Raw genomic sequence first — 72089 nt, forward strand, 5'->3', positions numbered from 1 at the left:
TGTTAGTGTAAACTGCGGGTTCAGCATGGGGCATGGCATTTATGATATACTGTATTTCCTCCCCAAATGCCTCTACTCTCTATGCCTCTTCTTACAAGCTTGCAGTGCAGTCATATCAGAGGTGTGTGATATATAAGGGTCATGTAGGCCATGTAGATCCCAAATTACACTGGGTTCATATAGGATCCAAAATCTATATGTAAACTCTATTGAGCGATCTTATGATAATAGTTCCTTTCGCTTGAAATAATTAGATTTTTTTGTCATTGAAATGAAGTAATTTATACTGTTTTATAGATTTGATGTTTTATAATAAATTTTGGATATACAAATCATGTAATGAATAAGATTTTGTGATTTGTATACTTTAAATCATCGGTTTTGCTCTAGTTATTGAAATGGAATTGTTCATATATTTGATAACATAATGATTTTTTACAAAAAAAGAGCACTTACCTGAAGTAGTCTTTCTCCTGCACTCTTCCTCTGCGGGATGATTCTTGCCACTGATTGGCCACTTGAAGCTGTCAATCAGTGGCAGGAAAGTATTCCAATTGAAATCACCCAACGGCGGTGTTCTCCGAGCCTGCACCGGAGCGGACTGTCGGTGAATTAGAATGTTCCTCCTGCGCAGCATTTAGCTGGGTGGGCCAGGAAAGAGGCATATGGGGGAATTGTGCAGACCCTTACGAAAAAATTACTGCAGTTTTTCTGAAGTAATACTGCAGTTTTACTGCATTTGTACTTCACTGTACTGCAGTTTTACTGCAGTTATTTTTGTACAACTGTAGGTTTGCAATATAAAAAAAAAAGTGCGGTAAATGTGCAGTAATACTGCAGTACAGTGAAGTACAAATGCAGTAAAACTGCAGTAAATGTGCAGTAATACTGCAGTAAAAGTGCAGTATTGCAGTTTTTTCATGTCCAAAAAACTGCAGTATTACTTCAGAAAAACTGCAGTAATTTTTTTTAAGCGGAATCCCCCATCTACTTGCAAAAAAATTAAAGGGACCACATGAAGCTATCAGATGCATTAAAGTGCATATGATGACTGGAGTGTCCCTTTAACATGATGATAACAAGACAACATACTGACCTTTGTACTTACAGATAATGAGGCTAAGGCACGGCATCGTGAAGAAATTTCCAGACTGCCAAGGTATGCATTAAGAAGCAGAAATATAGACTTAAAATGCTTATAAACAGGTGTTTATGATCACAGGCTGATGTAGCAATTATAAATGTAATTATTTATATAAAGTGCCTGTGAATCTGAAGGAAAGGTGTAATCTTTTAACGCGTTTCACTCTAGTGGAGGGTGAAACGCGTTAAAAGATTAAACCTTTCCTTCAGATTCACTGGCACTTTATATAAAGAATAAGATTCCGAACTGAGCAACTTTCGAAAGTGCGGGACTTGAATTTCTTCATATTCAGCTTTTATTCTATTTATTATAATCTCATGTAAAAGCACATACAGTTATTTATATAGCGCCATCATATTCCACAGTGCTGTATAATGACTAAACAGGACATAACAAACAGTGCATAACAATTTGAAAATAATGTAAAGAAGGGCCCCGCTCAAACAAGCTTACAATCTAGAGGTTAATGTTTTCACTGAATGTCTTATAGTCTATATGTATGTTAAAATGGAGATAAGTGCATCTGGTTGGTGTAGTAGTTGCTACATACTTGATATTATGTACAGGTCATTTACACGGCGATGATAAGATGTTTGTCATGTTAGAGATGTATGCGTTACCTGGAGACTAAGGACAAAATAATTTTAGACCCAGATATTTATTTAGTAAAAAAAAATAGTTTACCTTTACAAGCTACTCAACAAAGGCGCGTCTGAAGTGCCAGAATCTCAAAGATGTACGTGTAAAAAGCTTACAACCTGTTCGCTTGGCATGATGGGAGTTGTAGTCCACATGGCTGGAAGGTCACAGGTTCTAAATAGATAAATGTGCACAATAAACGTTGATTTTTTTTTATGCTTAAAACTTTGTTTTAGCTAGAGATATAGCAACGTAAGGTGATGTTCCCCCAAATTTATTACAACTATATCCTAGGCTGGATCTAATGGTACAGCTTATTCCGGATGAAGAAATATGCAGGAAGTGGTCAACTTGTGATAAGTCCTGCATTAAAAATCTTGTTGAGAAACCGGCGGTGCTTGGATGTATGTAACAATAACTGTGTTACGGTAATGATTGAAATGTAACCCGTTATTGGAATATGGCAGTAATGGGGGAAAAAAATAAAACATTTACAAATGTCAGCAACTGTACCTTATAATAATAATAACATCCGATGTGATATATTTCATAGTGTTTGAATTAGTTATAAGAGAGGTAAATAACAAAACACAATCAGGTCTTACTTCCCCTAGCAAGAAGGATCAGTCAGGTGATCCTGCTATTGTTTCAATAGGTCGTAATCTTATCTCGTAAAATCCAGTAGTTAGATGGTGCTTTGCCTCCCTCTACCTCACCCCAGGCTCCCTGCAACCCATCATCTTGTCCCGAGCTCTAACCCACCCGTCCCTCTGTTCCTTGTCAGTTGTAGTACCTGCAACCACGGATACCTGATTACTGCTACAGACCCCTACAGACCCCTACTGCTGGTAACTTGGCTCATCTGTTTGGATTCTATCACTCACATCCACTACTTAGATTACTTAAAAGGAATAAAATGCTGTATACAGACGGGAACTTTCTAAAGAAGCTGCCCCTGAGAAGCTTGAAATATTAAACCCCTAACAGTCCATCATAAAGATTGTAGTGTTGTGACTTGTGTAGTGTAGTGACTTGTGTAGGGACTTGCCAAATATGCTAACCAGATTGCTCTCATAGCTGTCCTGATGGAGATCTTGACTTGGCATCATTTAAACTGCATTGAGAGATACCAACACCGGCTGTCTGCTGCCCCTTCTGCTGTCGGGATATGACATCACATCTTAATGCTCCACTTTTAAAGGAAGCTAGGGGCAGAAGGAAACTATGGAGGAATGTGCTGACTCGGCATAGCCCTCCATATTGGTAATGTTATGTGGGGGGAAACAATGATCTCCCTTCTAACTGGACCATCGAGTAATTAGTGTGTTGGAGTAATTGGTGTCACAGGGAGTCTGATCACCAAATAGAATATCAGCCATAACATACTGGAAGCAAAAGCACCAACTGGGAATTGTATACACCCATCAGCAGGTCCTTTAAGTCCTGTAAGTTGCAAGGTGGGGCCTCCATGGATGCATCCTGGTGCCTTGTGTTCTCCAGGTAAGCAACCCACACACCAGGCCAACATGATTCATCAGACCAGGCCACCTTCTACCATTCCTCCGTGGTCCAGTTCTTATGCTCACATGCCCATTGTAGGCACTTTAGGCAGACAAAGGGGGTCAGCATGGCCATAAACTGCGAGGCACTGTGTGTTCTGACAGCTTTCTATCAGAACCAGCATTAACTTTTTTAGCAATTTGAGCTACAGTAGCTGGATTTGACCACCCGAACCAGCCTTCACCCACCATGTGCATCAATGAGCCTTGGCCGCCCAGGATGTTGCTGATTCACCGCTTTTCCTTCCTTGGACCACTTTTGAGCTGCAGTTTTGGAGATGCTCTGACCGAGTCATCTAGCCATCACAATATGGCCCTTGTCAAAGTCACTCAGATCCTTACTCTTCCCCATTTTTCCTGCTCCTAACACATCAACTTCGAGGATGAAATGTTCACTTGCTGCCTAATATATCCCACCCACTGACAGGTGTCATGATAACACGATTATCAGTGTTACTGTCAGTGGTCATAATGTTATGGGTAATCAGTGTCTATGATGGCGCATGTTAACGCTGACAATGTTTTTCTTCTCTTTCTCCAAAAAAACTCATCCTGGGGCTTCAGTAAAAAGTCACCAAAATATCACATCATATAGGTGTGATATTTTAAGAGACTTTCTTTGCTAAGCACATTTAGAAGATTGTACATGCCAATGACAATGAAGTCTGTTACTCCACAGACTTTCATTAGTCAGTGTCAGAGCTTCGGTGACAAAGACTGAGCCATTCTACTGTCTACCACCAGGTGTATGATAAGGAGCCAAGGTGTTTGTGTCATAATTTGGGCCAAGATAACAGAGCTGCTTGCAAACATTGTGTAACTATGTGTAACATTGTGTAACCATAAAGAGAAAAAAACAAAACAAAAGGCACACAACATTTTGAAACCGATACTCGTTATAGATGCAAACTTGGTGGTGGTTCCCCTTAAACTGGGGTTCGAAATAACCTGCAGCATTTCTACTGACATGCGGATGGTCCCCAGAAGATACGATTTGTTGTGGATACAGACAATAATATCTGATGTCGCCCTACCTTACTTCTAGCACATTAAATATATTTTTTTTGCAACAAACTACCAGCCACAATTACCAAATGGCAAAACAATCCAGGATGTGAATTGCTGAATTGGGCTATTACATTGGCATTTAATTTACCCATTAATATTTATTATCCACCATCCATTGTGGTTTTAGTTACTAAAAAAAATAAAAAGAAATGCAATAGAATAGTTAGGTAGATTTTGAGTCTGATGGATAAGTGGAACAGCCTTCCAGCAGAAGTGGTAGAGGCCAATACAGCGAGAGGATTTAAACACAAATAGCATAAAGCTATCCTGAATCAAAAATGAGAGCAAGGCCTAAACAGCTATCGGGAAGGCAGAGAATGTTTAAAAACTTTTGAGCTGGGTCCGGGGATTTATGAGTTCTTCATGGGAAGTCATTTGCTTTCAGGAGCAACGATCACATGGATTTCAAAACGAATATCTATACACATTCCCCGGTAATGTGCACACACAAGAAAAATATTTAGGCAATTAATAACAGACTCGTCACCAGCAAATTGTAAACACTTTATAAAAATATAAATTATATCAACTACGCTAATTGGCAAATATTTCCCAGAAGGGGGAGGTAGCTGAAACCATGATTTTGCACATTAAACATCCCCTAATGACATACACATCAAAACAGATTGTGATTATTAAAATGTACTTTCCCCAATAAACAGCTCTAAAATGCATTCTCCATTATTATAAAAATAGCCATTTTCTGATGCAGACGGGGAGTGCATCTGGCTGCAATGTGGCTGAAAGAACTTTTATTTGATGTCACTCTCCGCACGCATGTAAGTGGCTTTCATTTGTTCATCTTATCTTCTTTCCGGGGTTTCTCTTGCCAAGATGCATTTTTTCAAGCTCAAGCCAGGACTGCCACAGTAAGAGAGCGGGGATAATGACCCATATGCCATTAAAGAACACCAGGTACACCCACATATAAAGCCAATTGGCAGTATTTAGGTTGGGGCTACCAATTAGCCAGTCTGGACAGAATGTCATCCATCCTCCATATAATTCACATACACACAATGTTATTTGTACAAAGTGCCTGAAAAAGAAGGGGGGGAAAATATAATGGTTATATAATGTATTCTCCGTCCCAGAATCTGTTACACTTCCAAATACTAGATAATTATCAATAATTATTATTGTGCGAGGCAGCAGAGATTGTAGCTATGCATCTAAAACTCCTTCTCCTATATCATAGAATGTGTTTAGAATATCTAACTGAAACAGCCAAATCAGTAGACATTACGATCTCAGTCTGTTAGATATAAAAACACACACCGTACACCCAAGTGACACATTATGGGAAGTGCTGAAATAGTCTTTTCCCATAACCTTTATATATGGGACTTATGGTTTTGAATGATAAAGGCAATGTTCACATTACACAAGCCCTTTATATATGCTAAAGACTCCATCACGGTGAATATTTCCCTTAAAACGTGGAACAGCTCTTTTTTGGCCATTCAGCTGATAAATTATCCTCACCTGTAGTATTTATCTTTAATGATGGCATAAATTAGGACTACAGCTAAAAGACCATCCAAGACAACAGTAAGGATTTCAAGGGACACAATTGTTGGGTCTGAGTGGAGCCACCGAGCATCTGCTTTTCCATATTCTTTCCCTAGGAAGCAAGAAAAATAAATACAAATTACGATAAATGGAAGTTGGGTCATAATTGTATTTTTTACTTCTCAATACCAGTTCCTTGACTGTTGATGCTCTACACAAAGTTATTGGAGCCCTGTATCCCCTTGTATTTGGTATAAAGTCTCCAAAATGTACTGCTTTTGCTTGGTGGCCTGGGCAGTGCCTATCACGGCCTTATAGATGGGCCCGTTTTGTTTTCTGTAGGCTTTTCCATAGTACAGTTATGAAACATTCTCGTTATGCTCTGCTTTGTCCTGGAGGCAGCGACCTCACTGTGCAATCACCAACATAAATGAGCACTGCCACTTCCATATGGTATAAAGAAACATCAGTATGGTGTCAAACCTAATGGAAATTATTATTTATTGTTTTATATAGCACCATCAGATCCCACAGCACTGTGCAACGGGTAAGCAGGACATGACAAGTAGTATATAACATAAATTGGCCAGAGCCGTAGCTAGCTCCTTTTGCAACCGAGGCAAAAATTGAAAATTTTGCCCCAGCTTCTTTTTTACAGATGTTATTTTATTTACACTGCCCATACATGCTGCCTTTACCCACACCTGCCCATTAACACATATACACATACGCTGCCTTTACACAAACCTGCCCATAAATACACATACACTGCCCTCACACACACCTGCCCATGCACGCTGCCTTTACAAACACACCTGCTCATTAACACGCATAACACGCATATACACATACAATGCCCTTACACACACCGCCTTTACAGACACCTACCCATAAACACACATATACATGTACACTGCCCTTGCCTTTACACACACACACATATGCACATACACACACCAGCTTACAGACACACAAATACTTACAGTGCCCTTACAGACCTGCCTATACACACACACAAACTTACAAACACACACACACACACTTATATACATATGTGTGTGTATATATTACACCCCTTTCTCACCATCTTCTCACCTTTTTCATCCTCCATCCTGTCATATGAGTGTGAGGTCTGTCATTCCAGGCCTCCGCTTTAGTGCTCCCTAATCACTATGCATTGGCTATTGTAGCAGAGCATGCGAGTACGACGTTATATCCTGTCGTCCAGCATAAGTTACCGACACATAGTGATTAGGGAGCATGGATGCTGAGGTCTGAAGTGCCAGACCTCGCGGTCCCTAACATTGGGCCAATTAGATGGGATTGTGATCTCTCCAACCACCCCTGCTCATTGGACACCACCTACTCAGACCAGCACTCATGGTTACTGGGTGTGCACTGCCCACAGGGGTGCCCGATGAGCAGGGCTGGTTGGGGTGATCACAATCTTGCAGCTGCCTCCGCACTCCCCTGAAGACTGGCCCAGCGGAGGCGGCCTCTCTGCTCGCCTCCTCCCCTATGGAATCACTACTGTTTATTTAGGGGCTTTGGGGTGAATTACATTGCTGGCAACCATGTGATTCACCATGGGGCCCCTAGAACACAGGAAAAAAATAGAAATCTGGAAAACATTAATAAATTAGCTCATAAAAAAATTAAATAAGTTTAAACATATAACATTTTCAGATATAACAGATATGGTACAACGTAATTCCCACCACTATACACTGACCTAGACATTGACGGTAGTGCAGCATTACCCCTATTATCAGACACTAAGCCAGACATTGATGTGGTAGGCCTCTGCCACAAAACCGTTTGCCTGTGCCATCGCTGCCCCTGAAGCAGCCTTCCTGTGCCGCCGCTGCCCCTGAAACAGCCTGTCTGTGCCAACTAGGGCTGGAACAACTAATCGATAATGAAAATCGTTGCCAAGGAAGTTCATTATAGATTAGTTGAATCGATTTTATCGGTTATAATATGCTCTGAAAAATACCCCTTGTTTTATAATCCGGTTCATTCAGTGTCACTTACAGCAGTTACTACTTACCAGTCCCTCCCTGCAGTCACTCGGACGATTGTCCCCACCCCTTTCTGCTTCCCAGTCCCTCCCTGCAGTCAGACTGATGATTGGCCATGCCCCTTTCTGCTTCCCAGTCCCTCCTTGCGGTCACACTGATGATGGGCCCCGCCCCTTTCTGCTCTCCAGTCCCTCCCTGCGGTCACACTGATGATGGGCCCCACCCCTTTCTGCTCTCCAGTCCCTCCCTGCGGTCACACTGATGATGGGTCCTGCCCCTTTCTGCTCCCCAGTCCCTCCCTGCGGTCACACCGACGATTTACCCCGCCCATTTCCTTAGTCCCGCCCATTTCCTTAGTCCATCCACACTGCTCAGCAACTCATCTATAATGGTAAGTATAAAAATTAATATTTAGGCTGCTGAAAGTTAGGGGAGGTGGGGGTTAATTTAGGGGAAGTTAAGGTAAATGGAGTGTTTAGGGTTAATTTAGGGGCAGTTATGGTTAATGGGGTGTTTAGGGTTAATTTAATGCTGAGGACTGAGAGTTAATTTAATTAGGTTAACTTAAAGTGCAGTTAGAGGTAAAGGGGGCAAACTAAGGGGAATCTAAATCCTGGGGGCAGGGATGATTAATTGGGGATTTTCAGCAGCGGCACCTATATAGTGGATGAAATCCTAAGTAAATGTTTTTGGTTTTTTTTTTTTTTTTGTTTTTTTTTTATGAGGCTAGGTTTTTACATATTAACACTAATAAATATTGCATTGTACTTATTAACACGCCTTCCAAAGAACCCTACTTGAAAGAAAACTGCATAATTTGTCTAAACATGTAAGAGAGGTATCAGGGTTGAACAATCATACAGTAAAAGGCTCTAGGCTTCAGGGTTTACAGAAATGTACATAATGTATAAATATGTCCTAACAGCCATGAACAAGTGCTTAGCAGGGCAGGGTTCAATGCCAGATAAGCAGATGTGTGTTTACTCTGTCAATGAGACACTCAATGAGACTCATGGTTTCGTGAATAACACAGTTTATGTAAAGGAACACAGTGGGCAGTGTGTTAACTACATTTGGATATTCACTAAAGGGAGAGCTGGCAAGAGAGCTTTCAGGAGAAAAGTGCATTCAACTCACTCGCTTTACTATTCATTATGAAGGGTCAAGAGGGTAAGTTCCTCCGGCAAGAAGAGCTGAGCCCTGTATAATGTATGTGTAATGTATAACTTAATCTGGGAGGAGGTTTTGAAGAAACATGACCGGTTCAACTACACAATACACAGGCCCACCAAGATTGTCCTGCAACAGATGCTCACTGGGGATGTCCCTAATAACGCATAGAGAAGCCATTGCTTCAGTGAACAGACCCAGTTGGAGATTGCAGAGTTTTTATTGAATAACAAAAGCTGTCAAAGGAAAGCCAGCAACCTATATCCACTCTGACACCACAATATCTCGGAGCATCAGTTCACAGATCTACAAGGGTTTCTCGTTCATAAACAGGATGGACCATTCTATGACAGGATTGGGAGGTCTAGAGGTCCACTCAACATTTATAATTAAATAGCGAGCGGTAATAACTCCCCATGCTTGTCATTGATAAACAAGGTGGACAGAACTTGTGATAACTTCCTTATAAACGAAGACAGTTCTATACTTACACAACGAAGCCAAAGTACTGTCAGATGTCGCCACTGTTCCTACTAAAGACAGGTAGACAAAAGGACCTTCCTGAAAAACAAAAACGTATTCCCTCAATATATGGCCACTTATTACATAATGGATTAACAATGAGGCGGTGTTTTCCCGTAACAACAAACGGAAAAAAAGATTATCGAGTCATCTGAGGAGCAACGTTCTTTTAACAATAATATTCAGGGACATCCCGTGCCAGTCTCTGCAGGCATATTTCTTTTTACACGATGATGGAGAGATCAAACTGGTCTAATACATAGTGTTTGCTAAAAGGGTAGCCATGCTTTTTGGCTCTAGAATCTGTGAAGGAATCTTACAGGAATGACATGTTAGTAAATAAATGCTGCCTTACATCTGACCTCCTGGCTGATATCTGAGCTGGTTCTCGGCCCGCTGTGAGCCATTGTGTGGACAGATATTTACGGCATATGCATATATTCTGAGCATGCAGCAAGGCTAAGTTCGGTGTTCTATATTAGGTGATGTCATTAGTGATGTCATTCCTGTGACAGCATCCAGGCTTCCTTAACCAAGGCCAAATTTTGGCAAAAGATGTTTGGTGTAAAAGGTGCTGTTTTCCAAGATATAAAAAATGAATTGCAAATATGTTGTGCAAATAAAACTTAGCGGGGTCTTACATTTTATTCTTTCCGCCGATGGTTTAAACTTGCATAAAACTAAAAGCTGTTGCACAATATGGAAAGAGCCTGGGAATTTAATAGTGCTGCAACGGTCACCAGATGGAACAGCACCTTTAATAGCATTCCAAATACCTTCACAGTTCTATGTACTAATTAAAATAAATTATATATATATATATATATATATATATATATATATATATTAAAAACTGCTTTAAACCGCTTTCCCCGCGGTCAGCCTGAAGCAGGACAGGGTTCAATGTCAGATAAGCAGATGTGTGGTTACTGCGGAGGCATTTGGAACATAAAGATAATAATCACGTCATACCGCCCAAAGAGTATTATTATTATTACATATTGATTTATATAGCAGCATCATATTCCGCAGTGCTGTACAATGTCATATAAGAGAATATACAAAGAATGCACATCAAGGCTATCCAGAAAGATTACATACATATGCAGATGGATCATCTTTCAGCACTTTATTCATTCATTTGTCCAGGCATTCATGTGTAGTAGCCTTGATTATATATATATATATATATATATATATATATATATATATATATATATATATATATATATATATATATATAGGGTAGTCAGATCTCCTGTCCCATAACCCCTATGACGTGGGCTACTCACCAGGGTGAAATGCACAATCGCGTCATAGAAGAGCCAGACCAGCGCCCACCTGTCAACGCCGGAGCACTTCGTGCCCAGACGCTGCGCCAGCACATAGCCCACGGCCAGCTGGGCAGCGCAGGCCGCTAGGGAGTACACAGTGACGGAGCTGACCAGGGCAGGCTCTGCAGCCGCCGCCTCCGAAAGCGCGGGACCCCCAGCCATGTCTGCAGCTCTGTGAGGAGAGAATGCCGGAGGCGCCGAGTGAGGCGCGGAGTGGTGTCACACAGAAAGCCCTCCTCCTGCCCGCGCTCAGTGGCTGTGCTCAGGATGTTCCCATACAAAAACCAGCCCCAAACCCGACCCCCCACCCCGCTGCCCGCCAGCCGTGTAAATACCCCTCCTCCCGGTCACCGGATAGAAAAGGCTGGATTACATGTATTTATTAACAAATCATCCGTTTTATATTTTATAGCAAATAAACATGAGCTTATTTCCCTTCAGTGGTTGTCAGAGAACTTCTATACCATCCAAGAGAAAGTCACATAAGCTTTCAGGCAGGGGAATGCTGGCTTATGCCTCAGGAATAAATCAGCCCAGTGTGTACAGTCTGCCAGTTATAGAAATGGCACAGAAAGGATCCAGCCAAGGAGTAGATAGGCCCAAAAACGTTAAATCAGGGCAACCCAGGAGGGGGCGGAGACTGACCTCCACTTCTTTGGAGACTTCTAATGTATTTTTTTAAATTCTATTACCTTTGGCACCATTATACATGCCCCATAGTATCTCAAACCATAGAGGCTTAATTAGGAAAAAGAGGCTTAATTTGTTACAAATGTTATAAAAAAATCTCTATTTTTGATATTGATATTTTTGAGTGGGTGCCGCGGAAAAAACTGAGGTCCCATAGGCATCTTTGTTACTAAACATGGGACTATGGGAAGCTATTTAGTGACAAAGATGCCTATAGGAAACTGGGGACATAATTTCTCACCAGTTTCCCATAGGCATCTTTATCCCAGCCTCTCACTGCCAACCATGCCCCTAGTTTGTCAACTTACCTGACTGAAGACACGCGCCCTAACAGTGCACTCTGCTGGGTTCCCGCTGCCAAACTTGCTCCACCCACCTCACTGAACGGGGCTGGCACCGCCCACAAAGGTCATTGAAATTTGAAATTGAATTAAGTCAGCCAGCGCCACTCAATTACATTTGTGGGTGGCGCCGGCTGACTCAATTCAATTTCGAATTGATGGGGGTGGCATTATAAGAAGCCGTCCCCATCGATCCGAAATAGAATTGAGTCAGCTGGCCAGCACGGCTCAATGACCTTCGTGGGAGATGCCAGCCCCATTCAGTGAGGTGGGTGGAGCAAGTTTGGCGGAGATCTGGCAACAGGGATAACTTAGGTGGGGGGGCAATTGCCCCCACTTGCCCCCTGTAGCGATGCTACTGATGGTGGCACAGGATAACTGCTGTCATTATCTACTGAGGTACGCGCCGACGGTGGTACAGCATAACACCTATCACTATATACTGAGGCACACATTAACGGTGGTACAGCATAACTGTTATCATTATATACTAAGGCAAACATTGATGTGGTGTAGGCCTACCACTTCAGTGTCTTGCTTAATAGGGATGCACCAAAACGAAAATTCTGGACCGAAACCGAAAATTCAGCATTCACTTGGCTGAATCCAAAACCGAAAATGACCCACCCACCTTTAAAAATTTTTTTTTTTTAAAAAAACAGTTTTATTAAAAGCAAATAACACACCAAAAATTGGACAAAACAAATTCAATAACAATATTATATACCGGTATATATGTATGTATATATATAGAGAGAGAAAAAAAATTGCTAATGTAATTGCTAATAACGTGAAAGGCGTTGGGCGCTGCTTTAGTGTTAATAGTGTTAATCAGCAATTTGGGGTGGGGCATATAGGGGGTATAAGGCATATCAGGGGGCAGATCGGTAAATAGGGAGGAATAAGGCATATCTGGGGCAGAGTGGCATATAAGTGGTATAAGGCATTTCATGGGGGGCAGAGTAGCAAGCCCTGTGTCAGATGTGCATAGCTGGGAGGCAGGTTGGCAAATAATGCATTTCTCTGAATCATACATTTTTTTAAATATGAAAAAATAGTTTAGGTGTAAAATTAATATTTACTAATAAAAACATTTCTTATAGGGTAGTCTAATATTAAGGATTTTTTTCTAAATTAATATTCGAATTTGGGTGTGGGGGGTCGTATTATAACCAGGGTTATCTTATAATCAAGCAAATTCAGGTATATTCAGATACCCTTATGCGTTTCTCCATTGGGTTTCATTAGAAGGGTCAATGTATGGAGTAAAACTTATTTGTGTGGATAGAAAAAAGAACAAAAGGAAAAGAGGAAACGGTAAGGATTAAGATCAAAGGGAACGTCAGGCGTTATGATAGTTCATTATGTCTGTGTTTACTTCAGGTTTAATTGATTTTATCAATGGAAAGTTGCATGTGATTACATTTTACTGTTCGGTTATTTACATTAAAATATATTTCTAAATGAAATTTGTTTATGTTGTGTGTTTGTGTGTAAAATGTAGCTGTTTTTTTTCAGCTACTATCAATAGACTCAGTAGATGGCAGTTTTTTGTTTTTGTTTTAAATTGAAAGAGAAAGGTTTTGTTACCATGACGATATGTCCTTTCTTTCCATAGAGTAAATGTATCAATGAAGTTGCACATTTGAAGTTCACTCTGTCACCCCAGGATAGTGGTTTAATAGTGATTAGGTACGCTGTAAGTTTAATAAGATAATGTTGGTGCTATTTAGTAAATAAAAAGTGTTTCCAAACCTATGCGCATGGTTCAAAGTATTTACATTTTTTATGTGGAGATTCTGGGTGATATAAAGATACAAAAAAAGAGGGGTATCTAAGAATGTAATGGAACAGGTGTCATTCAAAGTCTTCATTTAGTCCCAGGATTTACATTAGACTGTATCATTTAATGAATTAGGATACATTTTTGTGAAAATGTAGATCATGTTGGCTCAACAACCAGTGATTAGATAGTAAAGCCCATATAGCACTTTGCTGATTATTGGCTAATATTGTTGCACATATTTCACTTTGTTTACTTTGGATACATTGTGCTGTTATGGTGAATTCTTCTCAGTTCTAGGGCTTTATTATATCATAGATACTGAAGCATAGCAGGCAGTGCATGCAAGGCACAGTACATTCAGTTGACTTGCTACCAGTTGGACTGCTTGTTATATTCTGCGCATTTTGGTATTGACAAACCGCGATTGACAATGGCTGAAGGAGAATTTGACAACGAGCCTCCTTCTCTGCCTCTATACGATCGGGATGGCGATATACACATGATGACTCTGTCAGAACTGAGTTTGGAGATGGATGTATTTCCAGAGATGCCTCCAATTCCTCCAACTCCTCCATATGACCGAGATGGCGATATACACATGAAGACCGTGTCAGAATGGAGTTTGGAGATGAACTCATTTGCTGTGATCCCTCCAGCTCCTCATGAGCCTCTATACGACCGAGATGGCGACATCCATATGCTGACCCTGTCAGAGCTGAGCCTGGATATGAACAAATATTCTGAAAAGCCTCCAGCTAAAGTGACAGCAAAGGAGAAAATGGCCCGTTTCTTCAGGAGGCTGTTCAACCCACGGAGATGCAAGGCAAAACTCATATGCATTTGCGTTTGTGAAGTGGAGTAATATTCCTTTAAAGACCTGGGAGAAGTGGAACCTTCCCCGTGACCCAACCCCCCCGCCCCATTATCCTGTTCCCAAACCAAAAAGTTCTATTAAACAAAAATGACCAAAATGTGATTTATTCCAATGTGTTACATTTTTATCTTACCGTCTATCATTACTGATCTACAAAAGTCTGTTACATTCTTTTATAAATCAATGAGTTTGGCAGCGAGGTAATAAGGCGACCCCTAATTACCATGTGATGTCATAAGAACATTTTATGCAGACTACGGCTCTTTCATATGTATGTTTCTTACTGTAGACACAATCACTATGCCGGTTATAACCAATCTCATAGGCTGGAAGGACGGCTACAAAGGGGTGAGCGTGGACGTTTTATGGGGAAAGAGAAGATAAAGTTGGATGGCAAATGAATAAAGGGATGGATGGGATTAAATTCTAGGGGCAGAGGTAGAACGCCAAGAGAGGGGCACTCTGCTCTGGTTATACGTTTCCTAACTTCACTCCCACGATAGAAACCGATTAACTGTGAATCATAGCTATTCGGTGCATCTAGTCTGGCAGACCTTAATCAGTCCTTGCATACATCTTACATTCAGGAGTCATATGTCTATGCCAACCTTAACTTCCCCTACTGTATTACCGTATTAAATACTGGGAGCTGTTCCACATATCTGAGTCTTAATTCTACAGCATTTCTTCACACCGACTGAATGGTAAAACAGCTACCGTGATGTATAGGTGAAAGTGTTTTGCAGACCATTTCTTTCACACGCGATCTATACATGTATAATCCTGAACAGCGGCGCACAGCCCCAGTCCTTGAGGGCTTCAGTTTTCGGATAGCCCAGCCTGAGCTCTGAAATTTCCAACATTGACTAAATAACTCATTGGCAGCTCCCGAGGACTGGATCTGTGCAGCCCTGTTCTAGCACATGTATCCCTACGATGGGATTTGTAAGAATTTTGGAACAAAGGTCTCACAGATGGGCGACACACAGACTAAGCCTTCTAAAAGCCATCGCCAATGTATTTTGCAGCAAAAAAAAAAAAAAAAAAAAAGTGTCCCGGTTTTCATCAAGAAAAGTAGACACACACCATGGACTGATCTCTAGTTTCCCTTTAATTATTTCAATGCAAGGGGTGTGCTGCACACTGCAAACCATTAAGACTTTCTGCACTCCAAAGATGTGAAACTGCACAAAAGCACATAACACGATGGAATAGTATATAGTATTCGATAGCAGCTTTTTATTGGTTACAAAACCTAAGCCCATATACAAAACTAGGAACACATTTTGATGCCTCTTTTGAAAGAACATTTTAAGTCTATTTAAACAGAGTTAATAAAAAGAGAAAAAAAAATGCATTTTTTCAAACACTGTTTTGAAAACAAAGTGCAGCAATATTGGTTATTTTTTTTTTCCTTATAACTAGAAACTGATGCAAATCCCACCAAAAAAAACTTGATATGGACACATTAATCAAAAACTAACCAGATAATCGGTTGTTATTGGAGCCATAAACATTTTAGAGACTTTGGGACCCCCAACTAGAAACAGAAGAATTATTTCGTAGGAACATTAAATGGGTTTTGTAGGGGTACTAAACCTATCCTTGCAAGAAATGTTCCTTACCGAAAGAAAATAAAAGAAGAAACCTCTAGGCTGATACGGGATATATCATCGCACAAGTTTCGGAGGTTAAACAGTAAAAGAAAAAAAAAAGTCTAAATCAAGCGAGGCTTCATCACAAATGTGACCATATCAAGTTCCGCCAAACTTCTTTTTTGAAAGTAAAACACCACATTTTAATTTTTTTTTTTTTAAACTAGAGTGTGAACGGGATGCGGTTACGATATGAAGTTTCGACTCTAAAACTCTAGGAATGGGGGAAAGAAAAAAAGGCACAATGAACTTCAACTCTCTTTTTTTCTATGTGCATGAGAGTTGAAAAAAAGTTTTGAGCCACCTTAAAGAGAAATTTCTTCTAAAATTTATAAAACCTATAAATATTCAGAGGCCAAACCATTATTAAAACAGATTTCTCTAGCAAGTAAAAATCTTGCAGTTTAATTATACGCTTGTATCCAATTTGAGATACAAGACAATCCCCCACCACCCCCCTCTTTAAAGTGGCTCCACCGTGGCAGATACATATTGTAATGAATGCACATCTGCTGTGTTTGGGGAAAGGGAAGCTGATCCACAAAGCTTGGATGGCATCAGGCATAGTAAACACGACCCAAGTCCGCTAAAGTATTGTAATGTTATCTAACCCTTCACATGAATTATATATAGAATATCCCACGCACGTAAAACTGCGCCATAATGTTACAGTTGCAAAACGCTCTTTTTATAGGCATCAGTGGAACAAAATATTATATTAGATATCCATCTATCCAATACATAATATTTCCAGTTCCAGAAAGCAAGAAATATTCAAATATAACATAATTTCACCATCTTGCCAAATTGTCAACAACTTCATTGGCATGAACCTGATTTTGGTTGTTTTCTTTAGCATGTAGGGGTAGAACACAGCACTGTACAGCTGAAAAGCAAGCGTATTGCGCCATTACCAATCAAAAACCTAGAAGTAACCAATTCAGGAGACCGGGTTATTTGTTTTGTTGTTGAGACTATGGTTTTTATTTCTAGGTTCTGGAATAGACCCCTGCTTTACAAGTGATAAAATCGCGAGGATTTTTCTACATAGCTCTTGTTCTGTTGTCATTTTTGCAAAAGCGCTGGTTACGAAGTATACGTCGTTTTAAGACTAAGTTACAGTAAACATGAAAAGCTCCACAGTCTGACCCAATAAAAATGATCTTTATCCGCCCAGATAAAAACAGAAAAAATCTACCATTGTCCATGGAAAGTTGAAAGCAAGGTTCACGTCCCTCCCCCATGATAGGTGTTTTGAGTTCTCTATTCAACAAAATATTCTTTTTTATTTTAAAGAGACTCTTGCTTTCAGCTTGAGATCAACTCTATAAATGAATAAAGTTCTACAGCTCGGGGTAAACTCCATGCACAGCTTTTGGTTACTTCAGGACAGCAGAACATAGGTTGAAGTGGTCAGAGCTCGACGTTCGATAGATTGCAAAGCATTTTTGCCCTTTTCCTTAATCAGTTCCATTTCGCAATCCTGACTTTTGAGGCAGTTTAGCAAACATCAATGAGAGAGACAGAAGTACAGTCTTCTTTCTCCTAAATATAACTTGTTTCGCTGTATCACCCACATTAAACTCTTCTACAGGTTCATGAAACTTTTTTTTGGCTTTCCTGTTCTTTTTTTCCCCCATCAAATTTATAATTCCACAAATATGAAAGAGTCCATGTAGTTAGATGGAGGCTCAGAGCAGACTGTGCTGCTGAAAAGTCTTCCAAAAAAAAAAAAAATGATAAAGAAAATATGTATTATACCAAAGTCTTGATGTACAGTGCACCGAATTTAACAGAAGCTACTTTTTCCCACAGTAAGCCGATTTTCCACCACTATGGAATAATCTTAACAAAAAAGGTCAAATGTTGTGGCTGTCAGCACATGGTGCCAAATGGAAAAAAAAAAAAAAAGTAAAAATAGTCGGGATTGTTAGAATTTTCAAAGGAAACCGAGATCATGCATATGCAATTACAGTCCATGTGAGAGTGTGACATTTGGCAACTGCAAAGTGACAGATAATATGGTTTTTGCTTTAGAAGCATCAAAACGAAGAGGCATGTGAGTCTTGAAGCCTTGGGGTTTCTTCAACTGGTGGATGTCTGGTGATGCGATATATCTCGTAGGACAGAGAAAAGCTGCACTGCAACACTCAGAAGTTAAACTCTTTTGTTGGAAGATTGGATGCCGGCTCAAAGCTGTAAGTACCTCCCTGGGTGGCTTCGGGAAGGAGGCTCTGATCTTCATCAATCTGTCATAAAAAGACACAAGCAATCAACGTTAAAATGCATCTATTATAAAAATATAATGTCCCAACAAGAAATAAAACACTAACTACAGTGTGCACACACTCATAAGCAGAAGATGTGTTTGGCCAAACATCTCCTGCAAGCCAAAGAAGCCAAGGGGTGGCAAATGCAATTGATTTATGCATCAAGGGTGTGTGAGTTACTATTGTAAGGGCATTTAATGGCTGAATATATAATGATGCCCCTTTAATAGAGAAAGCATGCTGCACATGAACAATATACATTTTCTGTGTGCATTACTCAGCGACCCCATAGGAGCCGAAGCAAATTAAAAGCAGTGCTAAACGGACTCGTACATAGGAGCTGCTCTCCACAGAGGCAACACGAGCATGAGAAACATTACAATACAGGAGTACTCACATCATCCCCAGAGAAATACTGGTCTATGATTTCAAAAGCGAGCTTATATATCTCCTCATTCTCATGCTGCTGCAGTGCCTCTATCTTCTCCAAACCTAGAAAGAAAACACATATGTTAAACATTTACATGAAAAAGGAGCAAGAGAAGATGGGGTCTTTTTGCTTTACCCAGAGGGTGGGTAAAGTGGAAGTGACAGAGGGTAATACAGTGAGAGTTTATACATGAATGGGATAGGCATATGGACATCCTACATCTAAGATGAGCCAGAGGACTGATTATGGTTGGAGTCTTTAAGGTAGGAGAAATGGCTTGATGGTTTTTTTATCTGCCAATCAACAGAGAAATAGATGTAGAGTCATACGTTTTCAGGAACTCGGATATTTTCTTCCACTCAAGACTTTTGTGACCCCATATTTTGGTATGTTGGCCCAACAAAATGGTAACTTACCAGGCCACATAAGTTGACTAAGGAGATCTAAAATGGTAAGGTGCCAACAACCAGTAACGGGTAACTAGATTCCCTTGTTTGTAAAAATATACACTTCAGACAACTTTTTAGTTTTTTGTTTATGACTGAGTACAGTTCAAGGACAAATTCCAATAAACAGCTGCAGAATTGAGACATAGTAATATACTTATCAATCAGGGGGTTAGAATGCTCATATTTGGTGGCAAATCTAGTTAAAATACACCAGAGTTTAATAAAGTACAGATTTAAGAAATCTGGAGAGCCAAGCTCACCTGCACATTCCTCTATGATCTCCGCTATTGTGCTAGCCTCTTCTCCAGCCATTATAAGAATATTCTTTAAGCCATCCAAAACCACCTGCACGACTTGGGAATCTTTGACGGACAGCAAGTTGCAAAACGGTGGAATCACATTCTGCTGCACAAGGTATTCAACCTAAAAAAAGTCACATACTGTACAATCACACCAAAGCTTATAGGAAGCCCAGCTTAAGGCATGTAGGTAAGCGTATTTGCTACAAGAGTCACGCATGAGATCAACATTTAGCGATTAGGAAAAAGAATGAGGTGCTTCCTTGACATGTTCTCACTGTATCGGCTGTCAGCGTCAAACACAGGTAATTCACAATTATTCATCACTTCAGACAGTATGTTATAGGCATGCAGGGGCAAAAAAGGTTGCTTAATATATATGCTATAATATATATACTATATATTAAAATAGAATGGAAGAAAATAGGGGGGGGGGCCTTTAGTATACACCTTTCCCCCCACCTGTCTTGATACATGTTAAAATGTATTGGCAGATGGGTGAATAAAAACCTGAACATGGATAACCGCATTTAGACTTCAAAAACAGACACCTTGGTTTCCAGCGGGAAACAGGATTAGACCGAGTAACAGACTTCAAAATACACACACAACGTGCAACAGGTTACAGCCAGCGGGACATCAAGAATAATTTATCCATCATCCTACCTGATCTTTCCTCCCGCTTATTGTCAAGTTGCTGATTGCCCACGCGGCTTCTTTTTGTGTTCCAAAATCACCCTGTAATAAAAGAAGATCATACATTTCTTTGTAGCATATTCTGCTGTCAATATAACCACAACTGAAGCCAAGTCAGATCTCATGAGCCGTGAACCTACCTTTGCTAGCTGGTGTATGATCATTGGGATAAGCCCTGCATCAATGACTGCCTGAACTTGCTGTTGATTCCCTGCAGTGATGTTGGATAAGAACCACACCGCTTCCTATAAGAAAAAAAACAAAAACAAAACATCTTAAATATATATCTGGAAGTATACGGCATGCAAAAGAACAGGGTTACTGCAGGGAGATCTTGACAAAGTAACCAAGTTCATTTGATCACCCACGTTTTTGCAATAGAATAGACGCTTTGGGTGTAATAAACCAAATCATTTAAGTAAATTAGAACAATGATCTGGAGCGGGCCAGGCATTGTCAAATGCAAAATCATACATTGCCGCCAGAACGAGGAAAGGGATAAGATAGTAATTCTACATGTGGGCCTAAAGTAGGGGCGTCCAACCTGCGGCCCTCCAGCTGCTGCAGGACTACACCTGCCATAATGCTCTTTCAGGCAAGGGGCTGGCTGAGGAGGATGGGAGATGTAGTCCTGCAGCAGCTGGAGGGCCGCAGGTTGGATGCCCCTGCTTGCTTTTTCTGATGTTTTGTTACATTATATATACGGTATACCTTTAGATCAGGGGGATCTAAAGGTATACCGTATATACAATGTAACAAAACATCAGAAAAAGCAAGGAGGGTGCTGGGTTTTATAGCGAGAGGCATCAGAAGCAGGTCCGCCACTTTAACATTCATGACAGTCATAATAGACATTGAACTGAATTGAAGCCTGGCAGACTAGATGGGCTGGATGGATCTTATCTGCTGTCAAATTCAAGTTTCTTTAAACATAGTTTAGTTCAACAGCTATTTGCTTTCATTGGGTAGCGGAGCGTGTTATGGTTTAACACTTCGTATATCATTTTTCAGTGTACGCATTGCTATATTGTATTACGTAACTCTGACCAAGTGCTTTTGAGGACCGATATTCCATGCTGCAGCTAGAGGGAGCATAAACCTCCAAACCTCTCAATGAAAACTAACAGGACCGACAATTTATGCAGCTCTTCTTACAATACATACATTTATAGGGTACGACAAATGTAGAACTGAGCGACTAAGACATACGGATATATCAGGTTAAGACGGGCCGGTTCACATGCTTACAATCTAGAGACGACCCAACTCCTGCTTCAGGGGGACATAAAAAAGGACACTTATCTGAATGCTTATTTTAGGCCAGCACAACTAGGTTTTATGATTCTATGATACAAGTTGCCCATACCTTGTTAATCTTTTCTTTAGGGTGGGTCAGCAAATTTTGAAAGTGTGAAAGAACATCACAGTTTAAAACCACTTGAGTTTGTTCATCGGTGCCGGTCACGATGTTCCCCACTGCCCTCAGGGCCGCAGTCTGAAAACAATAAGACAATTCATCAGACAGCTTTTAGCATCATAAAAGTTTGTTTATCTCTCAGAGGAACCATCACTTCTGCCAGTGTACACACAAAGTGCCGATACACGGATACTAATTGATATTAAATTGCCAGATTTTACATCACTATCCAGACATTCGCTTCAGAACATAATGCATATATTCAAGAGACAATTAATAGCCCGCACAGCTGTATTTTGGAACAGGCCAGTTGTAAACGTACGCGATTGTTGGACAATGTAATATAACATTTATGGCAAACTATGTATTATAAAACATCTAAGGTACATCCCTACTTGGATCCATTTCAGATACTGTATTTGCTCGATTATAAGAGGACCCCCCAAAATTTGAATATTAATTTAGGAAAAGAAAAAACCTGAATAAAAGATGAACCTACAGGAGAAAAAGTTTTACTGGTAAATATTGACATGTAAACTGTTTTCTCATATCTAATAAAATATGATGGAAAAAAAGATTTGTTTTTATTTCATTTGCCACTCTGCTCCAGTTATGCACATCTGCCCCCCCCCAGATATGCCTTATACCACCTATATGCCACTCTGCCTCCCTAATAAGCCAGATATGTCTTTTAACCCCCTATTTGCTACTACCTCCCCCCAGATATGCCATATACCCCTTATATGCCACTCAGCCTCCAGAAAACCATTGAACCCCCCCCCATGCCACTCTTAACTTAGCAGTTCATCCCTTTACTTGTGACCCATGCTGCAGACTCCATGGTGTCTAGTGGGGCAGCCGGTGGAGGTCTGTGCGATGCAGACCACTGCTGCTGCTGGCCAGCCGGGGCTTCTATGACTGAGCGCCAGGATTACATGACCTTCCGGCACTCCAGTATAGAAGCCCCCAGAGGAAATGCAGGCAGCAGCAGAGGCTGCCAGAGAGGAGTATCTGGGTAGCCTGCAGCGTTGCGGGGGAGGGGTCTGGATCTTGGTCTTGTAGTCAGACTCTCTATTTGAGGTCTGATTTGAAGACTACCTCGAATATAAGGGGTATTTTTTCAGAGCATTTGCTCTGAAAAAAACTTGTCTTATAGTCAAGCAAATACGGTAATTTGTAATTAGTGACTCTTGATCTTACCTGTACTTTTACTTCCTGGTGACTCAGAAGAGGTACCAAGAATGGTACAACTCCAGAATCAATGACCATCTGTATTTGTTCATTACCGCCATCAGTTAAGTAAGACAAAGCCCACACTGTGTCCACCAGAATCTAGAGAAACGGAAGCGGATAAATGGGCATTACCGATGCAAAGTATAAAACCACTTAAAAGTCTAGTGTATAAACTGTATAAAATACTGAGAAGCAGGGAATAATATACTTTGAATTCACAGGCTTGCGATAAGTATGGAAATCCAGCGAGTGTATGTATACATTTGGGAGAAATCTGGACTATGTATTTGGCATGGGAGCTGTAACACTTCGATGTCAAGGACATCAGAACAAAAGGAAACAGATCCGTTATGTATCCATACTTATAAAGGAGAGCTTAATAAGGCTCCTTACTAGACGGTGACTTGAGCATAAAATCAATTTGTTTTTTCTTTTTAACAGAAATAGAAAACGGCACAATTCATTTGAAAACCAATTCATCTTATACCGGTGGCACCCACCATTTTTAAAAACGTACCTTTCAGAAAAATAAAATCTAACAACGCATGCAAGGTGAATTTGCACACTACATTTATTTTTTTTATTTATTTATTTTTTTTATTACAAAGTTTAAAAAACGGAAATCAAATTTGAAAAAAATGAAAGCGCAGCAGTAAGATACTTACATTAATATCTGTGTGATATATGAGAACGCACAAGGCAGGCAATATCTGAAAAATAAAAAAGAAATAAGTCTTTAGCTTAAAGCAAGTGAGATTTTAATTTTTTAAAAATAGATATTTTAAAATTCACTAACTGCATGCATTTATTGCTATCAGGATGACATTATTTGCTTTAGATACAAAGGGTGGAGAAGAAGTTGAAAAAAGGTCTTTTACGGAAGATACAATATCATTATACAAATACATGAGGACAATACCAGTCGCTCTTCGATGTCCATTAAGAAGAAAGGACAATGAACAAGAAGTCATACTTTAAGTGAAAATGTTTTGATCGACAGCAAGACTTAACTTGATGGACCCGCGTCTTACTAGGTTACAACACATTCAAACTATCTGAACCCCATTATCTTACGAAGGCATTCAACCTGAAACTGGCTAACAATACAGACTGTAAACTGTTTTGTAAGAGGGGAAGGTGGGTATATGTTTAGAATACACTAGTGAGGCAATAGAAAATAATACAAAATGGGTGTATTTATAAACTAGAAAATGCATTTGATAAGCACACTTGTAGGATAACCAGATCACAAAAAAACCCAAAGTTTAACAGTGGACAATACATTTTAGCTCCTGCACCAGGATTCCTCCGACATTGCTGACTTTGGGATTAACTATAAAAGCGTACGGAACATCAGAGTAATGCGGTGAAATATAAATATAGAAGATTATTCCTGTAAAGGATTACGACGATCATACTTCAGAGGGATCTACACGGCACCTAAACAGTATGTGATACCATCACATCGCCATGTACTCCCCAGAGATGAATGACCTCAAATATCACACCCACAATGCCGTTCAACCTGTTTGCCTAATTAAGCTTTGCTGACATAGCTCTTGTAACTTTTTAAGCTCCTTTCCTTTTCCGGAGTTCATTGAATTAATTCTATGTGAGCACTTTCCCAGGTCCCATGAATGAACGCACAGGCTGCCGGACATCCGAACCTCTGACGCTGCTTTTGAAACTTGATTCATTTTTGTTACAGTAGGAGACAATGTACTTTAGACCTTGGAGAACAATTCAAAATGGATTCTTTAGTGTTACTGCAAAGCCTCTTTTTAAACAAGTTCAGCCAGGCCTTAGTAGTAGTAAAATAGCAAAAGATGCTGTTTTAGAAAATGCTTAAAACCAACCTGCAGAAATTAGACTAGTAGATTACTGATGTTTTATACAGTTGTTTGAAAAAAGTACATCCTATTTGAATTCTATGGTTTTACATATCAGGACAAAATCATCTGTTCCTTAGTGGGTCTAGAAATTAGGTGAATACAACCTCAGATGAACAGCACATGACATTACATGACATGTCATGATTTAGTCAACAAAAATAAAGCCAAAGTGGAGAAGCCATGTGTGAAAGATTAATATACAAAAAAGCTCTCATTGAGAGAGACAGGGGAAACAGAAGAGTAGGTACTCACTGGATACTGGATACATATTCATTGTTGCTACCTACAGCGTGGAGTTCACGTTATAAGCAGCTCCGATGATCCTTTGCTATATATGAAACATTAAGTACACCATTACTGCTTCCATTTGAATTAAGGTGCTAATTCAATGCCCTGATTAACTGATAATCAGCAAGTGTGACCACCCTTATAAAAGCTGAAGTTTTATCTCCTGTTCCTTATGGGTGAGCCATGGCAGAGCCCAGATTTTATTCATCCTGCAGGACAATGATCCCAAGCATACCAGCAAATCTACAACAGAATGGCTGAAAAAGAAAAGCAGCAAGGTGTTGCAGTGGCACAGTCAAAGTCCAGACCTCTACCTGATTGAAATGCTGTTGTGGGACCTTAAGAGAGCTGCACATAAACAAATGGCCGTAAACCTCAACGAACGGAAGCAACGTTATAAAGAGCGGGCCAAAATCACTACTGAAAATCTCACAGAAGAGGCATTTTCAGAAGGTTTAAGGACAAACCATTAGTCTATAATTTAAAGCTTGTCCAACTCCAGCCATTTACAACCATATACAGACTGGGTGCTCGGGAAATCAGTTGCAGAGTTCAGTGATACACAGGGGTTAGGAATAAAGGGCAATTATGGAAAATTTTAATATTTGAGCAATCATGAATACCATTCTATTGGTTTCTGTGTCATTTTACCTCACTTTCGCTACTCGGCACGTAAGCAGTTTTACTACGTCCTGACAAACTTACAGCGCTAAATCACCGACGTGCTGGCTTTAATGTAATGACAAAAGCTGCTTAAGTAAACAGAATCAAAGGCAGTCCTCTATGGTGATATTTTAAAATTACCTCGTGGACAGTCTCCATTGGTGGCGGGGGATCCTTATTCCTGCAGAGATTGACAATGACCCATGTAACGTTCCGGAGGAAGGTGATGGGGATGGAGGGGTTGATGAAGGACAGGAGCGGTTTGACAACTCCAAGTGAGATGACATAATCTCTACACTGAGGACCATCACCTACAGAAATGAGAAGTGTTTAAAACAAAAAGGCTTACATCAAGGATGCTGGTGGTATAGAAAATAAAAGGTATTTGAAATGTATGCAATGATCATGTCATTCAGGGAACAAATTCACATATCCACCCCAACCATTTTGCTTTGCATTGATGATTTATTTCATAGCCATCGTTCTGGAAGCTGGTGTCATCCATTGCAATCCTAGTAGAAGCCAGTACATAAAGCATGGGGTATAACATAAGAAAGCTGGAAATACTACATACAACAGAGCTATTTACAGAGCGATGGCAGCCCCATATAACCACCAATACTTTCAACTGAGTGACCGTACCTCACTAGATAACCCTTTACCACTGTCAGGCTATTAAAGCCAAAGCTCTTAAAGGGGAAAGCCTAAAATTATTTCATTACTAGTATCACATAAAGTATTCTACTTTTAACATAAGCATCTATAAACAGAATGTCTCAGTCTTAATCACACAGAAGGACACTAAACTTTAAAAGTCTACGGAAACGATTCAACATCCATTCATCACCAGGCCTGGAGAAAAAGGAAGGGCTATATAGAGCTTTGTATCTAATAGGTCTTTCAAGTCTTAGAAATTGTATTACAGATAGCACTAAACCAGGAATAAAACAAAACAAAAATAAAACAGAATGAAAAACCCAGCAATTTAAGTCATCCTTATCCATGTACAAACAGCTGTTTTCAGGATACTAATAACTTGATGTCACTTGAAGAATGGTGACACATTTTTACAAGTTTAACTATAAAACACCAAGATACTGGTGGAACTGTTTAATATCACAAATTATGACAAACCAAGAACTGAAGCGTAAATGAATGGGTACCTGATTTTTAAATGCATACCAAATGGATAAAAAACAATATGAACTATTAAGTTTAGGTAGAAACAGTCGCTTTTACAAGAATATTAACTTTACCACTATGAAAAAAACATGTAACAAAGCAATGTTTTGCTAACCTGCCCAACTTTGCTCAAGATCATGCAATTAAAGGGGCACACACACACACAGACTACATTAGCGCGATTAAACAGATAGCTTACAGTTACATTGCGGCCAACAGCATAGAACTACAAATATGGAAAACGTACCTAGCATACTCTGCTTTACCGCAATGCACAGAATTATGAGAATAGTTATCTTTATGGTCCTCTTAAACACTGTCATACTTACCAATAATGTTTCCGAGAGCCCAAACTGCTTGCTCACAAACATTTTGATGCAGGGAATGGAGAAGCCTCAGAAAGAGAGGTACGGCATCTAAGTAGACAAAAGCAAGGATTACCAGAATCACAAATAATCTGATATTAGATGAAAAAAATAAAACTTTGGACATATATATATATATATATAAAAAAAAAATTTGTTCTAATTGTTTCAGAGCCTTTTGAATGTGTGTACTCAAAAGAGAGTGCTGCATAAACTGCTGGCGCTATATAAATAAAAGGCAATATAAGGGTACCAAATCTGTAGATTCAAATTCAATATGAAAATCGGCATTATTTCTTGTTTTCCTTAGTTTTATACATCAAAGCTGTTACTCCTATTGGTTAGGTAAATAGATCTACGGCGGAAGTCATTTTAAATGGCTTCTCTGTGAAATCCATCAAGGTACAAACGTCTCATCACTTGCAGAAGCAAAAAGAATACGGATTCATAAGTCACTTACTGGACTGGACCACGGCTTGCGTCTGCGCAGATGTCCCTGATGCTATGTTGGTCAATGCCCACGCGGCTTCAAATTGCAAAGATGGGCTAAAAATTGAAATATACGTGAAACATGAACGCAAATATACAGACACCAACTAGAAACCCAGCAACAAATGGACTAAACTAAGAATTATTGGCACAAAAACATCCTAACACTATCTTATTTGGTATTGGCAATAAACACGATAGATTATCTACTCCACGATAGAAAAGGGAGGCTTTAATCAAAACAAAGTGCCTGTTGGGTAACAGAAAAAGAATTGAAATATCACTCACTTATCATCCGCCTCTAAGCATTTCACCAGGATTGGGAGAATTCCTGATTTTATTAAGTCATCAATGGGTGGATTTCTGTCACTGGATAATAGTTTCCTGCAGAAAAGACCAACAAAATATCAAACAAAAGGAGTTCTGGACAGCTTGTTGACGGGAACAGACAGGCAGCATTATTTAAGGCCAAAATCACAGATATCACATAAGCCTAGTAATAATCCGAGAAGTACCAACACATTACCTCGCTGCCTGTACGGCACTCAGCTGGGTCGATGGATTATCACTGGTGGCATTCTGTAATCAGGAAGAAAATACATTTAGAAAGGCAGGCATAATATAAAGGAAATATCACAGTTAATATACAACAGATTGTAGCTGCAATACATACCTGTAATATTGCTTCTAGTGTTACATTTTGCTTTAAAAAAAAAGAGAAAAAAAAGAATGTTAACAGTGGAAGAAACAGATAAGATCAAGTGGCAAAGGAAGCTGGTCAGAGCTCTTGCAGAGGCCTCCATTCAAATAAATGTCAATGTCAATAGACAGAGCATGGAGTGTGTGTGTGTGTGTGTGTGTGTGTACAAGCCAGGTGTGCTACTAGTGATATCCATGCATTATTCACCAAGTATTAATGTGCAACGAAAAGAAAATGTCTACATATTACAACAACCAGCAATATTAAACACAAAAACAATGCTCAGTTTCCATTCTACTTCCTATAAAGAACCCCCTGGTACAATAAAACTACAATCTGAAAACCACCAGGTTAGTGAAGACATGCGGTTCCAACCTCCGATACAGTCGGCATTATATTGTGAAGTTGTTGTCTCTCCCTAACGCCCATCTATAGATAACACTTCTGAAACTTGTAAGGATTCAAACGGACCATAAGAATGAACTCTGATCAATCTCCCATGGATCAACAAACTATCCACTGGTTGCCATAGTGATAGGAACACATTTCAAAACGCTGTACCCAAATCATATTATACATCGCTCCCAATGAATTAAAACAATCTTACCGATTTGAAATCGCCATCAACATCAGAATCTTCTAGACTCTCCTCTTGGGGAACGTTTCTCTTTTTCAAAAGGTGCTCGTCTCTTTTGTTCTGAAACAGAAGTTAAGATGAGTGAAGTACAGGTTCGTTTAGTGATTAAGCATAAAAAGGTTTTTAGAAAGACACTTTAGGGCCTCTCCTAGCCGTGTTGGATAAAATCTTTCTGGGTAGAAGAACTATCAGTATATTTGGTGATGCTCGGAACAACAATATGTCAGATTTGGCTGCGAGACCCAGGAACGCCATATGCTTCTCTGGGAATATTAGATTGTCGCCTTTTAAAACACTTCCACAACATACTGTTGCCATATGCCTCCGACTCTGCTACATATACTATCTGCCAACGACTAGAGTTAAAAAAGTGTAATTATACAGACATGCTTTATTATAAAGGAATACACAAATGTTATTGATCCAAATATATGTCCTATTTTACAGGAAAACATTGTGTAGCCAGGGGGGTGTTCCTATAGCTACAATATTTACAGATATTGCATACAGGTATGCCTCCAACATCACATGCAATTGAAATAACGCATAGGGGTGCTTCTCCCGCCGCGGAGCTCAAAAAACATTTTATTGGGAAGCACCAGGAAGGGATATAAATCAATACGTATTACAGAGTTTGGCACCAGTACTACTGGTTAGGATGATTGGGTTTTGTTCAGTCCGAGTTCGGTATTTAATTTCCTTTTTCTCTCAACTTTGTGTATTTATATTGCTTTAATGCAGGGCTTGACAAATTTGTTGTGAATCTAGGCGCCAGCTAAAAAGGTTAGGAGCCAGGATTTTTTTTAAACTAACAGTTGGTCAGGAGTGATCTGATCGTCATCAGCCCACTTACTAAACCCACAGCGTTTGACCTGGAAGCACCCTGAACTTTCAGGTCAGTGCTGGTTTTTTCTTTGTTTTTTGTTTTTTTTTTTTTAATCAAAAACAATTAACGCTTTCAATGACTGATATTTAGTCCCCACAAGCTTGTGGGGACAAATGTTAGCCCCTGCAATGCCATGAATGTGTCATACACATACGCAGCAGGGGGTGTTGGGGCTGGTCTCCACACTCATGTGGTCAGACCACCAGCAGCAGAGCCCCTTACAAAACGGGAATTAACCCCTAAAATGCCACGATCACGGCATTGAAGGGGTTAACGCTGCACTGTCGCTCCCAGGCAGCAGGGGAGGGTTGGGGCTGGTGTCCACACATGTGGAGACCGAAGAACCCTCTCCCCCTGTCCCTGAAGCTGTCTCTGGCAGCTGGGACACAATTGCTGGTCTATAGACCAGCCATTGCAGGGGGGGGGGTTCTCTGATGACTGCTGTAGGCTTCCATATCTACAGGAGTCAAAGGGCTTGTGGGGGCTCGTTTTTGCTGTTGCTGGCCTGCCTAGGCTTCCAGGCAGACCACCAGCAGCAGAGCCCCATACAAAACGCGAATTAAAATGCCGCTCTCATGGAGCGATCAGGCAGCAGGGGGGGGTGTAGTGTCAGGTCCCCAATCAACACCCAACCCCCTTTCCTGAAGCTGCCTGTGGCAGCTGAAAATGCGATTGCAGGTTTTCCAGCAATCGCGGTTTCAGCCTACAGAATCACTCCGTGGGAGTGATCTCAGGCTCGGGGGCGGGCTCTGAGTGGCTGTGCTGGCTGGCCAGGCTCCTGGGCAGACAGCAGCAGCGCCCCCGCGATCACAGGCTGACCAACACCTAGGCGCCAGGACAAAATTCTGAGTCACCATGGCGACCTGGGATTTGTCGAGCCCTGGCTTTAACGTACATCACACACTGTCAGCTGGTCCTGTTATTTGGCCAATATTCATTTGTACTCTAAAGATTGGATTTGAAATATTTTCTTGGTAGGAAGTGTTAATTAGCATACCTCCAATTCTTGCATTACCCTGCCAGGGTCTCTTACATCAGCATTAACTGCTGGAAGGGATGCAAAGGCTGCAATCGCCTTAAGTAATGAATTCAAATCATAACATACACCGAAGATATGTCAATGCTGTCTCTACATTCACCGCTGGGGGTGAAAACACCAGCCCAGGGGCACTATGTAAAGAAACCCAAGAGGTAAGGGCTGCATTTGATGCGGGGATGAAACGTTTAGACACATTACTAAAGTATTATCTCTTCCGTGTCAGACTGTGTATAGCAGGCTAAAGGGAAATCAGCCACTGGACATGGTTAGTCAGTAAGACGTTCCCCTGCCGGTTTCCATTAACATCTGGTTATTGTGTCATCTGCCATTCGATAATGGCCGTTACCATCGCACTCTTCTATTAACGGCCAGACCTGTTAGACTGCGGATCACCTGCTTTGGGCATTCGCTGCACATTTTCTTGCTTTGTAAGTTTGTTTGCTGTTCTGTTTTCCAATCTAAATATAACCCATGATATTTTTATCGTGGAGGTATCTGGTTTCAACTCCCCCAATAAAACACAATATGAACGCTTTAGTCAGTGCTTCATGTCACCATACACAGCACCAAACCAAGCTTTTCTCTGGTGGGACCACAACCGAGATAAGTCTACAACCACCGCAGTGGGGCATTAGCCCAACAGACTACTACATAATTTTACACACATACCTAAATACATGTGTGTGTGTTATTTAGGGCTGCAACTACTAAACGATAAAATAAAAACCGTTGCCAACGAATTTCATTATGGATTAGTTGAATTGATAAGGTTTTTTTGTTTTTTTAAAGAGGGTATAACACTAAGATCCAGATTCCCTCGCAGCGCTCCTCTCCTCTCTGACAGCCGGCAGGCGTCTGTGCGATGCACGCAGACATCCTCCGCTACTGTCCTCCACTTCCGCTGGGGCTTCTATGTTTGAGCACCAGTGTGACGTGACCTTCCGGTGCTCCACCATAGAAACCCCGTCGGAAGTACTGGCCAGCAGCAGCGGGGATTTCTGCTCACATTGCGCAACGTTTGCTGGCTAGCATCCGTGCGATGCGCGCAGACATCCTCTGCTACTGCAGGCACTTCTATGAAGCACTGGCGTCACATGACATTCCGGTGCTCATTCATAGAAGCTCCAGCAAAAGTGCCGACCAGCAGCAGAGGTTGTCTGCGCGCATTGCGCAGACGTTCACCGGCTGCCCCTACTAGACACCAAGGAGTCTGGAGCGCGGGGGGCAAGTCTGTGGGGGTGGTGGCATATCAGGGAGGCAGAGTGGCATATAGGGGGTTATAAGACGTATCTGGGAGGCAGTGTGGGAAGACTGGGCTCAAATGTGCATAACGGGGGGGGGGGGGGGTCGGAGATAGGTTGGGAAATAAAGACAAGAAATGGATTATTTCCAAAGTTTTTTTAGTCTGCTGTTTGTTTTTAACATCCTGTTTATTAAATTATTTTAAATGATACATTTACACATTTTTTATCCGATTAACCGAAAAAACAATCAGCCAACTAATTGATTATTAAAATAATCGTTAGTTGCAGCCCTAGTGTTATTTGTAGGATAGAAAATGGGAATAGCTCCTACAAACACACTTCAGGTGCTGTTTGGTATAATTGTATGGCTTGTGTTTAGATGGCTACAGGTTATCTGAAAATAGTGAAATATACAAGAATCACATCCCATTACCAACAACAAAATGTCAGGTTCTTTACCTTTCGCAGCTCAATGGTCACTTCATTCCGGTGTCTTCTCATAGTCTACGAAAGAAAAGAAGCAGCACCATTAAAGGGTGTTAACGAAGAGTTTTAAAGCAGTCCAGTGGGAGCCATGTTATCCAAACACATCAAACACGGCCTCAGGTGAAGTCAAAACAGGCCGACTACGTACACAATACAGAAGGGTGAAGGGTAACAAACAGTTACTTCTGGATACTGTTTACAGAGGTGCCTAAAACCCAAAATCAATTGTAGCCCGCAGTGGGTTATAGAAACCAAAAATGCTCGAAACGGCTTAATTAAGAGGTCAGTGGACATAGATCCACTTCTTGACAGTCAGCGATGAGGCTTACAGGAAGAATGGAGGGAAGTCCATGGAGGACACCTCTGGTTCAGCCATGCAGGAACTTATTGTGTATGTTTTGTCGTATAAAAGCTAATATTCATAATCTACGTTGATAATTTAAAATTACAGCTGCTTGAAAAAGTGTTCTTTCAGGCAATTCGTACTTAGGGAACACCTGAACACACCTTTTGGCCTGTTTCAAGTTCTCAGAACTCTTACGTTACTGTTTCTGCACAATCGTAAGACGTTTTTAGGGATGTAACTATCAGTAATAGGGCATCAAACTAACTCCTAAACTTGATTTGCAAGACATGGTTTGTCAGTTTAACAAAGACTCAGGATCATTAGTGATTGGGAAGCACCTAAATGATTTGCGAGTTTCAGATAACAGTTTTTATTTTTTTTTTTTTTTTTATCAACCATCTGAAACCATTACGACGCGTTCAGTATTCCAGGTAAACCAGACCAATGTAGAGGCTCTTCTAGAAGTAGAGCTATAAAGGTAACTTTAGAGTCTGTAGTCATGGTCATTGAGGAATAGCTGACATTTGGAGGAACAAGAATAGACCTCTGAATGATCATCCCATCTCATGCTGACAAGGCTGGACTGTAAACGTCCTCTTAAAAGCTGACTGCTTGCAGCATGTGAAGGGTAGGGCACAGCATATAATATATAAGATCACAATATATTTTCAGAAGCCAACTCATAGGTTTCATTGTAGCCCAACCAACGTCAACTAGCATATTCCCAACACCAGACTGAACGACAGCCGGGATGATGAGAAAGAGGCAAGTAACTTGCAGGATCGCTTAACCCTTGAGATGAAACTGAACCTCCAGCTCTAAGCACTTCTTTATATCAAAAAACATTCCGTGCGACTAAAAGGAAAGGTATCAAGAACTTCTGACAAGTATGTTCCATTTCTGATCATGGAACGGCCACTGACAGATTCTGCCCAGTTTGTTTTTTGCACGAGCCGGGAGATATCCCTGCCAACGCATGAGATTAGGTTGGCTATCAGCGAAAATGCCCTCTGATACAAGAAAGATCTCCAAGTAGAACCCCTAGTTTTAGAAACAATTTGATGGCCATATAAAAACCCATTCAGGACATCTGGTTTGCTCATTTCTGCTGTAAAGGCCCAAAGCCAACCTCATTTGGTCCTCTTCTCTTGTATTCAGGACAGCCATGCAGGTCTAATCTCCCTCTGTACTGATTGATGTCTACCAGCTCACCACACCCCCAGTAAAGTAAACCAGAACATGCCAGGTTAAAAATGTAACAATGAAAAATTGGAGAAGAAAAAAAAAAAATAAAAAGCATGTACCGACACCTTGCACGCCTACCACAAGATACATTTAAAAAATAAAAAAAAAAAAAATAAAAAAAAAATATGTGAAAGGAAGCGCTACTTGTCTCAAGGAAAAAAAAACTGAGCGGGTGAACTAATCACAGAAATGCTTCGTGGTCGAACATATGGAATAATGGCATATAAAAGGCACGGTTTTTGGGGATTCGTGACATCCTTGATTTCATAGCCATACTTCTGTAGACATTATCTCCGTTAAGATGCCTTTTCTGTTGTGCGTAGCTACTAAATGAGAAATATACAAACGCAATACAAACACAAACGTGGTCTGCTGGAGATGCAATAGAGAAAAAGGCAACTTTATACACATCTGGTGGTCATGCAGTATAATTAGCCAAATGTGGGAAAAGGTTTTTGATTGTTTTATAAAAATCTCTAAATGTAAGATAAACAAATCCCCTGAGATTGCCTTACTACATTTGCTTCCACCCAATCTCTCTAAGGAAAACAAGATCTTATTAATCCATTCTTTAACAGCTGTAAAAATTTTGATCGCTAGGAACTGGAAAGAAAACTATATTTTTTCCTGGATACAATTTAAAAACCAATTGTTATACCAACTACAAATGGAAAAAGGCTTAGGCTGGATTAATCAGACTTACCATAAAAGAATTCAAATTTATGAGGACTGGATCCTAAAACTAGATAACATTTAGTACAGATCTTAAATAATAAGTATACCCTCGGCTCCCTTTCTCTTCTTTCTCTTTTTCTCTCCCTCTTGACTCCTTTTTCTTGGTTTTTCTTTTTCTTCTTTCTTTTCTTTCTTTTTTTTTTTTTTATTACTTAATTTTATTGTTGGCAAAGATATAAATACTCAAATGGAGAGAATGTATATATATACACATAATGAAGTATATGGACCCTATATCTGAATGAAATTTGTGATGGATTCTCTCTTTTTTTTTTTTTTTTAATTAATGTTGTTACTAATAAAGATATACATACTCAGATGAGGAGAATGTATGTATATACATAATGAAATATATAAGGCCTATGTCTGAATGAAGTTTGTGACGGATAATTCTTTTTTTTTTTTTTTTTTTTTTTCTTCTCTCTCTCCTTGTTATGTGGTATTTAACAATATATATATTGTATATATATTATAAACATAATAATATCTATGTAACATTTTTTTTTTTTCTTTTCGTTGATTGTTTTTATCTTGTTTATATGTATAAAATCAAATAAATAAAATTTGAAATAAAAAAAAACAAACACAAACGTGACTAAACCTTAAGCACATTTTCATTCTGTTCTATTTCTCCTTTTTGCTTTTTAACAAACAATTTAAACGTAAAGCTTGATATAAAAAAGTATACAAAAAATAAGTAATACGTATATTTAGACTGCACCGGCAGCCTCAGGTGAATGTGTACATATAGTCGTGGTTACTTTTGTGTTACCCAACTACAAACACACGTTACCCTATCCCGCGTACCCCCGACCTGAGCATCAGTGTTATCCAACGGACTAGGCTGGTTTACACAATTGCAGCTAATGATCAGCAAGATTGTGGTGAAAGCACCATGAATTTGGGAAATGGAGAAATTTTAAGCTAGACATTACAAATCTGTGCTGTTTAGTTTGAGCATCAGCAGACATTGAATACAAATCTGAGAATAACATACAGTGCTGTACACAGTAATGTCACATCGACAAACTCATTGTGTTCCAGTAAACTCAATTTCTCTGCAGGTCTGGAGGCGGCCATTGCTGTCAGTCATGTGATATTTTGGGTGACTCCCTGCTCATCACCACACTGAGCTGATGCTTTATGGCAATACTAATGAATTCTATTCTTCCATAGCCTGTCATTGTTTAGAATGCAAGGGATAAACACTGATCTATTCTATTGTATGCCATTGATCAGGTAGGGCATTTGCCTCATATCCTGGGCTTATATAACACAAATGACTAATATGCAGCTGCATGAAAATATTAGGGTTTTTTTAAAGTTATTTTCAATCTGATATTAGTAATTTAAGCAATTTGGTAGGAGCTGCCTCTTTAGGTGCAGGGTTCAGTGAGCAGACTAGTGTCTACACTGTTTCACAACGCAATGTACACACTACTTCAACACACTGGTGCTTACCGAGATCAGCAATACGCTTTGTAAACGGCGCGAGACCCCCATATACACGGCACGCAACTGGGAGGATTTCACAGAAACTATATGAAATGTCACACTTCAGTCACTTTCAAGCCAATAGACACTGTCTGTTATAATATTCTCTATAACACCACAAATACACCAACAAATAAACCATGTGGCTTATCTGAATAACACAAACAATGGCCCTGTAAAGTCAGCAAGCAAAAAACAGCTTTGCTGCCCTCTCAAGAATTAAGCCGAGCTACGAAATAAGTCGTTCCTCTGGGATATTTGCAATACCACATCAGTAACCTGAACAAGTCTTGCGGCTACACCACTGATCCCGGTTTACATGTCTTACCTAGATCACGGTACATACTTCACAAGGTGGAAAAAGTGCCTTTGCCAGAGCCTGGCTGGAGAGGTAAACGCTGCCTCCTAAAACCTGGGCTCTTAACGAGCGTCCTCATAGATGGGCATGAGGACCCACAGACAGAGGGGAACAGGCATTCTTAAACTGCCACGCTCCACCACTTAGACACCAGTTCACTCAACTAAAGAAGTGGACTCCATGACACCGAGATGGGATAACGGGGCTCCCAGTTCGATTTCTTGCATTACAAGCAGATCCTGCTATTTTGCCTGATTTTTGGAAGTTTTAGATGCATGTAACGGCCAAGGCTTCGCGGCAGACTTCTGGGTATAATATCTTGCGTACAACATCATGAAGCTGAACATCAGGTGACAGAAGCAGCGCGGGGTGTTGGGACAACATGGTGACTCAAAGCAGAGGAGGAAACTTAATACGCTGCCTTACACAGAAGCCCAACACTTCAACCGAGCTGGAGACAGCAGCCGACAGAGTGTACTGGAACACAGCACACAACATCCATTTCCCACAAACTACAATGTGACGTCAGTCATCTACATCACGCAGAGATTATATGATGTCATAACTAAAAAAGTTAACAGTTTGCGCCAAGTCAGACAGTCATCTGCCAGGTCTATTCACTAAAGCGAGGTTTAACAGGAGACTTCGTTATACAGGATGAAGGGCCAAGCCCACTGTGAGCTTATGCTGCAGACAGTGCTTGTAGGGCCCTGTGTTATGTATAGTTAAATCAGTGAGTTTACCAGGCTCCGGATACATGGAATAATGTATTATGCAGGCCAGCAATGCCCCTACATAATGAACAGCGAAGTAAGAGGATTAAACCACAAGTGCCCTTTTAGAGAAAGGCATAGAGAGAGTTAACCCCGGGCATTACTGCTGATCCATGATCGCCGTCTTCCTGTCTAGGGTGTGCAGCCGTTATATGCTGCGGGTCAGGGGGGCTGCATTTCCCGTAGAGCTGCCATCTAAGGGACGATAGCTTCACGGGTACCTCCGGAAACCCACTTTCACCTCTGTGGGCTTCCAGGGGCCTGCAATGCAGAGTAACGGCAGCAAACGCCACCACGTAAAGGGCCATAGATGCTGATGCACGGGGGCCAAACACGGCATGCGAGTCTACCCGCTGCGAATACACGTATGAACCCGCATTCTACACCGGTAACAAGAGGAGCACCGTACGGGCACGTCTCCGCAGGCTTCCTCCGAGCGGCCGGGCGTGCGATGGACCTCAGAGTTTCCCCATTCCCAGGGCTGGTGATACCGTCAGTAGGTATCCAGAGTACCGCCGCTTACACGGGTAAAGCGGTCACCGAAAAACACGGCTGTGAAAAGGCGTAACTCATTCCCGGGCAGAGCTCGCCCCACCGGCATCACACACGGGATAGATGGAGGAGTGGGCCTGGGAGGCAGAGAGCCGCCCTGTCCGGGCAGGTGGCACACATACAAGCGCACACATAAGGGATAGGGTGGATCTTCGTATCCCAGGCCTTGTGTGACCCACTAGAGCAGCGGCTTCATCCTCCTCCCGCTACCGCGGTGTCATCCCGGCAGAGGCCCCACATGTCAGTTTAGCTCCCAATCAGTCACAGTGAGGGCCCTTTGGTACGTAACGTAGCAGTGCGCCGCCGGCTTCTCCAGCACTGGAAGCCACTTGTTAAGCTCACCTCCACATCGCGCCCTTTGTTCTTGAAACTCTTGATACGGTGGTTCTCTAGGCCGGCGTTTTCCGCCATGGCGCCTCTGTCTTTCTTTTCCGTTACCGGCTGCGACAACACAAGGACCGCGCAAGCCGCACTCCCCCACCCTGCGCGCGCTCGGCTCGAGGAGGAGGAGAGGGGCGGGACTCGTGACGTCACGGGCAGGGAAGGTGGAAGGGAGTGTGTGTTTGTGCTTGCCAGTAGCCAGTGCTAACCTGCGGAAAAGCGTCCCGACGTCAGCGGGTCATGTGACTCAGGAGGTCACATGGTACCTGGAGATAAAGGAAACGGCGAAACGGGAGGCACAAACAAGCCGAGATGTTGTTCTTGCGTCCAGGATGTGGAGGACTTGTGTTAAGAGCGATTGCTGGTGGGCGGGGGAGCCGGGTGCTTGTTTACCCGGAGGTGGCTTGGGCTCCACCGCAAGAGTTCATTTCACTAAGTGCTCTTTGAGTTCCATGACAGGACTGATTGGAAAACACAGGTCAAAGGGAGGACCTGCAGCAGAAAGGAGAACCATTCATAATGCATTCTTAAAAGGGGAAAAATGCATATTAACCCTTAAGGACCAGAGCAATGTTCGTGTATTTGCTATATCTTTATTCAGCTGCGATTTCTCGCCAACTCGTTTAGTTCCCCCTAAAAGTTATATATATCGGGTTTATTTCAGGACAAGTCGGGCTTTCCTTAAAGCAGGCATGTCCAAACTTTTTTCGAAGAGTGCCAGATTTGATGAAGTGAACAAGTGCGAGGGACAACCATTTTCCCTGAGCCATTCTTTGAACCATTAAAATTAAATGCAAATTAACTATTTTATGCAAAGTTTATTGAAAACGGCATACTTTTCATTTTGTGACTTGGATGACAAATTTAACAGGTGTTTAATCACTCTGCCTTTAATATATAAAAAAACCAGGAAGCTGAAGTATGTCAGGAACATTGTACAGTACATTACACAAAGTAATAATGGTTGTCTGTCAACTTTTAAGTCCGTAAAATCTATATTTGGGCAACTTATCTGCGAGGCCTTATCAGTCTGGAAACGCGGACTGCAATTGGCCCGCGGGCCGGACTTTGGACATGCCTGCCTTAAAGAATAATACATATATAATGTATAAATATATTTAAATACATATGTAATATATAAAGATAATATAGATGTGATAATAAATATATAAATCATCATTTAGTGTGCAAAAAAATTGGGAACCAAATAAAACCCTGCAGCCGGTGCAAATGGAAAATGTACGGCGGTGTCTGTCCCGGTAGTTTTGAGGCTAAGATGCGCATCGCTGTTTCCAAACTGGATCATTGAAATGTTAACCCCATAGTCGCCACAAAACCCAAATATTCTGAACAAGTACTTTACCAAGGCATTTTAATACATTTTATTTAACCATTTTAGCGCCAGTCCGTGCCAAACATTGCAGTAAAACTTAGTGGGTTTTTTTCCAGGGTTTGTGCAAATACAGAAAAAAGCTCATGATTTGTATTTAGCAACAGCCCCCAAGCCCAGTGATACTCACATGATTCCGAATAGGAACACGCGTGTTAACAGCTTTTAAACATGGAGTTTTGACTGCCTGATCATTTATAAGTGACACGTTTCGGCCACTAACATTATTGACACAATGATCAGATCACTCCTATTGCTCAAGAATAATCTGATCGCCATCAGCCCACTTTTAATTGGCTGATTGAACTGACTGGAAGCACCTTTTATTTTTTAACTCTTTCAATACTGGTCCTTGATAGGAGCACAACATTGAATGTACCGTATTTGCTCGATTATAAGACGAGGTTTTTTTCAGAAAAATACCCCTCGTCTTATAATCGGGGTCGTCTTATAATCAGACCTCAAATAGGTCTGACTATGAGACTAAGATCCAGAGCCCCCGCAGCGCTTCTGAGTCCCCGGTGTGTAGCTGGGGCTGGGGACAACTTCCGCTGCAGCAGGAAGGAGGCGTGGCTAGCAGCGGGGGTTGTCTGCGTCCATCGCGCAGACCTTCCCCGGCTGTCAGAGATCAGAGTTCCCCGCACCGGCGAGGGCAGATGTGCATAACTGGGGGGCAGGTTGGAAAATAGAAGGAAATAAAACCAAAATATTTTTCTCAATCATAGCTTTTATAAAAAAAAATAGTTTAGATGAATTAACATTTGCTGGTAAAACTTTTTTCCTATAGGGTCGTCTTATATTCAGGCTTTTTCTTTTTTTCTAAATTAATATTCAGATTTGGGGGGTCGTCTTATAATCGAGCAAATACGGTAATTTGGTCCCCAGAAGTTTAGTACTGAAGAGGCAAATATTAACCCCTAAATTACGCAATTGCATCATAGATTCTCATGGAGTGATCCAACAGCGGGGGAGGGCCATGGGACTGAAGAAGCAGAGGGCTTTTAGGGAAACTAGCGATCGTGGCGTAAAGCCTCAATGATTGTTCCCATTTAAGCAACCAGAGGCGTGGCAGGGGGTTCATACCTTTGCTGGTCTGCCCAGATCTCTGGCAACATGGGAGTGTTTTGTTTTTAAAGATTTACCAGGCATGACATTGGACCTCGAGGGACACTTTTTATTGCGAACGGATTAAAGTGCCTTAGATTAAACCTGCAGTTACAGCTCTCTGTGGTCTGATGATTCTCACCACTTATTGGCTACTTGAAGCAACCAATGAGTGTCCGGGAAAGCCCCATTTAAATCAACGGAGGTGCTTTCCACACAATGACTTACCTGTTCCTCTGGTGTCTTCACCCAGCTTGTGTTCATTCTGAAACGTGTTCTGAATGGTGATCCCCTCCCAAATCTAGAATCCCTCCATGCCTTTGCAAAATCTAGCATTAGTAAAATAGTAATGAATCTGAACAAAATATACATTTTACTGCAATTATTTCCAGAACATGTCGTCGTGAACACTGGCAAAACATGGCAATGAACACGACCTGCAAAGCTCCCACAGACAGCTTTCCACATGGAATCTTGACTGCTTCGGTGGTCATACGGCTTAGTCAGAGAAGGGTGGTTTAGTGGCACAAGCACAAATGGATTAAATTGTGTCCAGTGCAACTGCCACGAGATTATCTGTGGATTATTCTATGTGATTACACCTCATTAAGGCTTACCTTTTAAATACGGTAGCACTTTGGTATTTGGGTATATGTGGAATTCTTAACTATTTATGGGACATAGCAGGGCAGAGAGGTATTTTAAAGGCTACATACAGGACAGATGGACCTGCCTCACGTAATGTCTTTGGAGTTGTATTGTTACTACTTGTTTAGCCTCCTGAGGATCCACTCAGGCAAAAAGGACCCATAATAAGTCATCTAGTCGGGTGATTTTCATCACTACGGACACACAGCATCTCTCCTCGAATAAAATGAAAATAATTATGCCGGCACTGCTACTTTTGCACATGATCCTAGCTTATGATTTCCACGTGTAGTGGTGTGTGCTTCAAATAAATATTTATTGGGACTTGTATGCTTTGGGACACTATGAGGAATTTGTAAAAGGCATGTGGACCTTTTAATTTTACCAAGAGGATGGCAGGTGAGTTGAACACCCCCATCCAGCAGAAATGGTAAAAACATAAACACAAGATAATTTAAGCATATTCGGGGAAGTCTTATGCCTATACCAAGGGTCAAAAAAGAAAAAGTTAATTGGGTAATCCATACAATTATAAACCCCGTCATGACCAGCATAGGCTCAGGAAAGAGGCTGAAATTGATCCTGGTCCTACCATGAGACATGTGTGGCTTGAGAAGAACCACACCAGATAACTTACAGAAGGGCATGTAAGCCTCGAGAGGGGGGACTCATCTTAGAACCTCCAATAAACAAAACAAGAACCAGACAGTTTTACTGACTAGGTCTAGCCTGCCCCTAAACTGGGCATCACATAAAAAAACCATCAATTTTTTAAAAGGCAATAACGGACAGTTTTTATTTGCCGGCACGAACGTTGTTTCAGTGCTTCTCGTTTGCAGCATCTCAAGGATCTGCTACACTACTGTACGTGGTGTCACACCAACCGGTGTAGTACGTACACGGACTGGCTACCCGGTAGAGAAGGCACAGCCAATTTCAGTATGTGAGGGGTTAATTCGATTGTATAGGCATGTGGCGCCAAAAGGTCTTTTTAGATAAATTGGTCTTTTGAAGCTGGGACTCCAACCAAGGCCCTCTGCAAGGTGTGAAATTTCACAGGGAGGCAGTGCCTTTAAGTCTGCTAGCAGAGTCCTTCACCATATGCCTGTATCCCCTCATATATAATGGATTCTTTGATATGCTAAGTGACCACTAGCAGTCAGGAAAACCATTTCATATCCAGGTCATATCAAACACATATCAATAATAACTTATATATTCATTATCATACCTCCTTGTGTGCATACCTAGAACGGGGAAAGCGCACCCTACAAAAAGAGTACAAACATGGCGGCGCCACTTAACCAGTTTGGACGGAATTGTGAAGTCTATGATGTTTAGTCATAAGTAGCTAGTGTGACATATCTATGGACTTCACAATTTACAGGAAATTCATAAATGTATGAATTATGGCTGTGGCGAGCACAGGAGGGACGATAAAATGAATATAAGTTATTTTGACTGATATGTTTCCACTACTCAAGGGGGAGGTCACTTATGGTACACCTTCCCTCCGCTTATACCACCTCTGGGCCGGCTTGGAAACTCGAGATGAACTGGGAAAGAGTATAAAATTAACAAGAGAAGATGGGTCAGTGTGCTTACTAGGGGCCAAGATCTAATTTTGAGTAAGTCGCCATCTTTCCTTGCCGGAGCCCTACGGACAGAAAAACTGTTACTTGACCATCTAAGTGAGTAGTTAGGTTTTCTGTAATTTTCTCCTTTTTATTTTATCTGTTTGGTGTAAATAATCTGTTTATCATCTTTTTGTGTATGCACTGTGATTTTTTTATTCATAATAAATATTCCTTTATTAAGTTCTGCCTTTGTCTGGTAAAGACTCACGTTACCTGAAGAGACCGTTTTATTGGTAATTTTAAATCACATAATTATTGTGTTAAAATATACTGTGTGGGTTTTTATAGTCTGATTCGTTTGGGGTACCAAGGCACCCCATTTCTAAATTGTCTTGGTGGTGGCAGCGTTATTTTGATATTTTCTATATCATTATAGTTAATTGCGGGTGGTATTAAGGGTGGATATTTTGTATTTTATCACTATTTCCGGTCTAGTGCAGACAGATAGTGAATTTTAACCCTTGTACCACCAGAACCAAGTCACGCGCACGCTTGGAGTAGAGTGCGTTCGTGACACGTGGCAGCAGGCTACATACACGCTCGAGTGCTCCTAATACCTAAACCGACAGCACACTTCCGTGCCAGCAGCACACGAGCCAATGTATCATCACGCTAAAGAGACGATCTGCAGAGCTTTAACACGCCAACTGGCACCGAACTCACAGTCTAACCTTCTAGAGGTTAAGACTTTTTTTCTGAGATATATATATATATATATATATATATATATATATATATGGTATATGTATATGTTTGTTTCTTGGGAGAACTTATTGAAATTCAAATAGCAAATATGAATCATGGAATAAGATAAATCCTGGAAACACTTATCAGGTTTTAAGAACATTCTTTATTTGTGTACAGGCACAACATTTACAAATCAGTCTCAGATTGCAGGATGTAGTGTATATAAACATTTGGACTATTTGTGCACAAAAATAGAATTACATTTTACAAACACCCAATACAAAAAGACAAAAGTTGAGACTTCACACTTAGCAGCAAATGCCAAACTTCTTTTGATAAAACAAACATTTCACACTAAAGATCTGAATTAAAATATTCTGGAGATTTATATTACACTATACACATATACTTTGCAATCAAATAACCTCTACCTTCGCCGGAACACAAAGCCATTTGCCAACCAACCCAATGCCGGTAACCATTACGCTGTCAAACCTCACAGTGCTAAGGAAATAGAAAATAGTGATGAAGACATTACCTGAATTTTTATGTCAATTGTGAAACACTCCACAGAGCTTCTTACCATTAAGACAGCTTCAATTTTAGGAGCGCTGGGCTCCCAAAGCATGTGTGCATGCGCAGAGCACCTAGTGATGCTGCTCAACCGATAAAGCAACTGCCATGGAAATGATCAGCATTTCTGCATTTGTAAGTGAAACGCTGATCATTACATATGTCCCACAAATCCCTGGAGAAAAAAAAAAAAAAAATGCCCACGTGTGCAAAAAAATAAAAATAAAAATTTTAAACCAAGTAGCCCTTATTATAATTATCTGGGGCTGCTGATCTATCAGAATAGTAAAGGACTGGACAGCAATTCATTTAACCTCAGAGCAGATGCTGTCCTCTGGTTACATCAGAATCATTGGTGCTAGAGATCCATATAGGATGAAGAGGGTTGTCATATTACATTTATATCCGTATAGCAACATTTTACAGCAAATAACGTCTTCTCAATTCTAATTCCACGCGGACGGAATATACGCATGCACACACTAACCATATAGCTAAAAGCACCATGTAGCTGGCGCCACCTGGTGGCAAAACTACAGCGCTGCTCAAGAATCCATCAGGTATTCTCGCCTTAGACTTACTTTAGCTGTTACTCAAATATAAGTTAGAAATGTGACAGTATTAGTATATTGATACAGTGCTGATCAAAGCTAAATTTTGTTTCTTCAATTAAAAGTTCCTTATTGTCCTTTACTAAGTATTTATACTTTTAAGTATATGGCAACATTAAAAGGTGCTGTTTAACCTAGAAGAGATCTTTCATTTTATTTATCCTCTTAAGGTTTAATGACTTAAATCTAAGCTTGTTAAATATAATTCTTTTGCAACAACCTCTCCGCCAGCTTTTGTATGACATGGAAAACATCCCCTGCAATATCATAAAATGAAGCAACATTTTAGGATGTTTGTCATTCTCCAAATGTGTGAAATTAAGCACCCTTACGTGATGGGAAGCTGCTCTACTCCAATGGGACATCTTAACCAGCTTTTAACAAGCTCAGACACTTTTCTCGCAAGCAGCAGAGTGAAGGCTTCACGCAGAGACTGTCTAACACATCGGTGTGGGTGAAAAACAAAGTCTCTGCATGTCTATAGCGGTAGTTCCTCAACCCGGCCACATTTTAAAAGTCACCAACGACTGAAAAAAGATGGGACAATAAAAATACTAATAATGAACTCATTACTCAATACAACTTTTCACCCAGGGGTATCTGGCAGACAAATCAAAGTTGGGAACCACTGCTGAATGCCTATTTTTCTAAACAAAAAACGCAAATATCCATGTATTCGACATTACATACAAATGACAGCATTTACTATGTCAATGGCCAAAAGTTAAGCCCACTGACCCCTTTGTATAGCGGCCTGAACAGTGGAATAGCCACTAATGCAAACGAGTGGCCAGGAAATATTGAAGGATAATTAGAAATTTTAACTAAGTCTATGAAATATTAAAGTGTTTCCCCTTTCAGTAGTACATCTAATGATTCCAACTGGAGGCCCATAGGCCAGAAGTGCCCCTCTATGAGTATGAAACTGCCATCACCCTGCCTGAAAAGGCACCTATTAAATAAAGTCCTTAAACTAGAAACTGGTTCTGGATGTTATGGGTCCCTGCCCATAAAAAAAAAGTTAGGCACCACTCAATAACTACAACAGACCAACCAACACATAAAAGCATAGAATAGCGTGTCAAGGAAATCAGCATTCCAAAAAAGTACTTTTTTCTGTGCAAAAGCTCACAAGAATCCATGCAGGCAAGCTGTGGTTTCAAATCACGGTAACCCATTCATCAAAAGGTCCAAAATCCAGCAGGGATCGCATGCATTAGTTGACTGGAGAATGAGCACAGTGAGCAGGAGAATCCATAAGGCACTCTGGGACTTCAGTGTCGGAGCCCAACGATGGACAGCCATAATACAGCAGATACCCAGGACTACGCCTATACAGAGTTGCTTTTTTTGGTAAATCACAACAAATAGGTAAAAGAATTTGCACGTTCTTCCTAACATCGAGGGCACCGGGATTAATCTAATACTAAAACACCCTAGGAAAGCTGATATTTTCTATTTACACACACTTTTGGGTTGCAAACTTACAATAGATTTGTCTGTTGGTTTTAAGGAGGGTGATCACTGAAGTTAGGTGACACCTTTAGAAAATACTTACACATACTAGTTTTCAAAAAGCCAGCATACGATGAGATATAAATACAATGTAGATTTTGTGAAGCGTTATATTGGTAGGAAAGAAAGCTTTGGGAACATAGCTGAGGTCTGATGTATTCAGAATATTTGTTGCTCAAACAATATCTTCTCAAATCCAGCTGGCGGCGTGTGATAAAATTCACTGAACTGACAATCCAGAATCGCACTGTCGTCGACTAAAGGGGGGAAAAAAAGGAGGTCTTTCAGTAACAGAGTATAGAAGAGTGTAAAATCGTATTGCTGCCTTAAAAGGAATACAATAGGTATGGGCAGGCTTGGACTGGCCATCTGGCACTCAGGACAAATGCCTTGTGGGCCGGTGGACAACAGCACAGCCTACTCAATACTGGATTGGTTCCCGTAGGGTGTGTGGCGGCCCGATGAGAGAGTAAAAACTTAACGTGTAGATACGTGTATGTCACTGGCCCTGGTATAGGTAACTACGATAGGGAGTGCGGTGGCTTTAAAAACAGACTAATTACGTGGAAGCGGGTAACAGAGGGAGACCATCTAGTAGCGCTCTACCTGGACAACAAATAGACACAATTATACAATGAGATTGTCACACACGGTACACAACGTATAAACTTACCATAAACAACTGGATAAACCGTTCCTCTAATGCCAGATGCTGGGCAGTGCATATTTTTCCCATTTAAATATACATTTAATTCTACGTGATCGTAAGTGATACCCTAAGGAAAGAAACAGATCTCTTTAGCAATGCATGTTTCATTTCAATGCTTTAACCACACAGCATAACATGAGAAACCGGAACGTGTCGTTGAATTCCAACAAAGGCATACGTAGCCTCGTAGACCGTTATGTTTCAGTGGAACTTCAGTCATGTGAATTAGACACGTGAACTTCTTATTCCCTGGGATAACACACTGAAAGCACAGAATACATTTCCACTGTTCTTCAGGGGTAAACTAATAACTTCTGCAAGGAATACAACCTAGATCCCCCAATATGTTCACTCAAGGGCAGAGCTGTCGCTGGTATATTTTTTTTTGTTTTGTCATCCCTACTAAAGAGCGTTCCTGAAACATCCCCCGATGGACAACTAACATACACTTCCCCCAAACTGCCATAGCAACCATAGATTCTTCGGAAAATATATATCTATATTTCAAAGTTTGCCTGTTCCGATCACACATTTAAATTCTACAGGATAATTCGTCAGCCACAAAATATCCTCCATAGATGCGCAGCGGGGAGTGAAAGAACTAGAAGCCTGTGCTGTTCTCCAATATAGCAACTGAGTGTGCACTCACCACCACATCACCTTCCTGGGGCAGACTGTTTGCAGGGAGCCGGCTCTTCTCCTCGTTGTTGTAATAAATGGCTCCGTCGTTCCTCATTACCAGACTGTGAACATCCCGACCGAGAGGAATCTGGTTCAGGTTTGCTTTTTGCGTTGCAACTCCAATGCCCCATACACCTGAAATTTCAGAACAGTTATAGTGTAAATTCACTTATGCAAGGGTTAATTCCCAATTAGTTTTCACTGGTTAACCCCTTATGTCCTTAATGACGTACCATGCCACCATGAAAATAGTGAGCTTCAAAGCCTTCACGACAGTACTTTATGATAAAGGTTTGGGAATTTTGTCACGATTCCCTTTTGCCCCCCCCTTCTCTTTTCTTTCCCTCTCTTTTTATCTGGCTTTCTTATCCTCCTTACTGGGTCTACTGTCTCTCCCATATACACAGTTTGGTTTTACAGTAATGTAGATCGAATGTATCGTAAACTGCTTTTACCACCTGCGAGTGGTTTACTGGACTGTATTGTTATTCCCCCTTTCTTTTCTGTACCCTTATTTGAAAACCTTTGAATAAAAAAAACCAACAAAACAAACAAACCAAAAAATTAACGTGCCGCGAATAATCCAATGGCTCCCAGCACAGGCGACGTTCCTGCGGACTGCGTTGAGTGAAATACAGAGTCCCCAAAGTGCGATAGCTGCGTATACACGCATGTCTTCCCATCAGCATAGAAGCTTTCCATTTACAGTACCCACGGAGCTCTGATTGTGGGGCAAAAATGCTGCTTTTGGTATGATACCAAGGGGGCTGGGGGGTTATGGCATCATGGCTTTTCATAAAAATATTTAGCTTTTGTTATATTTATTAATTGATTTGGCATAAATGGGGATTCTGGGGATGAGCCAGTCTGATCTATTAAAAACTCCAATGATGAAGAATTAGAATCATTCAGGAAAAATGGGGGAAAAGGCATTAGGGAGCAATATAGCGTCGGTAAAGAGGGATTTCATTATAAGATCACTGAAATGAACACCGGTAACCCAACACGCTCCCCCATTGGAGCTGCTGCCCTGGGCGAGTATATGCTGCTGCTGGTCAAAACTATTTTACCGATAAAAATTACCAAAGATCTGCAAGAAACTTGAATCCTGTATTCTCCAAAAAGCAGCATAAGGTCAGAAATCACTGTATGTGCTTCCAAACTTCAGAGGAACTTTCACCTAAACGATTTACCAGCAATTAAATATTAGAGGTCCCATTTATTTCACCACTGGCGTAATTGTCTTGAGGATATTGTGTTTACAGGTTGAAGAGATCTGAACATACATTACATATTTCTTACTCAGGCTTATATAGCGTGGAAGTTATGTTTTGCAGCTACCATTAAACAGCAACCATTTAGTCTTGCTTGTATTGTCCTTGTCTTGTATGAATGGGTTAAACGTGTATGCGCGGCATGTTTTTGCTCTAAGTGCCTTGTTGTAAAAGAATCCAAAGTTCTCCACAGTGGGGGTTTTATCCCTTTCCCGTAGAAATAATAAACAGCAGGAAAAAAGCGGAACTTACAGGCAGACTTAGAAAGGATTGATGACTATTACGGTAACTTATCACTATATATCTGGTCTCTATGTTAACTAAACAGGATTTATGTACCTATAGGATTTATGTGTTTATTTTTTGGTAGTCTGCATCATCAGATATCTAGTTTTTTTGCTGATTGACGCGTTTTTTTTGCCTATATATTGTTAAAGAATTGAGGAGGGGGTAGAGAAGTCCGCGAACTGGACTCTCCCCTCGTGTAAACTTAAATAAACAAGCTCTTACTTAATCAACTCATTGAACCGGTGTTGTCAAACTTTTTGCCGACATTCACAATAGTATACTGAGCTGTAAAGAATTAAAGTTTTACATTTTTTACACAGGTGGTATAACAAACTGTATTCACCGTATTTCCCCCAAGTATAAGACGCACCCCTATTTTGGGGGGCCAAAATAAAAAAAAATATATAAAGTTATTGTACTGGCTGCCTGTGCATGATATGAGTGTGATTGATGTTGGCTGCTAGCAACTGTTAGCAATCGCACTCCTATCATGCTCAGACAGCCAGTACATGCAAATCACTTTCAGCCTCCCTGTGCCCCCTCCCTGTGCCCCATACGCACGGATCCATGCTAACATACATACATTACATTTACTCCCCAACCTTACCTGAACTGCAGATCTTCTGCTGCCGCTCGCCGACTTCCATGGGGGCCGCTGTTTCCCCTCTGCCTTGCTCGACGCGGCTGCACAGGAACAGGAACTGAGTGAAGTCATGTGATGCGATGTGCATTCACGTGACTCCACTGGGTTCCTGTGCAGCCGCGGCAGATGAAGGTAAGCAGCAGTTAGTTAAAAAAAAAAAAAAAAAAAAACACTGTATAAGATGCACCCAATTTTTAGACCCCAAGTTTTTCTAAAAAAGGTGTGTCTTATACATGGGGAAATACGGTATATCCATTTTGGCATTTCTGTTACATTTTGCTTTGTGTTGCTCTAGAGAAACGCATTTTGTTTTTATATTAAATATTCAGCGTAAATATTATAAAGTTCAGTAAAGAGGACACTGGTGGAATACCCTATAAAGAAACAACTACATGGCGTGCTGTTCTAGAACGTGTACTGACCCGTCGACTGGATTTTAAATTCGAAGTAACTCTTGTTCTGGTGAAGAGGTGCGTTAGCGAGACAGGCACCTGTACCACAGATCCTTCTTCCGTTTTTAACAATTACAACATCCGACCCTGCGAGGAGAGCAAGAAAAGACATTTATTGGAAATTAAAGTATTAAGATTTCATAGAAGGTCCAGCACATTCCTTGAGATTGAATCGGAAAACAATAAATTCACATTTGTAGCAAAAAATATGAAAATTGAAGAAAAACAATTAAATGCATATATCGGTGTTTCTCATTGGTTGCACTGCACTGAAATTAATGCAGGCATTCTTTCTGTCTCATTTAACCCCTTCCTCATCATCAGTAAATTGCACATGCTCAGCCGAACTCCATTGAATGGGTGTAATATCAGCCAATCGCATATCATCACGTGCGCCATCTGATGTTTTGCTAGCTTGCAGGCAATTGACTGCTGCTTCCGTGACTTCTATGGGTATCCCCTTCAAGACAAACGCCGTACATGTACAGGCTCACAATGCAGTTTTTTAATGGGTTTAATGTCCTTAAGGGGGTATACTACCGAGCATGCGCAACAAGTTTACATCCTAACGCTTCCCTGTTTAAACAGGAAAATTTGATTTTCAGCACACATGTGCAGGGGGTCTTGTTAGACCCCTGGAATCCAAATGGGAGCTCCTTCCTTGCATGTGTGTGTATAGAGGGGGCTATTGTATGCATACCAGGACTGGAGTGTCCCTTTAAACCCAATTACTTTGTTGCTCTTTAAAAAGAAAGAAAAAAGCTGTTCCTGGAATCAAGTTACACGCGTGGCTCAGACTGTAACTCATATGTTTCGCCTTCCTCAATTAATAATGAAGGCAGCTGGGTTACAGCACAGGTCGGTTAGATTATGGTAGAGAAAACACATTTGCCTGATATTATTAATTTTGGGATGCCTTGGTGCTGGTTCGCACTATTATCTGTTCTTTTATATAGCACCATCATATTCCGCAGCCCTTTACAATCTTTTCAGGTGTCTGGAATCAAACTATGTATGTGAATAATATCCATCGGTTGGCCTGTTATGTCATGTGCCCCCTGGCTTCTACACCTGGACACATGCAGCGCTTCAGGAAATTGAATCATTTTGCGAATGATGATGTCAGCGGGTGGAACGTAGTTGAAATTGTAAGCGTTTTAGGTAATCCTGCATGGACAAAGTTTCACTTAGCTCTGATAATGTAGATTTTCTTCTATTGCTGCATGAATATCACACACCTACTCTCTCCATACAGCATGTGCTGTTTATGTCATAATAACCCAACCGCAAAGATCTGGATGCTCACCTAAAATTTAAGCTGTCTAGCTTAAAACATAAAAAAAAAGTGGCTGATCATATTACATGGCTGGCAGCGAACGGGCAGGAAAAGCAAACACTTGCAGGAATCACCTTAATACTCTGCTTAACCCAGGTATTGGCGAGGAGCGATGAGTACGTGGCATGAGGTGGCAATGACCGTGAAGTCAATTCATCCGACTGCCCCCACAAAGGCTACCCAGTCCACTGTCAATGCCAGTCCAACTACAAACCAAGCCGAGTGTTTTTTAAATAGCCACATGACAATTATTCTAGCTTTGTGAGGCTCCCAGAGCAGTATCTTCCGGGGGGGGGGGGGAATTGGGACAGGTTGCTCCCTTCCAACATGCCTGAAGAAGAGACTTAAGTTGTCTTGAGAGCTTGCATTGTAATTTTATTCAGCCAATAAAGGTTTCACGTTGACTCAACTTATTTCCTACTTTTCCAAAGGTTTCTCAAAGTTCTGCTTGTTCAGTTCTCCTTTGCGCTCCTCACTAAAGCTTGTGCCACCGGTTCAAACCACGGCCTCACCCGTTCACTGCGACGCAGGCCACTAGCCAAGAAAAAACCTAAGAGCTGCAGATATTAACAGACCTTAAACCACCTCAACCACAGATTACGACCAAAAAGATTTGGCTATTTCAACTACATGCCGGGTGGGGAGGGTCTGGCTTCCAACTGGGTCACCCGCACCCCAAGGCTTCATAACATAGAATGAATATTATTGCTGAAGAATACGCACCACGCCGTCTCTACCATAGGATTATTACGGGCCGTATAGTTTTTTTTTTAACCAGCAGTTGCAGGTCGGCAACGTTAACGGAAAACTAATAACTAGTCAACAAGATAACGATTAGTAATGACGATTGAGCAATCATATTTAAATATAAAACTGCTTATAATGGGATCACACACGGCTAACGGATTGAGGTTTAAAGCAAGCGTATAACTAAATTGCTAACGCAGGCAATAAGTGGGGCTTCAATAACGAAAAAATATAAAAATAATAAATCGTTAACCAAGAAAGAAAGCAAATATCTATGCATTATAAATAACAATTTACTTTACTGTGAGGGTGGTAGATAAATTGAACAGCCTCCCATCAGAAGAGGTAGAGGCTAATACAGTAAGGAAATTGAAACGTGCACCGGATAGGCATAAAGCTATCCTGAATCTAAGGCGAGACCAACGGCTGATTAAGAGACATCAGATGGGCCGAACGGATCTATCTGACGGAAAACGTTAACGACATTACCCCAAGCTTGTGCCACATAAAATAGGTCCATTTGCAATATGAAGTTATAATAACAGAGAATTGATGATGGGGAGGGCGGCTGTGAGGGGAGGGTCAGCTGTGTGGGATGTCATGGCAATGAGGCTTTTAGCGCACAGGTTTTCGCCGTGTACATGATAAGCGCGTTCCCCGGTCTCACCCATATGCTGTGTATCCAGCTGCACCGCCGGCATCTCTTTAAGCGGGATGTGCCCAGAGCTGCCATCCCCGCAGCACCTGAAACAGCACAGTACCGACGACATGCCCAGCGAAGAAGTGAGTCCAGCGCTCTGGCAGGAAGGTACACGCACACGGGCACCGAAACAGGAAGCCCGCACGGGAGCTATTCGCCGACGCATATAGCGACACCTGGCGGCTTGGAGGCGCAGCAGCCCGTTAACTTCATCCATAGGGGGCGAGGTCACCTGTTAAGATTATCTCTGCAGTGGCTGCATGATCAGACTTCACACCTATTGCTTTTTAGTTTATTTACACCTATTGTCACCCGCTTTTTTTTTTTTTTTTAGAACATACACTTCAGGTATAGAATGTCTTGTGATTTTAAATAAATAAAAAAACAGCTCACAAGTATTAGTACAGAAAAAAAAAATCTGGACTTTTCAAAGGGTTAGTGTACACGTATTCCAGAACGAATAACAGGTAGTACCAGATTAACAGCTCCTGGGGGACTTTATCTTCAGGATATCCTTTAAACAACCCCCAAGCAGAGTATAGGGAAGAGAAACAAAGTTGGATGGACTTGCCATTGCAGCTCGTTGACTTTGTAAATTATCACGCTTAGGGATTCCGTGCGTGCAGTTTATGATGGACAGTTTCACAGTTGCTGGACTCATTTTTTTTTATTTAAGACAATACTAAATAGCGCCCCTGGGCTAAACTTAAAAATCCACACATATACACAAATACTGTCCAAACCCATATGCAGTTCTGTTGAAAAGAATGTACATCCTCTTTGAATTTTATGGTTTTACGTATCAGGACATCATAACAATCATCTGTTCCTTAGCAGGTCTTAAAATTAGGTAAATAAAACAACACAACACATGACAAATTACACGTGTCATGATTTACCGTATTTTTCCATGTATAAGATGCTCCCATGTATAAGAGGCACCTTAATTTTGGGGCCCGAAATTTGAAAAAAAATATATTACATAAAGTTATTGTACTGGCTGCCTGGGCATGATAGGAGTGTTATTGATGTTAGCTGCTAGCAATTGTTAGCAATCACACTCCTATCATGCCCAGGCAGCCAGTACATGCACATCACTTTCAGCCTCCCTATGCCCCCTACACACAGATCCATGCTATCACACACACACACATATATTCATTCATTTACTCCCCCACCCTTACCTGAACTGCAGATCTTCTGGTGACGCTCGCAGACTGCCGTGGGGGGCGCTGTTTCTCTCTGCGTTGCTGGTGGAATTTAGGCCCAATCATCTTAAAAACATTGCTTCAGTTCTATGAGGTTTGTAAGCATTTGTTTCACAGCTCTCTTAAGTGCCACCCATATCTAGCTCTGCCCCTTAGAAAAGTGGGGAGCTCTGTAAAGCCTACATTGGGATGTTCTCAGGTATATGTGCTGTTCTTCAGCTTTTAAATAGTTAAACACACCCCACACAATTATCCTGAAACGTTATCTGAAGAGTAAGAAGCAATCGTTGACAAAGCAAAAAGGCCCCCAAATTGGGCTAATTATTTGCTCTCCTACTAAGTTATCTTAATAAGGACAATTGGTAAAGAGGAATGATAGTCTTCTAAATATACCGTATTGGCTTAAATATATAGGCCGCACCCGATTATAGGCCGTACCCTAAAAGTTTATATGCGTGATTGAGGGAATAAATGAGCATCTGTGAATGAGGGAATTAATGAGTATTTGTTAATGAATGAGTATCTGTGACTGAGGGAATGAATGAGTATCTGTAAATGAGTATACGAACGAGCAAATGAATGAATATGTGTGCGAATGAATGAAAGCATGGATGTGTGTGTGGGAAAAGCATGACACAGGGAGGCTGTGATGCCACAGGCAGGCTGTTTGTGGGCAATGGTGGCAAGTCCTATTCTTCCAATCTGGGTGTTGGGGCAATCCTGTGGATGAAATCAGGGTGCCAGGGCTGACTTGATACTAAAGGGGGGGGTATTAATTTACAAGGGGGTGCTGGCTGGGGGCATCACATAAATCAATACTAAAGGGGGAGATGGGAGATGCCTTTACATACACCTGTCCATTAACACATACACTGCCTTTACACACACACATACCCATAAACACACATATACACATGCACTGCCCTTACACACACCTGCCCATACACATTGCCTTTACACACACCTACCCATTAACACACATATACACATACACTGCCCTCACACACACCTGCCCATACACTTTGCCTTTACACACACCTGCCCATTAACACACATATACACATACACTGCCCTTTACATACACCTGCCCATACACATTGCCCTTACATACACACCTGCCCACACACACACAAGATTACAAACACACATTTATACACCATACACTCCACATACACCCCTTTCTCCCCATCTCTTACCATTCTCATCCTCCATCTTCCGTCCTAGGAGCATGAGGTCTGTCATTTCTGACCTCTGCTTACGTATTCCCTCATCACAATGCGCCGGGTACTGATGCAGAGCACAGGGGTAAGAGATAATTTGCCGGCACATATTGATTAGGGAGCATGGAGGCCTAACGTTGAGCCGGTTAGAGGGGGATTGTGACAATCTTGCAACTGCCTCGGCACTCCCCTGAAGACCAGCCCTCTCCCCTATAGATATGCTACTTTTTTTTAGGGGCTTCTAAAACGTGGGGCTCGTGATCTCCCCAACCAGTCCTGAAGCTGCTGATCGGGTGGCTGTGCACCCCCTTGCCGAGGTGCCCGAGGCGAGTGCCTCTCTCGCCTCATCTTTTCTATAACCTTGTGTGTTTGGGTGTCGGTGTGGCAGAGCCTGTCTTGGTGTGTGTGTGTTTGGTCATCTGTTTCCTGGTACTTTACTTACGTTAGGAATAAATTGAACTATTTAATTTCTCCTTATCCAGAGATAAAACGCCCTCCGGAATTTGTAGTCACTTCAGAGGGCAAAACTTTCTAGGCCCAGAAATCAGTGAGAGGAAAAGTAAAAGATTTTGTGTTGTTTACTCTATTTCAATCTGCATATTGTATTAAAAAGGATTAGTGGCACTAAATTGTGGCTTCAGGCGTCCCGTGTGTGTTGACTTTACTGATGTACTCCCAATCCCATCACATTTCATCAATATGCATTTGAAAATCAGGAAGACGGGTGGGCTGATTCCATGGCGCAATGGGCCACTTGACCCACCTTGTGCTTGATAGTATCAAAGCCAAATTTTAAACTGATGTTAGTGCACATAGTTACCACATCCAAACCTCATTGCCTCATATGTGGTACAGCCAGTAGTGTCAATATTTTTATGTTTGCTGATGCTTGGTTTTGTTTCATGCCAGTCTGGACTCTCCCCTATTACTACTGATTACTACCCCTATGTAAGTGGGGTAGTAATCAGTAATCAGAGGATGTTGAGAAATATAAATTGCAAGAAAAATTTTTTTTTTTCTATTTGAGTATACATATAAATATACACATATACATACATACTTTGTGTTTGAAAAGAGGAATCATGGCAAAATCACAAAAAAACTCCTGGCTTAAGGGTATAAAAATACTGGTCCTGAATTTAAACAAATGCATTAAATACAAATATTTGTATTGCTTTAACAGCTCATAATAGGTACAATATAATATATATCGTATATATAAGTTCAAAAAAAAATCACAATTCCAGTTATGTATCAAAGATGGAAATATATGATCAATCCCACAGAAGAAATTGTGGTTTATTGATTTCAATGTCGCTTTTTTGCAGTCATACTCTAGAATTGTTACATCGGGACCTGGACAACACAGGTAATGCACCCACTATGCAGAGACGTATATAGGGCACGGAGCGTATAGGCCGAAAGTCCAAGGTGGAGGAACGATACAGGGCCAGAGGCAGAAAACCGTGGTCAGGAGATACAGAGGTCGGGGCAGGCAGCACGGGAGCGAGGTCTGGTACACAACGAAGGCAAACAAGCGATATAGCATAGAGCACAAACATCCAGAGTAACATACAGTGACTCTTTGAACGGGCACTGTGAGAACATAGGAGTGAGTTTAAATAAGGAACAAGGGCGGGAAAACGGACTGTGGGCCAATGGGAGAAGATGTGACGTCATCACGACCGGCGCCATAGAATGGTGTCAGTGCGATAAACACATAAGGTAAACGAGTGCTAAACCGGTGAGTACCGCGGGTCTAGCACCCACCAACAGAGGGAGAGCGACGCAGACGTGCCACAGCGCTTCGCTTATGAGTCTGCGAGTGCTGCCGGCACGCCGCGGCAGCTCTCGGAGGAGCACATTCCTGTCGCGGGCGACTCACGGTGGTTCACATAGAGGAATGCGAACGCCGTGAGCGTGCCGCGTCCACACGCACGCCACTCCGTGTACGTGCAGTATGCCCACCAGCGGCCGACCGACGTGGGACCGCGGCAGAACCGGTAAGTGCAACAAGAATCAATGATTATATTATTCTGCTATCATTTTATTACTTATTATTGCTCTTGTAGTCTGGATTCTCATTAAATTAATTATTGACACAAAATATCCTGAAAAACTCTATGGAAATGTGAAAAGCAATGTGAATTTTAGGTTGAATGTTCTTAACAGCATAATTAGAATTATATATAAATACTCCTAAATACCATCATAGTAAATACACAATTCAATTTTAGAATTCAAATCAAGTTTATTGAAGTAATATTTAACTCGCCTATTCACTGAACCCATTTTTGTAAGCTACATTTAATTCTCTCCTGTCACAGAATATGAGGTTCAAGCTCTTCTTAATTCCTCTTGTCCAACCACTTGTCCTCCTTTATCGAATCCCTTATTACCTTACCCAATCCCTCTCATCTACCTTGGTCCCTACAGTAGCTCATATCTTTAGGGTAAATCAAAGTTTTTATTGGCATTTTTGGTATTTCGAAGAAGGGAACAGGAAAAAAAAGAGGGAGGGGGAACAAGGCAAAAATACACAATATCTAGGAGGCATCTCCACACAGTGCAGACAACTGGTAACAATAGTAGTAGTGCGGAACAGCTGGTAGCTTAAGCGCGTAACTCGGTGCGCTTTCCAAACCAAAAATAAAACACAATGCAATGAGAAAGCGGCCAGAGAGGGCGCGGCGGGGCATGTGTAGAGGAGAACGCTGGTCGATAGAAATGCGCCGTCGAACCTGGGCATGAGCGGAGGCCTAGCACACAAGAAGCACCAGACACACGAAGGAAAGGACAAAGGACGCTGAGGGGAAGATGGCGGAGGCAGGATGACGGGGAAAAAGGGGGGGAAGGGAAGAGAAGAAGAGAGAGAGGAAAAAAGAAATAAATAAAGAAATATGAAGGAAGAAAGAAAAAGAAAGAAAAAAAAAAAAAAATAATTAATAATAATCATAAAATAAAGGGGGGAGAAGGAGGGGGACGATGGACAAAGAAACACAGAAAAAGAGAGGAGATAGGAGCGCAAGAGGGAGAAGAGGAGGAGGCTAAGCCAAGAGGGGGCGGATAAGAGGGCCAGACACAAACTCCAGCCAATAGAACCAGGTGGACCGATATCGCTCAGTCGCCCCAGATGCCAAAAGGTGCAATTCCTCAAAAATTCGTATCCGCTCCACACGGAGGACCCATTCCTGAAAAGAAGGTGGGGCAGGACTACCCCAATGCAGGGGGACAAGCGCCTTTGCAGCAGTCAGGAGGTGACGTACCACTGATTTCCGAAACCAACGCTCAGAGTAAGGCATATGGAAAAGGAGAAAGAATTCCGGGGTGAACGGGATGGACCTGTCCGTAAAGTGCTGTATCTGCGAGTGGATGGAGGTCCAGAACGGGGTAATGCGCGGGCAGTGCCACCACAAGTGAAGGAGAGAGCCCGGGGAGGCATCACATCTCCAACACCTGTTGGGGACATCGGGACAGTAAGTGGAAGTGATGCTCGGGGGCCTGTACCAACGGGCTAACAGTTTATAAGACAATTCCCGATCCCCATTACTCCGAGAACAACCGTGTGTGAGGAGACACATCTTCTCCCATTGGTCAGCGGAGAAGGTGGTCTGAAGCTCCGACTCCCAGCCCCCCATAAACGAAGGCGGGAGCGAATGAAAGGCCTCAAGAAGGAGGCCATACAACCTAGAAATGCCATGCGGCGGGAGTGAAGAAGCCAGACAGAGGTCCTCAAATCGCGTGCAGCTTCTCAACATAGTATGCTTCCGAGGCTGGGACCGGAAAAAGCTACACAGCTGAGCGTAGCGAAACCGATCCATGAGGGAAGGAGGCGAGCGAGCAGCCAGTTGAGTTAGGGGCTTAAGACCGTCTACAGACAGGAAGGAGCGGATGGCCGAGCCCCCAGCAGAGCCGAGGGCCGGGAAGAGGTCACCACCCATCCCGGGGGGAAAATCAGGGTTGTCCCTGACTGGAGTCAGCGGAGAGGGGACAGAAGAGAGCCGTGTCTTCCTAACGATCTGATGCCAAACGTCGAGGGTGGCACGGATGAAAGGATGAGGCAGGGATAACCGACGAGCCGTCGGAATCGAGAACCAAGGTAAGCCCCTCACGGGAAGGCCAAGCAAAGCCGTCTCAGCAGAAACCCACTGCTTATGAACAGGGCTGTGGGACCACTCCAAGACCCGGAGCAGGTGGCAGGCCCTGTAGTAAGAGCGGGGGCAGGGCAGAGCGAGGCCGCCTGCAGCTTTAGGGAGAATCAAGGTGGCAAAGCGAACACGGGGGTTCCGCGAACCCCAGACAAATCGCAGAAAGACAGTCCGGAGCGTATCAAAGAAGGAGGGAGGTATCGCAATGGGAAGGGTCTGGAAGAGATACAGAAGACGAGGCATTATGTTCATTTTAATCGTGTTGATCCGGCCAGTCCAGGAGATCGCCAGCTTCTTCCATAAGAGCAAGTCAGCCTGGAGACTCACCAGTAAAGGTGAAAAGTTGTAATGAAAAAGCTGGAGGAAATCCGGAGATAGCCAGGTCCCAAGATATTTTATTTTGGGTAGCTCATATCTTTAACCTCTCCCTCTCTACTGGATCTGTCCCATCCTACTTCTAGCATGCTACCATAACTCCTATTAAAAAAAAACCCCTCCCTGTCCAACTACCATCCCATCTCTACTTCCTTTTGCCTCCAAGCTTCTTGAAAGAATTGTCTTTACCCAGCTAAGTTTCTTCACCATAACTCTCTACTCGACCCTCTCTTAATCTGGATTCTGTTCTAGACACTCTACTGAGACCGCCATTACTAACGTTACTAATGACTGACTCACTGCTAAATCCAAGTGCCACTACTCTATCCTAATCCTACTTGACCTTTCTGCTGCTTTTGACACCGTGGACCACCCTCTTCTCCTTCAAACTCTTCATGATCTTGGCCTCCGTGACTCTGCTCTATCCTGGTTCACATCCTACCTGTCTTATCATACCTTTAGCGTCTCCGTCTCCCGTTATACTTTCCCTCCCCTCCCCCTCTCAGTTCTAGCCCCAAGGCTCAGTTCTATGACCCTTTCTGATCTCCCTTTACATTAGCCCACTTGGCAAGTGTATGCTGATGACACCCAGATCTCCCTATCCTCTCCTGATCTCTCTTTCTGTTTTAGATGGTGTAACTAACTGCCTTGCCTCTGTCTCTAACTAGATGTCAGTTTTCTAAAACTTTATCCATCAAAAAATGAACTCATATTCCCTCCCTCTAATGCTAACATTCCCTTATCAATTGCCTTCAATGTCAATGGTGCAGTCATTTCTCCATCCCTCGGTGTCATCCTTGATTCAGCCTATCGTTCACTCCCCACATTCAGTCTGTCTCAAAAAACTGCCGCCTTCATCTTAAAAACAATGCCCGCATCTGTCCCTGACAAGATGTCATACCAATTTCATCCCTCTACAATCCACCATGAACGCTGCTGCCAGACTTATCTTCTTCCATTGCCTTACTAACATCTCTCCCCTCTGTCAGTCTTGGTATGCATTTCAAAATCATACTTTTTAAACCCTTCATAGCGGTTCCCCTACTTACATCTCTTCACTCCTAAATGGTCACTCCGCTCATACAATGATGGTTTCTAGTTCTCATGCACATTTACAAGACTTCTCAAGTCTGTAAGCTCTTTTGGGCAGGGTCCTCCTCGCCTGTTTTTTCTGTATGTCATCTTGTCACTAATTGTTAAGTCCTGCTTATCCTTTGTAGGGCACTGCAAAATCTGATGGCGCAACAATAAATAATAATAATGGTAATAATAAACTATCCAAGCTGCCTTCACATCCTTCTACTGCTGTTCTTACTGATGCACTGTAGGGGGCAGCCCTTACAAAGAAAACAGAAGACTAGTACCCGGTATTAAACTTTTGTTAAAGTTTTAAATAGGTACAGATTAATAGAATTAAAATAATTTATTATGACCGATTATCTCTAACTTTCTAATTTCTATCACTTTTAACCTTTATTACTTTATCACCTCTGATTGCCTCTGTGTTTCTAATTTTTTTTTACACGTGCATACTTTATTTTAGGAAACCACTTAGAGAACCTATAGAGGCTCACAGGAAATACCTCTGGGTTTTGATACTCAACAGTCTTATCATGGGACACACGTCTGTGAAAGAAGGATCCTGTAACTTTAATGTAGCCCAAGCTGTTGGCGATTAAAGGAATGATGATACATCTGATCGATAGAAACATGTTCAGGTCATACAAGAGCTTCTTGCCCTGGAGATGGCCGTTCTTGAGTCGCCAGCCAAGATTTAAGATGGCTTGGACTACTCTACTCTTCATGAACCCAAATCAACCCAATCTTTCCTTAGCCAAGAATCCATGTTAGGAGAGAGACTCAGGAAGAGCAAAAAGAGGTGTCGCTGCACATAGTTAAAAGGGACATTTAATGCATATGATGGTGGTCCTTTTACATTTTTATGTAGTTTCTCCTTGCAAATGTATATATAATTAGTGCAGGTTTGGCGAGCCCTCTCAAAGGAACTAATGATCACGTGCAGAAAGTATTCCCATTAATTTTAGTGATTCAAAACATAAATAAAATATGCCATTCCATCTGTTCCCTCTCCTCCCTACTTGTCCCTGTTCAGTTACCTAGAACTCACCACACCTCCTTTCAGACATTTATGCAAACATGAATTATTCAGAGGGTGGGTGTGGCTAAACACCACTCCCCTGACCTCCAGAAAGAGAAGAGTGACCCAGAGACCCGGGGAAGCTACATTTCAGCCTGAGACTCCGGGTTCACCTGGAGAATTCCCAGGTTTACTAGTAATAATAAAAAGCTACATATTGATCTCTTACCATCACTGAGTTCAGAAGCAGAGGGCAGGAGAAATATGGTAGGCTTGACCAGTCCAGATAAAGCTATAAGCATATACTGTATGTAATACTACTATCACCCATTGTACAGCGCTACGGAATTTGATGGCACTATATAAACAATAAATAATAATAATACTATTACACTGAAGCCATATTAATATGTTACCAAAGGTATTTCTCAGTGATGGATTTCCATTTAAGAAAACTGCTGTGGGCAGTTTTATTGTTTAGCACCTTAAAACTGCAGAGGGTACGTCATACGCTTGTGCTGGCACTGGGCCCAGATACACTAAGAAAAAGTCTGCTAATTTTGTCTGCAATGCATTAACGAGAAGACAAACTGACGTCACCAGGCCTCCTACGGAAAAAGTAGCTCCAAATTTAGAAATAGAAACTGCTTCATGATTTCAAATATAATATAAGATTTAAATATTATAAATATCAGTACCAGTCCCCAAAGGCTAAATAACAGTATCCATCGTTGACGCAGCTCAGTACACAGCATTTGTCAAAATCAACCAGGAGATCACCAATCTACTGTTCTGGGGTGTTTACATTCAAATATTTAGGGTCTATGCACCAAAGGGGGAGATGTCTAGAGAGTTTGCAGGAGAGTTGTGTTTCAGCTTCTTGATCTCACTATTCATTATGAAGCTACAACCCCAATGAGCTTCTGCTACAGGAACAGCTTGGCTAGCCCTGTATGATGACAACCAAATCAGTGATCATCCATTGAATTATGCATTATATATGGTTAGTTTAGTCCTTCTTGCAGGAGAAACTTGCCAGTGCTGACTCTTCATAATAAATACTGTGAGTAGAAGCCAAAACTCTCTCACCAACAATACCTTTAAAGTGATTAAACCCCATTGTCCAGACCAGGGTCATGCGTTTCATGGGCAAGAGAGGCAGCTGATCCAGGTAAAAGCGGAAGATAATAAACTATTTCTAGTAGCAAGACAAACACCTACAGACAGAAGGCTGTCACCATTCAGTATGTGGAGCAAACTCAGTCAAACTATCAATTGTGACATTATTGCTGCCTAGAGCCTCTGCTACTGTAGATACCCTGGAGGCTACATGCAGAACTGCAAGGGAGGTCAAGAAACACTCATTTTAAAGCAGTTGATGGGGCAATTGTTCCTCCTCTTCCCTTGCCAGCTCTTGGGTATAACTTAGAGCCCATATGGAGGGTATTTTGTGTAAACATCAGAGCATCTGACTGAATAAAGACACAGAGCTGCTCCGTTGGAGGGGTTGGTGACCCAGAATGTGGCAAGAACTAAGACAGAATACGACCCGACTTAACCTCTTAAAACAGATTCACATGCATGTGTGGAAAGATCCAATGAAGGAGGGTACCCTTTACGCTGGTTATTGCTTCCCTCTGACTCTCGCTCCTCCTGCCTCGAGTCAAACCAGGCATCTGGCTCAATCCTAATCCGACTCACTGATCATATGCTGGTGTGAGCAAAATTCAGGGACTCTTAGTTACAGCATAGCATACGTCTTATTCCCTGTCAGCACATTAGCATATACGTATACACACTAGATACCAAACTGCAGCGTACTAATAGTACTAGCTAGTGCTACAATAAAACACATTCTAAAGCTAATGTAGATTGCCCTCGAGAAAAATCAAAGATTAAAGCTTTAGGTTTCAGGCAAAAGTTTGTTGAAAGCACTCTCTCTATCTCTAATAATGTTTGAAGGGAAGTATCTAATTATGGGAGCTTGTACTGTGCATGCTAAAAACTACATTAAGTGCTGACTATTACATGATATGGACACAAGTGTTAGTTCTTAATGGCTGCCATATTGGTGGAGTTTCAAAGTTACATTATTTAGAGATGGTATCAATTATTTCGTGAGCGATTGGAGCTTTGCCAAGTTTTGATCTGCTTTGTACTAACACTTCGGTGTTTTTCAGATGTCTCACCATTTGCCAGGAAATGACATTGTTTAATGTTTGCTTAATACACCATCTAATACAGAGGAAATACACCAGCGTATAGCACGTGAAAAAATAAAGCCAGCCATTCTTGATCTACACTAAAACCAAAGTAAATTGTACGGATAGGTAGTTTGCAACAATCTCAAAGCGGTCTACATATAAAAGAAACCATATGCACCAGCAGTAGATGTTCTACAAAACTATCTGACGCAAAACTTGAGGCATCAAGTAAAACAAGAAGATTCCCTTTGTGCTTTTCGTGTAGTTTATATTTATTGGAAATCCCCATGAAGATGTTTGTGTCCTGTCGGTGACAAATAAGCTTCTGGATGTCCTGTGAGTGTTTGGCATTGAGTTATGTGTCTGAAGACTAGAAGAGATAACCTAGACATGCTCTATTCTAGCTTCCTTTGTATTAAATACTTTTGCTGAGATTTTTTAAATTTGGGTAAAGAGAGGCGACAAATCTTCTTTGAATAAAAAATATAAAAAGGTGGATCATTTAGTGAATGGTCCAAAAATATTGGAATAAAGTATTTTTGTTATTTACAAAAATAAAAGTACTGATAGAGATGTGACAACATGGTGGTACAAGAGGTCATATGGTCATAGAGGCAGGATGGTTCTTATCTGCCATCAAATTGTATGTTTCTAAATAGTCAGATTAGGTCTATATATGGATGTTGATGCTTTATTATCAGTCAGGCTCTGACGAGAAAGGGGGCACAAAAACATACTCCCACTAGTGCAAAAGAATGATCTGAAAAAACATATGAATTCATTCAATAGAAAAGCCTAACGGCTACTCACGAATAACCAGCTTGTGTCTCTGTTGTGCAGTGTAGAACACTCCAGATCCCTCTTGGATCTCTCTTATATATATATATATATATATATATATATATATATATACACACATACATACACACACGCATGTGTGTGTTTGTGTGCCATATGTTTTTTGCACACCCCTGGTACTTATAGAGTTAAGTCATTTCATCCTGCAGCCAGGTCTTCACAATAACTTCTAAAAGAACTGTATTTGAATAAAACTTGGCAGGTTAGATATCATTCTTCTTCCAACTTTCCATTCAGCCCAGTGAGATCCAAAAACATGAATAAGCAGAAAACAAAAATACTTTTATAACACACACATATGGATTGTGAAAAAAAAATGATTGTATGAAATGAAAAGCAAAAAGTAGGCTGTAGGCATGAATATTTTAGTCACCCAGTATTTTTTGACTTATAATGGATGTCGCAGTCTTGCAAGCACTAATGTCCTTCAACATTAGCAGAATCCATTACATTGCAGGGCCCGGCACCAAGATTGAGCCATGAAAGCCAAACATAACATATTCTGTAATGGAATTATTCTGTATTATGTGTTTAATGAAGAATAGATGCCCTGAAGCTTGTTGGAGCCCTTGAAATAATACTTATCATGAATCTGCCTAATCACTATTTTAGAGAGAAAACTGTACATCCGGGATAGCGATAGAACTCTTTATAATAAATATATGAGAAACAAAGCTGGTAAAGCATTGCATCAGGAGAAAGCAAACTGTCTCATAATAGACCTTCTTGTTGTAATTCAGACCAAGTAGGAAAATAATGAACTCATTGAGGATTATGATTTTATTTAACCTCTTATGTACATTTTATTTTACACTTTACCATAGTATATTGGAATCATACAGCATTATACAAAATCCCCAGAATTTATACACAGGACCATGCATTATTCTAGACATCATATTCTGCTAGATCTCTTAGCTTCTCAACCAACATATACTGTGGCCGCCATTGTATGCCCTACCAAGTACCAGGTATAAAATAGTTATGCAGGTACATTTTTTATTATATTATTATTAGGTATATTATTTTCAATTAATAATATGTGGACATGTCCATCAAAACAGAAATAAACAGAAATGAAAATTACTGAGTAAATTTCTACCCCTGTGACTGTTACACCATGAACCAAAAGTTAAAAAACAAAATAACAAAATCATACAAACCCAAAAATATATATTCACACACATCAATGAAAAAATGATAACAGATTCAACCAAAATCTCTCACAGTTCAGTGAACCTTTGTACTGGAGACACAACAGATCATGTGTATTGGTGGGATCCTTTGGAAGTAGATGGTATCTCCAGAATACACCCACTACTTATTTAATGGTGGTCCAGTGGAGTAATAAAATAATCTGTCCCTCTTCAACCACAAGCAGAAACATAGAATTTGATGACAGATAAGACACATTTGGCCCATCCAGTCTACCCATTTTTCCTGATGAAGAAAGCTTTATCGGTCCATGGTATTGTCTTAGAAACAGATAGCTTTATGCCTACCCCATGCATGTTTAATTTTCCTCGCTGTATTCACCACTACCACTTCTGCCCTCTGGAAGTTGTACTGATTGTTGAGATATTCCATTGGTAACATTGATAGGACAGCTTGCAGGAGAGTTGTATTTCAGCTCCTTAACTTTACTATGCATTATAAAAGTACAACCCCAGTGAGCTTCTGCTACATAAAGTGCTTGTCTGGCCCTGCATAACATAGTGAAATCACCAACTTCTCCGAAATCTCATCAACCATTAAAATATGCATTATGCAGGGCCAGCTCAATCCTTGCTAGAAAAACAGGCTTGTGTAGGCCATTCATAATGAATAGTAAAGTGAGAGATTTAAAGCCACAACTCCTAACAACTTCCCCTTTACAGAATAAACTCATTGTGTACCAGCTCTCAGGACACCGCTGCAAGTGACCATTCTACAGAGGTCTCTACCAGAGAGGCTTCCTTTTGTGTGCCAACTGCAAGCAGCCTGTTGTCCCTTCCAGGGTCCTATGAGTTACACCATAGGCTTGCACACAAAGTAGGGTGAGGAAAGAAAGAAGGATTGTAAGGAAAAGTAGCAACTAGTCAAACACCATACAGTATGTTAACATGCACTCGAAGAAAAGCAAAACAAAAAACAATGGGTCATTTTTTGACCACAATGAAGTTTTAAAACATATTAACATAAAAAAGTCAATAGAAGTAAAAATGTTCTGTATTAAGCACATAAAAAATAAAATACACGCGCTGGCCGCTTTAATTTCATTAGGCGTCGGCGGAGGCAGCCTGACTGCAAGCCGCTCGGCTGTTTTGAACTTTGCACGCATGGTGGCCGCTTTGAATATTGGTCTGCCGGCCCACCGGGAAATTTCCCGGTGTTCCGGTGGGCCAGTCTGGCCCTGGAGCAGCCCCTTCCCTGAAGCTGCCTGTTGAGCCTGTAGAATCACTCGATCAAAGGCTCAAGGGGAGCTTGGGGTGGCTTGCCGTGCAGCAGGAGTGCCCCACGATCACCATAATTGTGGCAATGTGGGGGCATTTTTTTGGCATCACGTCCAGGTATGTAAGAGGTACGTCACTGGACGTGAAGGGGTTAAAAATGAACACTGAGTACCTGTGTTGTTGTTTAAAATACCGCATTTGCTCAATTATAAGACGAGGTTTTTTCCACAGCAAATGCTCTGAAAAATACCCCTCGTCTTATAATCGGGGTCGTCTTATAATCAGACCTCAAATAGGTCTGACTATGAGACTAAGATCCAGATCCCCTGCAGCGATGCAGGGGACCTGGATCCTCCTGTGTATGCCCTCCCCAACTTACCGGTGCTTCTGAGTCCCCGGTGCTTAGTCCGGGCAGCGTGTAGAGCTCTACTCGATTTGCGTAGAGCTCTACACGCTGCCCGGACTAAGCACCGGGGACTCAGATGCAGGGGACCTGGATCCTCCTGTGTATGCCCCCCCAACTTACCGGTGCTTCGGAGTCCCTGGTGCTTAGTCCGGGCAGCGTGTAGAGCTCTATGCGATTCGCATAGACCGCGCAGATGCGTGTATCGCATGTGTCGGGCGTCGTCGCGTGTGCATGTGCAGGCGGGGCCAGGGGGGAGGGGCAGTTATGGTTAATGGGGTCGTTAGGGTTAATTTAGGGGTAGTTATGGTTGATGGGGTGTTTAGGGTTAATTTTAGGGGCCATTATGGTAAATGGGGTGTTTAGGGTTAATTTAGGGGCAGTTATGGTTAATGGGGTATTTAGGGTTCATTTTAGGGGCCCGTTATGGTTAATGGGGTCTTTAGGATTAATTTTAGGGGCCGTTATGGCTAATGAGGTGTTTGGGGTTAATTTAGGGGCAGTTATGGTTGATGGGGTCTTTAGGGTTAATTTAGGGGCAGTTATGGCTGATGAGGTCTTTAGGGTTAATTTTAGGAGCGGTTATGGTTGATGGGGTCTTTAGGGTTAATTTAGGGGCAGTTATGGCTGATGGGGTCTTTAGGGTTAATTTTAGGGGCAGTTATGGTTGATGGGGTCTTTAGGGTTAATTTTAGGGGCAGTTATGGTTGATGGGGTCTTTAGGGTTAATTTTAGGGACAGCAGGCGGGGCCAGGGGAGGGGCAGTTTTTTTTTTTTTTATAACATATATTTTATTGAAAGTTTTTTTCTTTTTTGTTGGAAAAACATAAACATGTTTGTATAATTGTACAGAGACAACGCAGTTACAGTATACAGATCGTACATTCGATATAAGCAGGCTCGTTATAATCGATTGAAAACAACATATAACAGAAAAAAAAAAAATAGGGGAAAAAAAAAACCAGAAAACAAATCCGCACTCTTGTACCTTGCATTCACGTATAATCGAGCAGTGTTAATGAAATACGTGAGTCAGAGGAGCTGAACGGTATTATGTGTGCTATGTAACCAAATATCCCACCTGGAGGAGAATGCGGTGGACGTATTTTGGGCAGTCGAAATTTTAAATTCGTGCCAACAATTAGAATTTATATCTTGAATAACTGTTTTAAGAGAAGGTATTAGGTTAGACTTCCAACGTTTAGTTATGTTATGCCTTGCTGAAATCAGTGCATGCAAAATGATAGTTTTATGAAAATAGGAATATTGGTCCACATTAATATTGAGTAGTGCAAGGGGGGCATCCAATATTACAGGAAACCTACAAAGGGTAGACAAAAATCTACCAAGTCTCCTCCAGAAGGCCAGTATTCTGGGGCACTGCCACCAGATGTGTAGAAACGAACCTATGTCTGAGCACCTCCAGCAGGTGTTTGGAGTTTGATTAAACAGCGCTAATCTCGACGGCGTAAGATACCAACGATATAATAGTTTTTTGGAAGTTTCCAGGTGACTGATACATTTAGATACTGAGGTTATGACCGAGTGAGCCGATTGCCACTGATGTGCAGTGAAGTGAGTATGAAGTTCAGTTTCCCATTTGAGTTTGTAGGGGTCAGGAAGATCTAAGTAAAGCTTAAGTAACAATGAATAGCACTTTGAGATGCCTTTGTGATGTCTACCTTGTTGTGTCAGCCATTTAAACAGATCAGAGTCAGTGTAAGGAGAGTGTATTGTGATTGATTGAAAAGCGTGGCGTATCTGTAGGTATTTGTAAAAGTCTTTGTTACTAATATGGAACTTGTCATGCAAGATTTCAAACGGGACCATAGTTCCACCATCCCAAATGTCTGATATATGCTGTACGCCCAGGTTGATCCAACCTGATAAGGCCAGATCAGGGATCACTGCCTCTAAGATTTTTATAGGCAAAGATAGCGGGTTAACTTGAAATAAATTGTTGGGGATCACAAACTGGTACCATAATTGTGAGATTGCTCTCAAAGTAGGATGAGAATATGACAAAACAGGTTGGAACAGATAGGCAGCGCTAAAAACATCACTGAGTCCACAGGAGCCCACTTCCGTCAACTCCATCTCCACCCATAGCCTTGAGACGTCTCGGTTCCAGATATATTTAAGTTGAGCTAACAAGGTGGCCCTGTAGTACTGGAGAATAGAAGGGCAACTAATACCTCCGTTCCTCGGAGGTAGGTATAACATTTTTGCCCCAACCCTAGGTTTTTTTCTGATCCAGATATATTGCATGATGATGCTTTGTAGTTTTTGGATGTAAGCTATCGGGAGAAAAATTGGAACAGTACGGAACAGATATAGGATCTTGGGAAGGATCAACATCTTAATAGCTGCTACTCTGCCCAACCAAGAAACGCCCAAAGAAGGTAGATTAGATATTGTGTGTTTCATGTCTTTCAACAACACCGCATAGTTTGCTTCAAAGAGATGTGCGCTAGGGAACGTCAAATGCATACCCAAATAGGGGAGATAGGTGGATGTCCAGGTGAATGGAAATCTCGATTTAAGGATTTTAACTGTTTGAGGAGAAAGGCCCATATTAAGGATTTGTGATTTAGTTTCGTTGATTTTATAATAAGAGACATCTCCAAATTTCTGTAAAACGTCAAGTATGGATGGGAGGGAAGACAAGGGATCCCTACATGCTATAATGATATCATCAGCGAATAAGCCTATGCGATGGTCTTTCCCGCCTATCTGTAAACCTGATATAGAGGGGTCAGTTCGTATTGTCTCAGCTAAGGGCTCCATCACGAGAGCAAATATGAGGGGCGACAGGGGACACCCTTGACGAGTGCCATTTGAAATATTAAATCTACGCGATAAAAATCCTGAAGAATAAACTACAGCAGAAGGGTTGGAATATAGGGCTTGTATAGCTGAAAAAATTTTGTCTGTGAAGCCAAATTTTGTGAGGACCGATGACAGAAAACCCCAGTGCACCCTGTCAAACGCCTTCTCCGCATCCAAGGAGAGAAGCAGAGAAGGCATCCGGCGAGTTTCAGCACAGTAAGTCAGGTTAATAAATCGTCTTGTCCCATCTACTGTCTGTCGGTCTTTAACGAAGCCAACCTGGTCATTATTAATTAAAGACGGAAGAATATCGTTGATCCTGTTAGCCAGGATTTTAGTATACAATTTTAAATCAACGTTCAGCAGAGATATCGGTCTAAAATTTTCGGGCCTGTTAGGGGGTTTACCTGGTTTAGGGAGTGTGACGATAATTGCATGTAACATCTCGGGGGGAA

General features: G+C 41.4%; 3 protein-coding genes across 3 annotated transcripts; all 3 read right to left on the reverse strand.

The window, feature by feature from the left end:
* Positions 1-4893: 4893 nt before the first annotated feature.
* EBPL (EBP like) lies at positions 4894-11177 on the reverse strand. Its single transcript, XM_053456307.1, has 4 exons — positions 10928-11177; positions 9605-9674; positions 5896-6034; positions 4894-5449 (listed from the first exon to the last, which is right to left on the reverse strand). The coding sequence occupies exons 1-4, from the start codon at positions 11129-11131 to the stop codon at positions 5209-5211; spliced, it is 654 nt and encodes a 217-aa protein (XP_053312282.1). The 5' UTR covers positions 11132-11177; the 3' UTR covers positions 4894-5208.
* A 6091-nt stretch (positions 11178-17268) lies between these two features.
* KPNA3 (karyopherin subunit alpha 3) lies at positions 17269-39002 on the reverse strand. Its single transcript, XM_053456297.1, has 17 exons — positions 38826-39002; positions 32954-32998; positions 29296-29385; positions 28662-28691; positions 28515-28567; positions 28277-28372; positions 27960-28045; positions 27464-27550; positions 26094-26263; positions 23775-23819; positions 23077-23208; positions 21826-21954; positions 20600-20704; positions 20430-20501; positions 19725-19887; positions 18983-19077; positions 17269-18564 (listed from the first exon to the last, which is right to left on the reverse strand). Exons 1-17 carry the CDS (start codon positions 38892-38894, stop codon positions 18466-18468), a joined length of 1566 nt encoding a protein of 521 aa, XP_053312272.1. The 5' UTR covers positions 38895-39002; the 3' UTR covers positions 17269-18465.
* An 8021-nt stretch (positions 39003-47023) lies between these two features.
* On the reverse strand, positions 47024-53981 carry SPRYD7 (SPRY domain containing 7). Its single transcript, XM_053456308.1, has 5 exons — positions 53827-53981; positions 51047-51163; positions 48388-48554; positions 47703-47805; positions 47024-47286 (listed from the first exon to the last, which is right to left on the reverse strand). The coding sequence occupies exons 1-5, from the start codon at positions 53927-53929 to the stop codon at positions 47189-47191; spliced, it is 588 nt and encodes a 195-aa protein (XP_053312283.1). The 5' UTR covers positions 53930-53981; the 3' UTR covers positions 47024-47188.
* Positions 53982-72089: the final 18108 nt, after the last annotated feature.

This window comes from Spea bombifrons, chromosome 2 (genome assembly GCF_027358695.1).
Source record: "Spea bombifrons isolate aSpeBom1 chromosome 2, aSpeBom1.2.pri, whole genome shotgun sequence".
Classification (NCBI taxonomy): Eukaryota; Metazoa; Chordata; class Amphibia; order Anura; family Pelobatidae; genus Spea; species Spea bombifrons.

Bases quoted from the DNA above. Each gene is read 5' to 3' on its own strand.
- EBPL (XM_053456307.1), bottom strand. From the start codon at position 11,131: ATGGCTGGGGGTCCCGCGCTTTCGGAGGCGGCGGCTGCAGAGCCTGCC. The intron at 9,675-10,927 runs GTGAGTAGCCCA...TTTGTTTTTCAG, and splicing joins CGATTGTGCATTTCACCCTG to GAAGGTCCTTTTGTCTACCT. The intron at 6,035-9,604 runs GTAAGTATAGAA...CTTGCTTCCTAG, and splicing joins CAGTACTTTGGCTTCGTTGT to GGAAAGAATATGGAAAAGCA.
- KPNA3 (XM_053456297.1), bottom strand. From the start codon at position 38,894: ATGGCGGAAAACGCCGGCCTAGAGAACCACCGTATCAAGAGTTTCAAG. The intron at 28,568-28,661 runs GTATGTATTGCA...TCCTGATTACAG, and splicing joins CACTAGAAGCAATATTACAG to AATGCCACCAGTGATAATCC. The intron at 20,705-21,825 runs GTATGGGCAACT...TTTTTCTTATAG, and splicing joins CTAAAGAAAAGATTAACAAG to GAAGCGGTGTGGTTCTTATC.
- SPRYD7 (XM_053456308.1), bottom strand. From the start codon at position 53,929: ATGTCGTCGGTACTGTGCTGTTTCAGGTGCTGCGGGGATGGCAGCTCT. The intron at 48,555-51,046 runs GTCAGTACACGT...CTGAAATTTCAG, and splicing joins ATTTAAAATCCAGTCGACGG to GTGTATGGGGCATTGGAGTT. The intron at 47,287-47,702 runs GTAAGTTTATAC...TCCCCCCTTTAG, and splicing joins GGTTTATCCAGTTGTTTATG to TCGACGACAGTGCGATTCTG.